Source organism: Triticum aestivum, chromosome 3D (genome assembly GCF_018294505.1).
Source record: "Triticum aestivum cultivar Chinese Spring chromosome 3D, IWGSC CS RefSeq v2.1, whole genome shotgun sequence".
Taxonomy (NCBI): Eukaryota; Viridiplantae; Streptophyta; class Magnoliopsida; order Poales; family Poaceae; genus Triticum; species Triticum aestivum.
In genome coordinates this window covers 153,278,452-153,349,720 of record NC_057802.1, presented here as the reverse complement: position 1 = coordinate 153,349,720, position 71,269 = coordinate 153,278,452, and the positions used below count along the sequence as shown (strand labels likewise).

The 71,269-nt window shown below is 47.4% G+C and overlaps 3 protein-coding genes across 5 annotated transcripts; 1 reads left to right on the top strand and 2 right to left on the bottom strand.

Annotated features, from left to right (window-relative positions):
• The first annotated feature begins 34,978 nt into the window (after positions 1–34,978).
• LOC123077991 (ERI1 exoribonuclease 2-like) lies at positions 34,979–36,388 on the top strand. The gene has a single exon (XM_044500376.1). It carries the CDS (start codon positions 35,250–35,252, stop codon positions 36,177–36,179), a length of 930 nt encoding a protein of 309 aa, XP_044356311.1. The 5' UTR covers positions 34,979–35,249; the 3' UTR covers positions 36,180–36,388.
• A 5,244-nt stretch (positions 36,389–41,632) lies between these two features.
• Positions 41,633–50,125, bottom strand: LOC123077989 (kinesin-like protein KIN-14A). Of its 2 annotated transcripts, XM_044500374.1 has the most exons (20): positions 49,914–50,125; positions 48,847–49,133; positions 48,508–48,763; positions 48,031–48,113; positions 47,898–47,951; positions 46,869–46,940; positions 46,219–46,281; positions 45,932–46,013; positions 45,731–45,826; positions 45,491–45,661; positions 45,277–45,383; positions 44,998–45,176; positions 44,742–44,903; positions 44,409–44,659; positions 43,974–44,137; positions 43,381–43,674; positions 42,991–43,298; positions 42,709–42,887; positions 42,484–42,579; positions 41,633–42,067 (listed from the first exon to the last, which is right to left on the bottom strand). In XM_044500374.1, exons 1-20 carry the CDS (start codon positions 49,978–49,980, stop codon positions 41,997–41,999), a joined length of 3,042 nt encoding a protein of 1,013 aa, XP_044356309.1. In that variant the 5' UTR covers positions 49,981–50,125; the 3' UTR covers positions 41,633–41,996. The 2 variants fall into 2 exon arrangements, with proteins under 2 accessions (XP_044356309.1, XP_044356310.1); XM_044500375.1 differs by lacking the exon at positions 42,484–42,579.
• A 12,929-nt stretch (positions 50,126–63,054) lies between these two features.
• LOC123077988 (dephospho-CoA kinase) lies at positions 63,055–66,299 on the bottom strand. 2 transcript variants are annotated; one of them, XM_044500373.1, is made up of 4 exons: positions 66,094–66,299; positions 65,757–65,864; positions 64,264–64,409; positions 63,055–63,783 (listed from the first exon to the last, which is right to left on the bottom strand). In XM_044500373.1, the coding sequence occupies exons 2-4, from the start codon at positions 65,862–65,864 to the stop codon at positions 63,345–63,347; spliced, it is 693 nt and encodes a 230-aa protein (XP_044356308.1). In that variant the 5' UTR covers positions 66,094–66,299; the 3' UTR covers positions 63,055–63,344. The 2 variants fall into 2 exon arrangements, with proteins under 2 accessions (XP_044356308.1, XP_044356307.1); XM_044500372.1 differs by having other exon boundaries at positions 65,989–66,293.
• Between the last annotated feature and the right edge of the window lie 4,970 nt (positions 66,300–71,269).

The window sequence follows — 71,269 nt, the reverse complement described above, 5'->3', positions numbered from 1 at the left end:
TCGTCACCGGCATGACACCATGATCTCCATCATTGTGTCTTCATGAAGTCGTCACGCCAACGATTACTTCTACTTCTATGGATAACGCGTTTAGCAACAAAGTAAAGTAAATTACATGGCGTTATTCAATGACACGCAGGTCATGCAAAATAATAAAGACAACTCCTATGGCTCCTGCCGGTTGTCATACTCATCGACATGCAAGTCGTGATTCCTATTACAAGAATATGATCAATCTCATACATCTCATATATCATTCATCACATCTTCTGGCCATATCACATCACATAGCACTTGCTGCAAAAACAAGTTAGACGTCCTCTAATTGTTGTTGCAAGTTTTTACGTGGTTTGTAGGTTTCTAGCAAGAACGTTTTCTTACCTACGTATGACCACAACGTGATTTGCCAATTTCTATTTACCCTTCATAAGGACCCTTTTCATCGAATCCGTTCCGATTAAAGTAGGAGAGACAGACACCCGCTAGCCACCTTATGCATCTAGTGCATGTCAGTCGGTGGAACCTGTCTCACGTAAGCGTACGTGTAAGGTCAGTCCGGGCCGCTTCATCCTACAATGCCGCCGAAACAAGAAAAGACTAGTAGCGGCAAGAAGAATTGGCAAACTCAACGCCCACAACTGCTTTGTGTTCTACTCGTGCATAGTAACTACACATAGGCCTGGCTCATGATGCCACTGTTGGGAATCGTAGCATAATTTTAAAATTTTCCTACGCTCACCAAGATGCATCTATGGAGTCTACTAGCAACGAGGGGAAAGGAGTGCATCTACATACCCTTGTAGATCACGAGCGGAAGCGTTCCAATGAACGTGGATGACGGAGTCGTACTCGCCGTGATCCAAATCACCGATGACCGAGTGCCGAACGGATGGCACCTCCGCGTTCAACACACGTACGGTGCAGCGACGTCTCCTCCTTCTTGATCCAGCAAGGGGGGAGGAGAGGTTGATGGAGATCCAGCAGCACGACGGCGTGGTGGTGGATGTAGCGGGTCTCCGGCAGGGCTTCGCCGAGCTTCTGCGAGAGAGAGAGAGGTGTTGCAGGGGGAGAGGGAGGCGCCCAAGGCTGTGTGTTGCTGCCCTCCCTCCCCCCTTTATATAGGCCCCCTGGGAGGGGGGCGCCGGCCAGATCCCATCTAGGGTGGGGGGCGGCGGCCAAAGGGGGGGAAGGGGTGCCTTGCCCCCCAAGGCAAGTGGGAAACCCCCCCACCCTAGGGTTCCCAACCCTAGGCGCATGGGGGGAGGCCCATGGGGGGGGCGCCCAGCCCACTAGGGGCTGGTTCCCTTCCCACTTCAGCCCATGGGGCCCTCCGGGATAGGTGGCCCCACCCGGTGGACCCCCGGGACCCTTCCGATGGTCCCGGTACAATACCGGTAACCCCCGAAACTTTCCCGGTGGCCGAAACTTGACTTCCTATATATAATTCTTCACCTCCGGACCATTCCGGAACCTCTCGTGACGTCCGAGATCTCATCCGGGACTCCGAACAACTTTCGGGTTTCCGCATACACATATCTCTACAACCCTAGCGTCACCGAACCTTAAGTGTGTAGACCCTACGGGTTCGGGAGACATGTGGAGATGACCGAGACGCCTCTCCGGTCAATAACCAACAGCGGGATCTGGATACCCATGTTGGCTCCCACATGTTCCACGATGATCTCATCGGATGAACCACAGTGTCGAGGATTCAATCAATCCCGTATGCAATTCCCTTTGTCAATCGGTATGTTACTTGCCCGAGATTCGATCATCGGTATCCCAATACCTTGTTCAATCTCGTTACCGGCAAGTCCCTTTACTCGTACCGCAATGCATGATCCCGTGACTAACGCCTTAGTCACATTGAGCTCATTATGATGATGCATTACCGAGTGGGCCCAGAGATACCTCTCCGTCACACGGAGTGACAAATCCCAGTCTCGATCCGTGCCAACCCAACAGACACTTTCGGAGATACCCGTAGTGCACCTTTATAGTCACCCAGTTACGTTGTGACGTTTGGCACACCCAAAGCACTCCTACGGTATCCGGGAGTTGCACGATCTCATGGTCTAAGGAAAAGATACTTGACATTGGAAAAGCTCTAGCAAACGAAACTACACGATCTTTTATGCTATGCTTAGGATTGGGTCTTGTCCATCACATCATTCTCCTAATGATGTGATCCCGTTATCAATGACATCCAATGTCCATAGTCAGGAAACCATGACTATCTGTTGATCAACGAGCTAGTCAACTAGAGGCTTACTAGGGACACGTTGTGGTCTATGTATTCACACATGTATTACGATTTCCGGACAATACAATTATAGCATGAATAATAGACAATTATCATGAACAAAGAAATATAATAATAACCATTTATTATTGCCTCTAGGGCATATTTCCAACAATATCTACTATATGATTCACGCTCGACCTTTCGGTCTCAGTGTTCCAAGGCCATATCTGCATATGCTAGGCTCGTCAAGATTAATCCGAGTATTATGCGTGTGCAAAATTGGCTTGCACCCATTGTATGTGAATGTAGAGCTTATCACACCCGATCATCACGTGGTGTCTCGGCACGATGAACTGTATCAACGGTGCATACTCAGGGAGAACACTTGTACCTTGAAATTTTGTGAGAGATCATCTTATAATGCTACCGCCGTACTAAGCAAAATAAGATGCATAAAGGATAAACATCACATGCAATCAATATAAGAGATATGATATGGCCATCATCATCTTGTGTCTTTGATCTCCATCTCCAAAGCACCGTCATGATCACCATCGTCACCGGCTTGACACCTTGGTCTCCATCGAAGCATCGTTGTCGTCTCGCCAACTATTGCTTCTACAACTATCGCTACCGCTTAGTGATAAAGTAAAGCAATTACATGGCGATTGCATTTCATACAATAAAGCGACAACCATATGGCTCCTGCCAGTTGCCGATAACTGTTACCAAACATGATCATCTCATACAACAATTTATATATCATCACGTCTTGACCATATCACATCACAGCAAGCCCTGCAAAAACAAGTTATACGTCCTCTACTTTGTTGTTGCAAGTTTTACGTGGCTGCTACGGGCTTTAGCAAGAACCGTTCTTACCTACGCATCAAAACCACAACGATTTTCGTCAAGTTTGTTGTTTTAACCTTCAACAAGGACCGGGCGTAGTCACACTCGATTCAACTAAAGTTGGAGAAACAGACACCCACTAGCCACCTGTGTGCGAAGCATAGCGGTAGAACCAGTCTCATGAACGCGGTCATGTAATGTCGGTCTGGGCCGCTTCATCCAACAATACCGCCGAATCAAAGTATGACATGCTGGTAAGCAGTATGACTATTATCGCCCACAACTCTTTGTGTTCTACTCGTGCATATAACATCTACGCATAGACCTGGCTCGGATGCCACTGTTGGGGAACGTAGTATTTCAAAAAAATCCTACGATCAAACAAGATCTTTCTAGGAGACGCATAGCAACGAGCGGGGAGAGTGTGTCCACGTACCCTCGTAGACCGAAAGCGGAGGCGTTTAGTAACGCGGTTGATATAGTCGAACTTCTTCGCGATCCAACCGATCAAGTACCGAACGCACGGCACCTTCGCGATCTGCACACGTTCAGCTCGGTGACGTCCCTCGAACTCTAGATCCAGCTGAGGCCGAGGGAGAGTTTCGTCAGCACGTCGGCATGGTGACGGTGATGATGAAGTTACCGACGCAGGGCTTCGCCTAAGCACTACGACAATATGACCGAGGTGGAAAACTGTGGAGGGGGGCACCACACACGGCTAAAGATCAACTTGTGTGTCTATGGGGTGCCCCCCCCCCCCCCCGTATATAAAGGAGGGGAGGAGGGGGCCGGCCAGCCTCATGGGGCGCGCCCCAAGGAGGGGAATCCTACTCCTACCAGGAGTAGATTCCCCCTTTCCTAGTCCAACTAGGAGGGGAAGGAAACGGGAAGAGGGAGAGAAGGAAAGCCCCCCCCCCCCAATTCGGATTGGGCTTGGGGGGCGCGTGCCTCCACTTGGCCGCCTCCTCTTCTCTTCCACTAAGGCCCATGAAAGCCCATTTAACCCCCGGGGGGTTCTGGTAACCCCCAGGTACTTGCCCGAACCTATCTGAAACCTTTCCGGTGTCCAAACGTAACCTTCCAATATATCAATATTTATGTCTCGACCATTTTGAGACTCCTCGTCATGTCCGTGATCACATCCGGGACTCCGAACAACCTTCGGTACATCAAATCACATAACTCACAATACATATCATCATCGAACGTTAAGCGTGCGGACCCTACGGGTTCGATAACTATGTAGACATGACCGAGACTCATCTCCGGTCAATAACCAATAGTGGAACCTGGATGCTCATATTGGTTCCTACATATTCTACGAAGATCTTTATCAGTCAAACCGCATAACAACATACGTTGTTCCCTTTGTCATCGGTATGTTACTTGCCCGAGATTCGATCGTCGGTATCATCATGCCTAGTTCAATCTCGTTACCGGCAAGTCCCTTTACTCGTTCCGTAGTGCATCATCCTGCAACTAACTCATTAGTCACATTTCTTGCAAGGCTTATAATGATGTGCATTATCGAGAGGGCCCAGAGATACCTCTCCGACAATCGGAGTGACAAATCCTAATCTCGATCTATGCCAACTCAAAAAAAAACCATCGGAGACACCTGTAGAGCATCTTTATAATCACCCAGTTACGTTGTGACATTTGATAGCACACTAAGAGTTGCTCCGGTATTCGGGAGTTGCATAATCTCATAGTCATAGGAACATGTATAAGTCATGAAGAAAGCAATAGCAATAAACTAAACGATCATAGTCCTAAGATAACGGATGGGTCATGTCAATCACATCATTCGCTAATGATGTGATCCCGTTCATCAAATGACAACTCATGTCAATGGCTAGGAAACTTAACCATCTTTGATTAACGAGCTAGTCAAGTAGAGGCATACTAGTGACACTCTGTTTGTCTATGTATTCACACATGTACTAAGTTTCCGGTTAATAGAATTCTAGCATGAATAATAAACATTTATCATGATATAAGGAAATATAAATAACAACTTTATTATTGCCTCTAGGGCATATTTCCTTCAAATCCATCTTCCAATTCCCGCCAACAATGAACCTTCCTTTGTCATCCCTAAGGAAAACCCCAATTGTGCCTCTAAGAATGTCCTTATCAAAACAAGCATCGATATTCACTTTCACAAAACAATAGGAGGTCTTGTCCATCCCTCTATTCTATTTGTTGCCCTTGAGGAGTGTGCATTAACAATAACATAGTTTGCCATTATAGCACGGTCCCTCATCGAAGTTCGGTATGCATCTTAAGACTTTCCCTGATGAACTAGCGTACGTCTGTCCCACCATAAATACCAAGCTGTTATAGCGATCAATTCATGTACATATTGGATGCCCACTATAGATAGTTCTTGCTCCGGCATAAGAAGTAAGAACTCAAAGTATGCCAAATGAAAATTTTCACCTTTGCTGGAGAAGATAATTTCCGAATCTTACTCCAAATAGGATTGACATTTGTTCTACCAATACCATTTGTGTGTTGCAATTTCCTCCCATGTTGTTTGTTCAATTCCTTCAAATAAGCCGAACGAACCATGAACAATACATTCTTTTATAGCTTCAAGCAATGAAATCTGTCATATTATGCATAGGGAGGGGAATCGCGAGCACCCTTTGACCATTAATTAGACACAACGTTTGTCTTACTAAATCTTCATCCAAAAAAATGGTGACTGGATCGATAAGATCAACAACTTTTGACAGAAGATGCTCTCTTCTAGGAGTAATAATTTTCCTATTTGCATAGTTCAGGATCCATGCATCTCTCAAACTATCAATATTTTGTCTATTTCCGACTCTCCAAATCAATGTTGGGGATATCGCTTATCGGGAACTTATCGGTCAACCCATGATAAGGGGTAAATCGGCCATTTTATCGGCATATCGAACGATTTATCGCCATATCGACTGATTTATCGGTCGATCTATCTTATCGGTCAGACATCGATAAGCGATAAATCAGTCGATTTATCGGAATATCGGAAGATATCTTGAACAGTGCTCCAAATATAACCATGTTTGAGAGAATCAACTCCCGCCATAATGCTTTGCAAGTAAAGGAAGAACCATTTTTTAGACTTGCATTCATTAAGTCGCCATTCGGAAAATATTTAGTTCTTGAGATGGTGGCACATAGGGAATTTGGATTATCAAGGAGACGCCACACTTGTTTGGCTAACAAAGCCAGATTGAAACAATGTATATCTCGGAAGCCCATTCCTCCTTGGTCTTTTGACACACACATCTCCATCACGCGATCCAATCCATTCTTTTCTGATTTTCATCGCCGCCCCACCAAAATTGCGACATCGCGTTGATACGTCTCCAACGTATCTATAATTTTTGATTGTTCCATGCTATTATATTATCTGTTTTGGATGTTTAATGGGATTTATTATACACTTTTATATTATTTTTGGGACTAACCTACTAACCAAAGGCCCAGTGCAAATTGCTGCTTTTTTGCCTATTTCAGTGTTTCGCAGAAAATGAATATCAAACGGAATCCAAACGGAATGAAACCTTCGGGAGAGTGATTTTTGGAACAAACGCAATCCAGGAGACTTGGAGTGGACGTCAAGAAAGAAACGAGGAGGCCAAGAGGCAGGAGGCCGTGCCCCCCACCCTCGTGGGCCCCTCATTGCTCCCCTGACCGACTTCTTTCGCCTATATATACTCATATACCCCGAAAACATCCGAGAGCACCACGAAACCCTATTTCCACCGCCGCAACCTTCTGTACCCGTGAGATCCCATCTTGGGGCCTTTTCCGGCGCTCCGTCGGAGGGGGAATCGATCACGGAGGGCTTCTACATCAACACCATAGCCTCTCCGATGATGTGTGAGTAGTTTACCACAGACCTTCGGGTCCATAGTTATTAGCTAGATGGCTTCTTCTCTCTCTTTGGATCTCAATACAAAGTTCTCCTCGATCTTCTTGGAGATATATTCGATGTAATTATTTTTGCGGTGTGTCTGTCGAGATCCGATGAATTGTGGGTTTATGATCAAGATTATCTATGAACAATATTTGAATCTCCTCTAAATTCTTTTATGTATGATTTGTTATCTTTGCAAGTCTCTTCGAATTATCAGTTTGGTTTGGCCTACTAGATTGATCTTTCTTGCAATGGGAGAAGTGCTTAGCTTTGGGTTCAATCTTGCGGTGTCCTTTCCCAGTGACAGTAGGGGCAGCAAGGCACGCATTGTATTGTTGCCATCGAGGATAAAAAGATGGGGTTTATATCATATTGCTTGAGTTTATCCCTCTACATCATGTCATGTTGCCTAATGCGTTACTCTGTTCTTATGAACTTAATACTCTAGATGCATACTGGATAGCGGCCGATGTGTGGAGTAATAGTAGTAGATGCAGAATCATTTCGGTCTACTTGTCGTGGACGTGATGCCTATATACATGATCATGCCTAGATATTCTCATAATTATGCACTTTTCTATCAATTGCTCGACAGTAATTTGTTCACCCACCATAAATTATGCTATCTTGAGAGAAGCCACTAGTGAAACCTATGGCCTCCGGGTCTATCTTCCATCACATTATTTTCTTATTAATTTACTATTCCTTCCATCTTTTATTTTGCAATCTTTACTTTCCAATCTATGTCATAAAAATACCAAAATATTTATCTTATTATCTATAAGAGATCTCACTTTTGCAAGTGGCCATGAAGGGATTGACAACCCCTTTATCATGTTGGTTGCAAGGTTCTTATTTGTTTGTGTAGGTACGATACGACTTGCATGTAGTCTCCTACTGGATTGATACTTGGTTCTCAAAACTGAGGGAAATACTTACGCTACTTTGCTGCATCATCCTTTCCTCTTCAAGGGAAAACCAACGCAGTGCTCAAGAGGTAGCAAGAAGGATTTCTGGCGTCGTTGCCGGGGAGGCTTACACCAAGTCAAGACAAGAGTTGATCTCCCGTCAACTAGCCGATTTCTGGCGCCGTTTGCCGGGGAGATCTACGCCAAGTCAAGTCAAGACATACCAAGTACCCATCACAAACTCTTATCCCTCGCATTACATTATTCGTCATTTGCCTCTCGTTTTCCTCTCCCCCACTTCACGCTTCCCCTCTTTTTCCGTTCGCCTCTCTTTGCTTGCTTCTTGTTGCCTGTTTGCCCTAATAGCCCTGCCTAAAAACGTTGATCCTCACCTTAAAAGATTGGAAGAAATTGAAAACAACGTCAGAAGCTTTATGACTTTGCAATTTGAGCATAATAATTTCTTTAGAAACGAGCTTAAAGAACAAAAAGGCTTTATGGAGTACATGAATAAAGAGCTGATGATATGTCTAAGGAATTTTATGGTTTGAAATCTCAGTTTGCTCATCTTGAAAAATTAATAGCTCAAATTTCGGATAAGCAGGCCACCTTAGTCAATAAGATGGCCGCCAAACCGGAAGATCTAGAAGGTAATAAGGATGAAGATCTAAAAGTGATTGATGTGTCTCCTATTAAATCTTTGTTTTGCAATATGAATCTTGATAATGATGGGACTGGAGATGAGTCAACTTTAGTTAAAAGGCGTCCCAATGATTCGGAGTTTTTAGATCTTGATGCAAAATTTGGTAAAAGTGGGATTGAAGAGGTCAAAACTTTACATAGCAACGAACCCACTATTTTGGATTTCAAGGAATTTAATTATGATAATTGTTCTTTAACATATTGTAGTTCCTTGTTGCAATCTGTGTTAAATTCTCCTCATGCTTATATTCAAAATAAAGCTTTTACCAAACATATCGTTGATGCCTTAATACAATCCTATGAAGAAAAGATTGAATTAGAAGTTTCTATCCCTAGAAAACTTTATGATGAGTGGGAACCGACTATTAAAATTAAGATTGAAGACCATGAATGCTATGCTTTATGTGATTTGGGTGCTAGTGTTTCCACGATTCCAAAAACTTTGTGTGATGTATTAGGTTTCCGTGAATTTGATGATTGTTCTTTAAATTTGCATCTTCGGATTCCACCATTAAGAAACCTATGGGAAGAATTAATGATGTTCTTATTGTTGCAAATAGGAATTATGTGCCCGTAGATTTCATTGTTCTTGATATAGATTGCAATCCTACATGTCCTATTATTCTTGGTAGACCTTTCCTTAGAACGATTGGTGCAATTATTGATATGAAAGAAGGAAATATTAGATTCTAATTTCCGTTAAGGAAAGGCATGGAACACTTTCCTAGAAAGAAAATTAAATTACCTTATGAATCTATTATGAGAGTCATTTACGGATTGCATACCAAAGATGATAATACCTAGATCTATCCTTGCCTTTATGCCTAGCTAGGGGCGTTAAACGATAGCGCTTGTTGGGAGGCAACCCAATTTTATTTTTGTTTCTTGCTTTTTGGTTCTGTTTAGTAATAAATAATTCATCTAGCTTCTGTTTAGATGTGTTTTTATGTTTTAATTAGTGTTTGTGCCAACTAGAACCTTTGGGAAGACTTGGATGAAGTCTTTATGATCTTGCTGTAAAAAAACAGAAACTTTAGCGCTCACGAGATTAGCTGCTATTTTTTTACTGGAGACTGATTTTAGGTTGATTCTTTTTGCAGATGATTAATAGATAAATTCCTCACGTCCACAAATTTATTTCAGAATTTTTGGAGCTCCCGAAGTATACGTTTGATACAGATTACTACAGACTGTTCTGTTTTTGACAGATTCTGTTTTTCGTGTGTTGTTTGCTTATTTTGATGAATCTATGGCTAGTATCGGGGGGTATGAACCATAGAGAAGTTGGAATACAGTAGGTTTAACACCAATATAAATAAATAATGAGTTTATTACAGTACCTTGAAGTGGTGGTTTGTTTTCTTTCGCTAACAGAGCTCATGAGATTTTTTGTTGAGTTTTGTGTTGTGAAGTTTTCAAGTTTTGGGTAAAGATTTGATGTATTATGGAATAAGGAGTGGAAAGAGCCTAAGCTTGGGGATGCCCAAGGCACCCCAAGGTAAAATTCAAGGACAAACAAATGCCTAAGCTTGGGGATGCCCCGGAAGGCATCCCCTCTTTCGTCTTCGTCCATCGGTAACTTTACTTAATGCTATATTTTTATTCACCACATGATATGTGTTTTGCTTGGAGCATCTTGTATGATTTGAGTCTTTGCTTTTTAGTCTACCACAATCATCCTTGCTGTACACACCTTTTTGGAGAGACACACATGAATCGGAATTTATTAGAATACTCTATGTGCTTCACTTATATCTTCTGAGCTAGATAATTTTGCTCTAGTGCTTCACTTATATCTTTTAGAGTACGGTGGTGGTTTTATTTTATAGAAATTATTGATCTCTCATGCTTCACTTATATTATTTTGAGAGTCCTTTAGAAGAGCATGGTAATTTTCTTTGGCTATAAAATTAGTCCTAATATGATAGGCATCCAATATTGGTATAATAAAAACTTTCATAAAAAGTGCATTGAATACTATGAGAAGTTTGATACTTGATGATTGTTTTGAGATATGAAGATGGTAATATTAGAGTCGTGCTAGTTGAGTAGTTGTGAATTTGAGAAATACTTGTGTTGAAGTTTGCAAGTCCCATAGCATGCACGTATGGTAACCATTGTGTAACAAATTTGAAACATGAGGTGTTCTTTGATTGTCATCCTTATGAGTGGCGGGCCCGACGAGCGATGGTCTTTTCCTACCAATCTATCCCCCTAGGAGCATGCGCGTAATGCTTGGTTTTTTATGACTTGTAGATTTTTGCAATAAGTATGTGAGTTCTTTATGACTAATGTTGAGTCCATGGATTATACGCACTCTCACCTTTCCATCATTGCTAGCCTCTTCGGTGCCGTGCATTGCCCTTTCTCACCTTGAGAGTTGGTGCAAACTTCGCCGGTGCATCCAAACCCCGTGATATGATACATACTATCACACATAAACCTCCTTATATCTTCCTCAAAGCAGCCACCATACCTACCTATTATGGCATTTCCATAGCCATTCCGAGATATATTGCCATGCAACATTCCACCATTCATTTATTATGACACGCTTCATCATTTTCATATTGCCTTGTGTCGGTGGAAACGACACCTATGGGATCACTGGAACCACTTCTACGGTCGGCGGGCGCGGGGTTGTGAGAAGAGCAGGTTCAGGAGCTAGCACAAAGATCGTTTACCCAGGTTCGGGCCGCGAAGATGCGTAATACCCTAGTCCTGCTTTGGTGTGTATTTCAGAGTGTTCTTGAGCTCTCGAACTAGCTACGGTGGATGCGTCGTTCCAAAGAGCCGAATCCCCCACTAGTATGCCTTGGGCTTCCTTTTATAGACAAAAGGGGTTGCCACAGTGGCACACAGGAGGTGGAAAGGTGTACAGTGTGCGAGCTTATCGCCCGGCATTACGGGACAAAGCGCATTGAATGTGCTACTTAGGTGTCCATTAGCTTTATCGGGGACGGGAACGAGGCCCGTCCCGTCCGTCGCCGCTCCGCCTTGCTTCGACACGCGCCCAGGCCAGCGATGCGTGCAGCGCCATGTAGGCACGCAGGTTGCTGAGGTGGCGCGGTGGCAGGGTCTTCACGAAGATCTGCATGCCACCACGCAGGTGCTTGCTGAGTTGGTCTGGAAGCCGCATGTTGCCACGCAGGTGCCTGCCCAGCTGGTTGGGCTAGCAGCCGCATGCGAACGGCGGCGGAGTCTTGGCTGGTGCGGGCCTGGCAGTGGCCCTGCTGATGCCCTTGGCAAGGGTCTTGCCGTGGCGTTGCAGTCGTCCCCGGCAAGGGTCTTGCCGGGGGTCTTGTGGATTTCCTCGGCTGGGATCCCGCCAAGGGTCACCGTCTTCTGGTCCTCACCTGATCTCATATGTTCTTGATCTTGACGAAGATCTACATGCCACCACAGAGGCGCCTCCCGAGCCTTGGTTCCAATGTGGTGGGTTGGTGGTGTTGGAACCCACGGGCTCAAGGGTGGCCTGCTCTGCTGGCATCGGGCAAGTTGCTCCGACAAGGCTCTTGCCGGGACCGCGGAGGCCGCCCCGGCAAGGGTCTTGCCGGGGGAGTCCACCTCGCCCTCTTGCTCTCCTGCGTTTCTGGTCTTGGCGTTGCCTTGGTTGTCTTGTGCTTCGGCTTCTCTCTGGCTTCCCTCCTCTGCTCTGTTAAGTGTGGTCGTGGCACGTGGCTCTGACTGCCCGTGCACAAGTAAAGGGGTCAAAAGGAGAACCCCTACTTTTTCACACTGATAGGAGCCCCCGGGTCTGGTCCTCACATAAGCGCGACGCATTGTTGGGCCAGGCCCAGAACGGTGCGCGAGCAGGTGGGGCGGATTTTACCGCAGTGACTGTTTCGTCCGCTGCGCTTCCCCACGACCCGCGTTGAACGCGCGACATGGAGAATCATGTGTGATGTGGGGGTCATGCATGGGGCGGTTCCCGCACGCATGTGTCACATCGCAGTTAATGGGAAAAGAGGCGGCCCGCGCCTTCCCCGTAAAAAGGAATAACCGCGGGCGCGCTGCTCATTTACCCCCTGCGTCTTCTTTAATCTCGGAGCCGCCGTTCCCTTCTCCTTCCTTCGCAAGCTTCCGCTTTTCCTTGCTGCCGCTATGTCTTCGCTATCTTCTGTCCCTTGGTTCTCGCGGTCGCCATGGCCCCCAAATCCACCAAGGGCAAGGGAGTGGCTAGGGACGCCGGGGCGTCGGAGCCGCCGGAGAGCGAGTCGGCGGCGCGGCGGATGCAGCTCGCCTACTTCCCCTCGACGGTCGACGTGTTCGAGCTCCGGGACTGCTTCAGGCCCCTATGGAGGTGCAAGACGGGGGGGAGACAACGGGGCATGCAGCCACGCGCGTCATCCCCGCCAATTGTGCCGAAGCCGCTCCGAATCGGTACCCATTCTTCGTCGACTACTTTTCTTGCGGCCTTTGCCCCCCTTTCTCCGATTTCTTCAACGATATCATGCACACATTTGGCTTCCACCTTCTGGATTTTACTCCAAACGTTGTGGCGTGCATGGCTCTGTTCGCCCATCTCTGTGAGGGCTTCGCTGGAGTTCTTCCCAACACGGCGCTCTTCCGCCATTATTTTTACCCCCGCATCCAGAAGGGAGGCGCCATTTCTGGTTGCGTCACCTGGATCCCAAGGTACAAAGGGACGTACCCGGAGGGCGCCCAAAAGGAGAGGTGGGAAGAATGGCGGGGCCGGTGGTGCTGGATTGAGGAGGAGGACCCACAGGAGTTCTGCCGGGTCCGCCAGGCGCCGCCTATCCACGGGAGTGACTGGGGTGACGTCGATGCCCAGGACGGCAAGCTCAAGATCGCCACCACCAGGATCCACCGCCTCACCATTGCCGGGCTTACCCTGGAGATGATTGGGGCGGATTTCCTCCGCCGCCGAATCACTCCTCTACACAACAAGGGGAGGCCGGCCTGGCTTTTCCAGAACGCGGCCGACATCATGAGGCTTCGCCCTGGCCTCAATCACAACTTCATGGTGATGGGACACGCTCACTTCTGCCAGCGGATCTTTCAACTCGACGTGAACCACGAGGGCTGGGCCGAGAGATCCGACAAGGCCGCGAAGGCCGACAAGGTCGTCAAGGGGCCCTTGTTTGGGTTGCCGGTGGGGGTGGTCCCGCTGAGCAACAACTCACGCCAGACCGACATCATCACCATGATGCCGGACTGCAACGCGCACGGTCCCGTCCAGAACTGGGCCGCACCGCCGGACGAGCAGGTGCAGGAGTTCTTTGATGGCTTGGCAGAGGTGTATGTCCGCAATGAGCCGCTGCTCATCGAGGACACCACGCAGGCAGAGCTGGACTATATCGCCACCAGGGCGGTGGAGGCGGAGCTCGCCAGGCAGGCCAGCAGCGCTGGCGGCATGGAGGACGAGGCTGCGGTAGCCGCGGAGGAGAAGAAGCTCGCCCAGTGGGCGGAATCCGCTGGAGAGGCCAGCAGCGCCGGCACCGGGGCCCCTCTCATTGAAGATGCTCCCGACGAGTCGTCGTCGGAGGAGGAGGAGTAGGAGGAGGAGGCCGAAGCCGTCGACCCTCCAGCCACGGGAAGAGGGCGCGTCCTGCGGCGGGCCAGCTCCGGCGAGCCGGTTTGGCCCGGCAGGGCCGTGAAACCCCGGCATGCCCAGGAGACGTCCGCGCGCCAAACGAGGGCCGCGGTGGCGAAGAGGTTGGTGAAGGCCGCGAAGGCGAAGAAGAGAGCATCTGTCTCTTCTTCATCCAAGCGCGTCCAGAGTCTGCCTTCTTCCCCTCCTCCGATAGACATCGACGTGGAGGTCGTCTTCGACTTCGGGTCCCTCAGCCCAAGAAGGAAGAGGAAGGCGGCAGAGGAGGAGGTGGAGGACGAGTAAGCATCCTGTCCCTTTCTGTCATCTTTTTCTCCTCAAACTGTGCCGCTTATCTTGGATTGCTTTCATTTTTGCAGGCATGCGGGGACACTGGCCCAGAGGGTGAAGAGGGCCAGGGCTTCGGCGAGCGGCCAGCCCCCGGCCGATGCTTCTGGTACACCGCTGGTGGTGTTGAGCAGCCCGGACAGCAGCCCCCGGCACAGCCCCCAGTGTAAGTCCATCACTCACCCCTCGTCAACGTGTGTTGGGGGCACGATCTCTTGGTGCTGACCTTGCCATGGTTGCAGGAGGAGGACAGCAGCGGGAGGAGCCACGGAGGGCTACCCCCAACACGCCGCCCCCATCGATCACGCCGCCCCGAGGGGCGTCCCCGGCAAGGGCGCCAAGCACTGAGCCCATGCACACGGAGGAGGAGGAGGCGAGCTCGGGCGCTGGTGGCTTTGCCTCGGCGCCAAATGTTGGCGGGGAGGGGACCTCTGCTTCCCAGCCCGGCACAGGTAAGTCACTCGCCTTCCGTCCCTGTCTTTTCTTTTTCTTTCTGAGTCTTGGTCTTGGTTTCACCTCATCTCCTTCTCGATATCCAGATCCTCCCTCGGCGGACCAGGAGGACATAGACACCATCATCGAGGATGTCGCCAAGGCCGCCGAGGCGGAGGCCGAGAAGATTGCCGCCGAGGAGGTCGCCAAGGGCGCTGCTGAGGACGCCGCCAAGGGGCCTGCCGGGGAGGCCGGCAAGGCTACTGCCGAGGAGGCCGGCAAGGGGCCCGCCGGGGAGGCCGGCAAGTCCACTGCCGAGGAGGAGGTGGTTGATGACCAGCCTTCCTCCTCCGCTGCCTCCGGCCCCGGCAGGTATCTGAAGGTGAGCGATGACCTTTTCGTCCACCTTCCAGGGACGTCGAGCTCCAGGGCGCCCATCGAGGGAGAGGCGTTCGATGAGGAGGTGCTTGCCGCTGCCGGGCTCGAGGTTGTTGACGAGCCGAGCGCCGGTGGTGACGGTTCTCAGGAGGAGCGGCTTCTCCATGCCATCGGCGCCAGCTTTCGGAAGCTTCAGGCGCTCCACCGCGCCCGCCTGGACAAGGTCAAGTCTAGGATGGCGACGGTGGACAAGGCGGAGGCGGACCTCAAGGGACGCGTCGCCGAAATGCAAACTTGGTTCCGCCAAGCTTGTGAGGAGCTAAAGGCCGCCCAGGGCGAGCTGGCCAAGCGTGATGTGGAGCTCACCATAAAGCGGGCCGACATCGAGAAGGCCCAGGAGATGGCGGAGAAACTAGCCACCGCAACCGAGGCCGCTCGAACCTAGCACGAGGCCGCACTGAACTCCCAGGAGGAGGACCTTGCCGCGCGCGAGGAGAAGCTTGCCGCAACGCTCCACGGCAAGGATGAGGAGGTGGAGAAGCTCGTCGTGCAGCGGACCCGGGAACTGGAGCAGAGGCACAAGGAGGCACTCGATGCCCAGGCTCTGGTTCACGCCGACAGGGTGAAGGAGTTGGAGGTGGAGCGGGACGGGCTGAAGGACCAGACCCAAAAGCTGGCCGAGGAGAAGAATACGCTCAACGGTGCCCTGGTGGAGGCGCACGGCGCAGTCCTTGGCAAGGCTGGGCAGCTCTCCAAGGCCAACGACTCTATCAAAGACCTGAAGCTGAAGCTGGAGGGCCTTGAGGAGACGGTCTCGGAGGCCAAGGCCCGGGAGGAGACCCTGGCCAAGGATTTGGAGGCCGAGAAGCAGCAGCGGAAGAATGAAGCCACCAACCATAGGGATTTCGTGGATGGCGAGAATCGCTGGATCGGCCGCCTCGAAGATGTCGCCGGCAGGATCACCGCGCAGCTAGCCACCATGGAGATGCCAAATGTGAGGTACGCTCCGGATAGCAGCACGACTCCCAACGCCAGGCTGACCCTGTTTCAAGGGTGTTCTTGGAGACCTGAAGCATTTCCGCTCCACCAGGGTGACTTTCCTGGCCAATGAGGCCCGGAGGCTTTGTCAGGGTGCCATGACCAAGGTTCTCATCAAGGTGGCATACTGGAATCTCACCCTCGACTTCTACGCTGCGCTGGAGAGCTTGCCGGAGGATGTGGACCTCGCGCCGCTCAGGGAGCGTATCGAGCCCGTCATCAGCGGCATCGATGGAATCCATAGGGTAGAGGGCCAGCGCCGGGACTAGGCACCCCGCTTCTTATCATCGCTGCAGGTTCATGACCAAGACAATTTATATCTTTAGTTAGAACCGCACCAACAATTGATGTAATATAACTCTGCAGTACTTTTGAATCAGTGCATGTTATTTCCCTGTTCAATCTCTCTCTCTGTATGTCCACCCTACGTTAACCGGGTAGGGTTGCCGGCGCGTAACCCAGGGCGCGGCGCCTCGAGGACGGATCCTCGATAGCCTGCTGGGTGTGCTTGCTGCCAAGCGAACCACCTTACCACTCTCAGCGCGGCCGCTCGAACTGTCGAGCTTGACTCGAGTCAGAATCGAGAGCGTTGCCAATTGCGGAAGGCTACCGTGTCGTTCTCGACGCGACCGCTTAAGCTATTGAGCGGACTCGAAACAGAGTAAGGGCGTTGCCAATAGCAGAATGGCCCCGTTGCGTGCAGGTTTTCCATACAACGAACGAGATCTCCGAGGGGAATAACCTTATATAAAAAAGGAATTATTTAAGGTTCGGCATGACTTAGCTTTCCTGTCGCCGCACTGGCGCCCTTCGCGCTTGCAGGCGACGCCGCTCTCTTGGCCGTCTTCTTCTTTTGAAGCCATGGCAATGAAGAACTGCTAGGCTAACTGCTAGACCAGATTCTCACAACTTCGCCAACCCCTACCTGGCGCGCCAAAGATGTCGGTGGAAACGACACCTATGGGATCACTGGAACCCCTTCTACGGTCGGCGGGCGCGGGGTTGTGAGAAGAGCAGGTTCAGGAGCTAGCACAAAGATCGTTTACCCAGGTTCAGGCCGCGAAGATGCGTAATACCCTAGTCCTGCTTTGGTGTGTATTTCAGAGTGTTCTTGAGCTCTCGAACTAGCTACGGTGGCTGCGTCGTTCCAAAGAGCTGAATCCCCCTCCAGTATGCCTCGGGCCTCCTTTTATAGACAAAAGGGGTTGCCACAGTGGCACACAGGAGGTGGAAAGGTGTACAGTGTGCGAGTTTATCGCCCGGCATTACGGGACAAAGCGCATTAAATGCGTTACTTAGGTGTCCATTAGCTTTATCGGGGACGGGAACGAGGCCCGTCCCGTCCGTCGCCGCTCCGCCTTGCTTCGACACACGCCCAGGCCAGTGATGCGTGCAGCGCCATGTAGGCAGGCAGGCTGCTGAGGTGGCGCGGTGTTAGGGTCTTCACGAAGATCTGCATGCCACCACGCAGGTGCTTGCTGAGTTGGTCTGGAAGCCGCATGTTTCCACGCAGGTGCCTGCCTAGCTGGTTGGGCTGGCGACCGCATGCGAACGGCGGCGGAGTCTTGGCTGGTGCGGGCCTGGCAGTGGCCCCGCTGATGCCCTCGGCAAGGGTCTTGCCGTGGCGTTGCAGTCGTCCCCGGCAAGGGTCTTGCCGGGGGTCTTGTGGATTTCCTCGGCTGGGATCCCGCCGAGGGTCACCGTCTTCTAGTCCTCACCTGATCTCATATGTTCTTGATCTTGACGAAGATCTGCATGCCACCACAGAGGCTCCTCCCGAGCCTTGTTTCCAATGTGGTGGGTTGGTGGTGTTGGAACCCACGGGCTCAAGGGTGGCCTACTCTGCTAGCATCGGGCAAGTTGCTCCGGCAAGGCTCTTAACGGGGCCGCGGAGGCCGCCCCGACAAGGGTCTTGCCGGGGGAGTCCACCTCGCCCTCTTGCTCTCCTGTGTTTCTGGTCTTGGCGTTGCCTTGGTTGGCTTGTGCTTCGGCTTCTCTCCGGCTTCCCTCCTCTGCTCTGTTAAGTGTGGCCGTGGCACGTGGCTCTGACTGCCCGTGCACAAGTAAAGGGGTCAAAAGGAGAGCCCCTACTTTTGCACACCAACACCTTGCATGATCATATAGTTGACATCGTATTTGTGGCAAAGCCACCATGCATAATTTATCATACATGTCACTCTTGATTCATTGCCCATCCCGGTACACCGCCGGAGGCATTCATATAGAGTCATATTTTGTTCTAGTATCGAGTTGTAAAAAATAGAAGTGTGATGATCATCATTAATAGAGCATTGTCCCAAATAAAAAAAGAGAAGAAAGGCCAAAAAAAGAAAGGCCAAAAAAAAGAAATAAAAAGGGACAATGCTACTATCCTTTTTTCGACACTTGTGCTTCAAAGTAGCACCATGATCTTTATGATAGAGAGTCTCTTGTTTTGTCGCTTTCATATACTAGTGGGGATTTTTCATTATAGAACTTGGCTTGTATATTCCAACAATGGGCTTCCTCAAATGCCCTAGGTCTTCGTGAGCAAGCAAGTTGGATGCACACCCACTTAGTTTCTTTTGTTGAGCTTTCATACATTTATAGCTCTAGTGCATCCGTTGCATGGCAATCCCTACTCCTTGAATTGACATCAATTGATGGGCATCTCCCTAGCCCGTTGATTAGTCGCGTCAATGTGAGACTTTCTCCTTTTTGTCTTCTCCATATAACCCCCATCATTATATTCTATTCCACCCATAGTGCTATGTCCATGGCTCACGCTCATGTATTGCGTGAAAGTTGAAAAACGTTTGAGATTACTAAAGTATGAAACAATTGCTTGGCTTGTCATCAGGGTTGTGCATGATGAGAGCATTCTTGTGTGACGAAAATGGAGCATGACCAAACTATATGATTTTGTAGGGATGAACTTTCTTTGGCCATGTTATTTCGAGAAGACATAATTGCTTAGTTAGTATGCTTGAATATTATTATTTTTATGTCAACATTAAACTTTTATCTTGAATCTTTTGGATCTGAACATTCATGCCACAATAAAAAAAATTACATAGAAAATTATGCTAGGTAGCATTCCACATCAAAAATTCTGTTTTTATCATTTACCTACTCGAGGACGAGCAGGAATTAAGCTTGGGGATGCTTGATACGTCTCCAACGCATCTATAATTTTTTTATTGTTCCATGCTATTATATTATCTGTTTTGGATGTTTAATGGGCTTTATTATATACTTTTATATTATTTTTGGGACTAACCTACTAACCAAAGGCCCAGTGCAAATTGCTGTTTTTTTGCCTATAGTGTTTCGCAGAAAAGGAATATCAAACGGAATCCAAACGGAATGAAACCTTCGGGAGAGTGATTTTTGGAACAAACGCAATCCAGGAGACTTGGTGTAACGCCCATGATGCGGCTATATCTCCCACGTGTCGAGGCACGACTTAGAGGCATAAGCGCATAGTGGTTTTGTCGCAAGAAGGGTCATCTTCACACAATCCCATGTAATGAACAAGAATGGGATAAAGAGTTGGCTTACAATCGCCACTTCACACAATACATAAATATAATTCATACATCATCCAAAATACACACATAGACCGACTACAGTCAAGATCCAAATGAAAATAAGATAACCCCAAATGCTAGATCCCCGATCGTCCCAACTGGGCTCCACTACTGATCATCAGGAAAAGACACATAGTAACGACCACGTTCCTCATCGAACTCCCACTTGAGATCGATCCCATCATCTGCACTGGCATCGTCGGCACCTGCAACTGTTTTGGTAGAATCTGTGAGTCACGAGGACTCAGCAATCTCACACCCGCGAGATCAAGACTATTTAAGCTTATAGGAAAAGGTTGGTGTAATGAGGTGGAGCTGCAGCGGCAATAAGCATATATGGTGGCTAACATACGCAAAAGAGAGCGAGAAGAGAAGCAACGGAACGGTCGTCATCTAGCAATGACCAAGAAGTGATCCTGAACTCCTACTTACGTCATTCATAACTCAAACCGTGTTCACTTCCCGGACTCCGCCGAGAAGAGACCATCACGGCTACACACACGGTTGATGTATTTTAATTGGGTCAAGTGACAAGTTCTCTACAACCGGACATTAACAAATTCCCATCTGCCTCATAACCGCAGGCACGGCTTTCAAAAGATAATACCCTGCAGGGGTGTCCCAACTTAGCCCATCATAATCTCTCACGGTCAACGAAGGATAAACCTTCTCCCGGAAAGACCCGATCAGTCTCGGAATCCCGGTCTACAAGACATTTCGACAATGGTAAAACAAGACCAGCAAAGCCCCCGAATGTGCCGACAAATCCCGATAGGAGCTGCACATATCTCGTTCTCAGGGCACAACGGATGAGCCAGACGTCGGGTTGGCATAGACCCTGGTTGCCCAGGGGGCGCAGGACATCGCTCGGTTTGGGCCAGCACTCGAAGGAGCACTGGTCCGGGGGTTAAAATAAAGATGACCCTCGGGCTCGCGAAAACCCGGGGGAAAAGGCTTAGGTGGCAAATGGTAAAACCAAGGTTGGGCCTTGCTGGAGGAGTTTTATTCAAGGCGAACTGTCAAGGGGGTCCCATAAATCACCCAACCGCGTAAGGAACGCAAACTCAAGGAACATAATACCGGTATGACAGAAACTAGGGCGGCAAGAGTGGAACAAAACACCAGGCATAAGGCCGAGCCTTCCACCCTTTACCAAAATATATAGATGCATTAATTAAATAAGAGATATTGTGATATCCCAACATATCCATGTTCCAACATGGAACAAACTTCAACTTCACCTGCAACTAGCAACGCTATAAGAAGGGCTGAGCAAAAGCAGTAACTTGGCCAAACAACGGTTTGCTAGGAAAAGATGGTTAGGCTGACATGGCAACATGGGAGGCATGATATAGCAAGTGATAGGTAGCGCAGCATGGCAATAGAGCGAACAACTAGCAAAGCAAAGATATAAGTGATTTCGAGGGGTGGTCATCTTGCCTGCAAGGTTCTCAGAGTTGTCAAAAGCTTGATCCTCGTAAGCGTACTCAATAGGTTCCTCGTTCACAAACTCGTCTCCCGGCTCACCCAAGACAAGAACACAAGCAACGGAACCACAATCAATCCCGAGAAATGCACAAGCAACATGATGCAAAACATGTATGATATGCGAGATATGATATGCGATGCATATGCGTGCTCCGGAAGGAAAAAGATGAACAAGGCAGTAACTTGGCAAACCAAGCATGCCACTGGAAAGATGAGATGATTTTGGTCGAAATCGATATAAAGATCACCGGAAACGGATGCACGGTTTGCAAAAGGCAAGCAAAACAAGAATGACACGAATCTGCGATTAATAGCATGATAGCAATCAGAACGCAACAAGTAACAATGCTACAGCACTCCAACATAGCAACAAAGCATATGGCAGTAATCTACAGAAGATGCTTGACAAAAGATGAACACTGAGCCACGGCTAGATCACAACATAACAAGCTCAAACAAGCATGGCAAAAGTGCAAAAGATAACAGGTTCACAGACTTGGTGAAATTACTGGACATGGCAGAAAACAACATCAGGTAGCAATGTTCAGAGCACGAAATCAACATGCTACAGGAACTTGACATGGCAAAACAAGGCATGGCAGTATTCTACTAAATTCATATGACAAAAGTCCCTTACTGACCATAAGCCAAAAAGGACCAGAAGATATAATGGCAACCTTGTAAACATAGCAAGTTTCGTTATCAGGTTTCAGACTTAGCAGAAAACAGAGCATGGCAGAAACAATAATATGAAGGCATTTTTGTGAGCTTGATGCACTCACCACAAAGCAATGCATGATAAAACAAGCATACCTACAGCAAGATGGCAAGTTTATGAAGCTAACCATGGCAAGAACAAAAGCGTAGCATGTATGGATCAACTACAACAAGCTTGGCAATATTGCATATCATGTTAAGAATCTGCCAGAAATATTTTATAGCAAAAGTAGAGCAAGATTGAGTCATGCTATGGCACTCCATAATTGCAAACAAGGGCAGGAAAGGATCAATTACAACTATATCTACAAATCATCCTTACTGAACATCTCCAAAATATGCATGGATCTCTCTGTAGCATCAAGTTTACATGGCAACAAAATAACAGCAGACAAAGACTTGGAGAAATTACTAAGTCTCTGAAATCAGAAACATTACGGGGCCTAGTTTGCATGCTTGTGCTAGTCACCACAGAGATCACAAATATACATGGCATACACCCTTGGAAAGATGGCGTGGCATACAACAAAACACATGTAGAGCTCATGCCCATAAGATGCACAGATTAAATGATACAAAAATGACAAATCTCCAAGTTCTGCTAAGAACCAGCAGATAACAGCAACTAGCACTCTTGCAACAGAGATTTGGGCATCAAGATGGCCTCAAATGAACATGGTGCAATTGAACAAAATGTATAGCATCACGAGATGAACAATTTGACATATTACACGCGCGAAACGGAGCTATATGCAGAGAGTTATGCAATGATGAACAGGGGCATATGCTGTAACATATTGAAAAACTAGGAGAAAAACGGGGTCTCGGGAAAGTCAACGCAGGGGAGTTCTACCAGATCTGATCGGGTACGATCCCTCGTCGGCGACGGAAGGGGAGAGGAAGGCGGCGGCCGGCCGGAGGAGAGGCGGAGGAGGCCGGAGGGCACGGGGCGGCGACGAGCTCCAGCGGAGGGACGCGCGGCGGCCAGTGGCGCGGAGGCGAGCGCGGCGAGGCGGCGAGGCGGCGGCGGCGGCGCAGGCAGGCGGCGGCGCGGTGCAGGAGGCGAGCGGGGGAAGGCGCGCGGCGGCGTACGGGCCAGCGGGCCCGCGGCGGGCTTCGGCGGGCCGCCGGGCGCGCGCGGCGTACGGCGCCACGTGGCGGCGGCGGACTGGCTCCGGGCGCGGTGGCGATTTTTCCGGCGCCGGGCGGACATGTCCGGCGCGCGGAGGGACGAGGGTTAGGGTTTGGACTGCATACGTTTTCGGGAGGGGATGCATTTTTATAGGTAGAGGGAGTTAGGAGAGTCCAAATGAGGTGCGGTTTTCGCCCACACGATCGTGATCGAACGACCTAGAGCATGGAAGAGAGTTTGGTGGGTTTGGGGCTGTTTAGAGAGGGGGTTTTGCTGCAACACACAAAAGGACTTTGCGGATGCCCGGTTAACCGTTGGAGTACCAAACGACCTCCAAATGGAATGAAACTTGACCGGTGGTCTACCGGTGGTATACCAAGGCCACTTGACAAGCCTCGGTCCATTCCGAGAACGTTTGACACCCGCACATGAAAGAAAACAAGAGGGGTGCACCGGAGGAGATGGGAGCGCCAAATTGCAAAACGGACAACGGGGAAAATGCTCGGATGCATGAGACGAACACGTATGCAAATGCAATGCACATGATGACATGATATGAAATGCATGACATGAACAAAATAAAAAATAAAAACAAAACCCGACCACGAAGGGAATATCATAGCACATAGCCGAAAATGGCAAGAGTCGGAGTTACAAAAGTGGAAAGTTACATGCGAGGTGTTACACTTGGAGTGGACGTCAAGAAAGAAACGAGGAGGCCACGAGGCAGGAGGGCGCGCCCAGGGGGGTAGGCGCGCCCCCACCCTCGTGGGCTCCTCGTGGCTCCCCTGACCGACTTCTTTCGCCTATATATACTCATATACCCTGAAAACATCCGAGAGCACCACCAAACCCTATTTCCACCGCCGCAACCTTCTATACCCGTGAGATCCCATCTTGGGGCCTTTTCCGGCGCTCCGCCGGAGGGGGAATCGATCACGGAGGGCTTCTACATCAACACCATAGCCTCTCCGATGATGTGTGAGTAGTTTACCATAGACCTTCGGGTCCATAGTTATTAGCTAGATGGCTTCTTCTCTCTCTTTGGATCTCAATACAAAGTTCTCCTCGATCTTCTTGGAGATCTATTCGATGTAATACTTTTTGCGGTGTGTTTATCGAGATCCGATGAATTGTGGGTTTATGATCAAGATTATCTATGAACAATATTTGAAGCTCCTCTGAATTCTTTTATGTATGATTTGTTATCTTTGCAAGTCTCTTTGAATTATCAGTTTGGTTTGGCCTACTAGATTGATCTTTCTTGCAATGGGAGAAGTTCTTAGCTTTGGGTTCAATCTTGCGGTGTCCTTTCCCAGTGACAGCAGGGGCATCAAGGCACGCATTGTATTGTTGCTATCGAGGATAAAAAGATGGGTTTATATCATATTGCTTGAGTTTATCCCTCTACATCATGTCATCTTGCCTAATGTGTTACTCTGTTCTTATGAACTTAATACTCTAGATGCATGCTGGATAGCGGTCGATGTGTGGAGTAATAGTAGTAGATGCAAAATCGTTTCGGTCAACTTGTCGCGGACGTGATGCCTATATACATGATCATGCCTAGATATTCTCATAATTATGCACTTTTCTATCAATTGCTCGACAGTAATTTGTTCACCCACCATAATTATGCTATCTTGAGAGAAACCACTAGTGAAACCTATGTCCCCCGAGTCTATTTTCCATCATATTATTTTCCTATTAATTTACTATTCCTTCCGTCTTTTATTTTGCAATCTTTACTTTCCAATCGATATCATAAAAATATCAAAAATATTTATCTTATTATCTCTATCAGATATCACTTTTGCAAGTGGCCGTGAAGGGATTGACAACCCTTTTATCGTGTTGGTTGCAAGGTTCTTATTTGTTTGTGTAGGTACGAGACGACTTGCGTGTAGTCTCCTACTGGATTGATACCTTGGTTCTCGAAACTGAGGGAAATACTTACGCTATTTTGCTGCATCACCCTTTCCTCTTCAAGGGAAAACCAACGGAGTGCTCAAGAGGTAGCACGCGTCAATGATTCCTTCGCAATTTTTTAGGGATTTTAAAGACAGATATGGCATAAGTTGGGATAGATTGTACAACTGATTTGAGTAAGATTTCCTTCCCTTCCGCGGATAACAGTTTTTCTTTTCATCCACTCATTTTCTATCAATGCGTGACTATAATTGTTGTCAAAAAACGTCAGGGCCAAAGTGCCACGCATCTGACTTGTAATACATATCATTTGGGTATTTATAAGGGCTCCAAAAAATGTGTAGGAGACTACAATGCAATCGCCCTCTAGGTGCACAAATAAAAAAAAAATACACGTGGATCATTGGATCTCTGAAGCATGGCCCAAATTGACCAGGTGAGCTGGGACCAAAATGTTCCAGCTGCCTAGCGAACTTTGGGTCATGTTATAAGAGTCAAAGTAACTATCCCTAATGTTTAGACGTCTTCCGGTGTCGGGAACCCAACCGCCACGGTGAAACTTACTTGTCACCGACAATCCGGTGACCGCCCCAGCCCCGCTGCCACCCCATTGCTCGTACCTTTCGGTCAATAAAACTATTGTGGAAGCTCGAAACGCCGTTGTCAATTCAAACAGTTCCCCGTCCAAGATGGTAGCTGCCACACCATCGTCGGCCGCTGAGGTTTATTAGCGATCAGGTGTCCTCCAATCTACCGACCTGACCACCACCGAGTCGCTAGTCCCGTTCGAAGCTCCTGACCTCTCCACCGTTGGATTTCATGTTTCAATTGCTTTTCAGTTTTTCACTTCTTTGGGCTCCAGTTTTTGGGCATATGGAAAAGCAACCACAACCACGGTGTCCAAACATCTTATCTTTTCTAGCCTATAATCATTTTTATATCATCAAGTTTTACATCATCTGTTGAAGCGTCCGCTGACGCGTCCAGTCGTGTCCGCGTGCATTGATCGGCCAGGCCTCAAAAAGCGTCGTCCACATCCGTGTATCTTATATTCGATCCCTTATATCAATACCAAATCATGGAACATGAATAAAACTACGTAGAACATGAAACAGACATACAACCGGACATATAAATGCACAATCCGTTCGCCAAAAGATCACCAACAGATCTTTAAAAGATCGCCAAAATTCACATAATGCACATATATGACGGACAAATTTAAACTACACCTGGAAACTTGAAATTAAAGTGGAGAAGGTGGATCTTCACCACTTCCTCGCCGAACCTTTCCCCTTTCGGTCGACAGTGCAGCTGTAGGTGTCGGCGGTTGGTGGAGGATTGCCCGAGTCATCGGACGAGGTGCCATGGTCGTCGCCGTTGTCGTCTCGGAGGTGTCGGAGAGGACGATGGGCACTTTGAGCCACCGGACGGTCGTGTCTTCCTGCCGCTTGAGCTTCGTGAGCCGAGCCGCCTCCGCCGTTGCCTCTGCCCCCTCGCACTCAGACTGCTCAATGGCAAGCTGCCACGCCTTGGCGTTCATCCAGCGGAGCCGCCAAGCGTCCGTCCCCGCCGTCGTCAGCGACCGACGGTAGACCCAAGCGCGGAGCCGCTGTCCTCGTCGGGCTCCACCGACAACTTGCCGATGGATTAATGGGCGTCGGACAGTCCGTGCTTTTAAGGGCGTTTTGAAGCGCCCGGATGAGCCATTTTTGTTTTACTGGTCAGTGATGGGCTGTCCGCCCAGGGTTTGAGGCAGGTTTGGGATGCCCGACTATAGATGCTCTAAGACTCTAAAGTAGAAGTAGCAAGATAATAATAAGAAAGGCTCCAACAAAACCAACTAACACATGAACATGTGAAGATGCACAGCCATTGTTTTTATTCCCCGCTAATCACAACCTTTGTTTGTTTTTTTAGAGAAATCACAGCCTTTGGTTTGTTGATTACTCACTCTGTTCCCAAATGTAAGTCTTTTTAGAGATTCCAACACATGACTATATACGGAGTAAAATAAGTGAATCTACATTTTAAAATATGTCTACATACATTCGTATGTTATAGACTATTCGAAATATGTAAAAATACTTATATTTAGAAACGAGAGATGCTATTTCGCGCGCGAGCGTTCTAGCGCTCGGTTTCCGACCGGAACTAAGGTAACTCAACTTTCCTTATTTGTTTTGACGGGATCTCAACCTTCCTATTAAGCAAATCTGTGTGTCAGGAAAATTAGAGTGAATTGCAAAAAACACCACATTTGAAGTTAAAGCATCCAATTGCCACCACATTTCCAGCGCGTCCCAAAAATCCACCACTTTACTTGTAAATTTTCTCAATAAAAACAAATGACTGGTTTGCCGCAGTTAACCGGATTTCTGACAGGGCTGGCCCACCCGTCAGGTGCCACGTGGGCGAGGCCAGACGGCGAGTGGGTTGACGGCCGTTACGGCACGCGCGTGGTCAAAGCGGTCGCGGCTCTGACTGCTTGGCCCATTCTCCCCTCTTTCCCCCGTCTCTCTCTCTCTGTCCTGCGATGGCGGCGGCGGCTAAACCTACCGGCGGCGGCGGCGAGTCAGCAGGCGGCGGAGGGACTGGAGGCGATGGTGATGGGTTCTCGGAGGTGGACAACTGGTTCGGCAGCAGTAGCTTGCTGACGCAGCGGGCTCCTTCACCGGAGCGATCCCCTTCGCCCCCCTCGCCGCCGGAGTGGGACATAGAGCGCCGTGCGGCGGCGGCCCTAGCACGCAAGATCAGGGCTTCAGGCGTGGGAGAAGGCCATCAGTGGGCTTCAGGGTTCGGCGGCGTGTGGTAAGATTTCTTCCCCCTCCACCCCTCTCTTCATTGGATTCACTGGAAATTTTAGGGTTGTTAGATTGCATATAAACCTATCATGTTACAGTATGGTTGTTAATGGGCTGTTAGATTTTAGGAAATTTTAGGGTTGTTAGATTTTAGGAGATTTTAGGGCAGTTTGATTTTAGTGCTTTGTTTACTGAAGATTATTGTTTGTTTACTCAAGTGTTGTAGCTGATATAGTTAATATCTTTTCTGTACAACATGTTTCAGTAGGAAATATAGCTCTGGGTTTATGGTTTTATGCATGAATGCTTTGTTTAGTCCTTATTGACAGTGAAGATAGTGCTAATATCTTGTCTGAATAACATGTTACATTATTAAAACAGAATCAATGAAGCACTAATTCTCCTCAATTTTCTGTAGTTTGGATGATGAGATATGGGAAATAAGGTACCATTTTCAAGGGAGAGACAACTTGGAGAGGACCATTTCTCTGTCAGAAATTACTTATATTAACATGTTAGCACTGCTAGAGACTGAAGAGGGATATACTGAAGCTGACTACATGTTCTATATGAAAGAAGAAGGAAAGGGGGCAGCAGGAATGCAGGTTATTGACAGTGAAGATAGTGTGGAAGAGATGCTAGACTATTATGCTGAGCAGAAGGTGCTCAACATAACTGTAATTAAGGCTAATGAGCCTAATCCAGGAGAGTTTAACAGGTCAAATATTGTGGAGGAACAAGTGCCTATAAGTAATGTGGGGGATTCCAACATTATTTCTATAGATGAGGCAGGAGTATTGTTCCCTATTGCTGTTGAAGACACAGTTGAAGAGCTCTATGCTGTGCCTATTGCTGTTGTAGAGCCAGGTGAAGAGTCTGCATATATTAACACACAACAGAGCATGAATTTGAAGAAAGCAAAGGGCAAAGAGAAATTACAGGAAGATGTTGGCCCCTCTGATGATGAAGTGTTTGTTGATTTGAACTGTTGTGAGGACTGCTCTGAGGAGGAAGATGAAATCATTGAGAAGGAAGATGAAATCATTGAGGAGGAAGAGCATGACATAGGTAATGAGGAGGAAGATGAAATCATTGAGAAGCTGAAGCAGAAAAGGAAACAGAGAGAGGATCCTATGCATCACTTTGAAGGAGACACAGAAGTGGAAGAGATGTGTCCAGAGGCAGAGGACTCAGACACAGAACCTGAGACACCTCTTCCTCAAACATTCAAGAAAGTAGGCAAAGCAGGCCCCACTACAAGATCACACCATGAAGCTGACATTGAGGTAATTCCTGATTTCATTCCATCTGATGATTCTGCTTGTTTCCCTGGGGACTATGGCATTAGTGATTCAGATGATGAGTCAGGTCTACCACTGCCCTGTGGAAGGAAGAGTCAAGCCAAGAGGGCCAGGACTAGGATCTGGTATGATGAGACCAAGCCAGATGCTCATGACCAACTTTGCTTGAGTATGTGCTTCACTGATGTGTATCAGTTTAGAAGAGCACTTAGGAATTTTCATATCAGAATCCTTAGAAATTTCCAGTACCATAGGAACTGCAAGGATAGGATCATTGTGCATTGCAAAGAAAGGGACAATGGGTGTCCTTTTTTCATGACTGCATCCACAATTGCTCATGAGAAGACATTCTGCATCAAGAAGATGAAGTTGTTGCACACTTGTGGTGCACATGGAGAAAAAACCAAAGTGACAGTTGACTGGATGGCCAGAACATGTGAGCAGCAACTGAGAGATAATCCAAGGGCTGGTGTTGATGCAATTTTAAAAAGAACAAAGACTAAGTATGGGCTGGAAGTGCCAAAGACCAAGGCCTACAGGGCAAGGTCATTGGCCATTGAAGTGGTGGAAGGTGACATGAAGGGACAATACACAAGGTTTAGGGATTATCTTGAAGCTGTGCTTGATACCAACCTTGGGAGCAGATGCATTGTGACTACCAGAGAGCTTGAGCTCCATCCTAGCCCAAATCCTAGGTTCCACTACATGTTCTACTGTCTGAATGCTTCAAAAGAAGGTTTCTTGAATGGGTGTAGGCCCTTTATAGGTATTATATGCATTCTAAATTACTCCAATTCATTGCCCATATCTTGTACTTAATAATGCACTCATTTCACTACCCAATGCTTTAATACAGGTTTAGATGGTTGCTTTATCAAGCTTTCTACTAGGCAACAGATACTTGCTGCCACTGGTAGGGATGGGAATAACAACATATTCCCTATTGCAATTGGTATTGTTGATAAGGAGGACAAGGAAAGTTGGACTTGGTTTCTTAGCCAATTAAGAGCTTGCATTGGAGAGGGGAACAAGTGGGGCACATACACAATCATCTCTGATAGACAGAAGGTATATTTTTCATTTCACAATTGAATGAGCAATTTCTAGAAATAATAATTTGTTATACTTGCTGCCATTATGAAGTTATATGATTAATACTTGCTGCCATTATGAAGTTATATGATTAATACTTGCTGCCATTATGAAGTTATATGATTAATACTTGTTGCCATCTATGTAATGACTTCAACAGGGGCTGTTGAATGCAATTCAAGCTGTGTTCCCACACTCACCTCAAAGATATTGTCTTAGACATATCTATGCAAATTTCCAGTCAGCTGGCTTCAGGAGTGAGGAGTTGAAGAAGCATATGGACAATGCTGCATATTCATACACCAAGAATGGTTTTGAGGTTGCAATGAATGAACTGAGAAAGGAGGATGAAGATGCTTGGAAGTGGCTTTGTGATATCCCTAAAGAGACTTGGGCAAGGCATGCTATGGATCACACATGCAAGACAGACCTAGTAGTTAACAATCTTAGTGAAGTGTATAACAAGATGATACTAGATGTGAGGAACAAGCCAATAAGGAGCTGTGTAGATGGATTCAGAACTAAGTTGATGGTTAAGTACCAAGCAGTTAGAGAGAAGACAGAGAAGAGTAAGTGGGAGATAACACCCACTTATATGGAGAAGTTGGAGGAGTCAAAGAAGTACTCAAGGCAATGCACTGCATACATGGCAGGTCCTGGTATTTGGCAAGTCACTAGTGGGGAGTCTACCTACTGTGTGAACCTTGATAAGTGGACCTGTGACTGCAAGAAGTGGGACCTATGTGGTTGGCCATGTAACCATGCAGTTTCTGCCATTACAAGAGTGAAGGGGCAGCCAGAAGACTATGTGCATGAGTTCTTCAAAAAACCATTGTATAAGGAAACATACAAGCACATCATCTACCCTGTACCAGGGCCTGACTGTTGGCCTAGGACACCAACTGCTGACATAGATCCACCAGTGTTCAAAGAGAAGAAGGGCAGAAAGCAAACAGCTAGGAGGAAGGGGCAATTTGAGGTCCCAACAAAGAAGGATACATCAAGGATGGCAACTATCACCTGTAGCAACTGCAAGATGCAGAAACATAGGTACACCTACTGCCCTCAGCCCCTGAAGCCTCATCTGCAGGCAAGAAAGGACAAGCACAAGGTATGGAATATGCACACTGTTGTCATTGTTTTCAACTTATTACCATGAAACTGGCACAAACAACTAGCCTCACCAGTTTTCATTGTTTTAATCATTTGATTCATCCTAATTGTTGGGCTATGATGTGTGCTTTCTTAGACAACCAGAACTCACTACCATGGAGCTGGGGGAAGTTCTACTGCTACTGCACAGCCTGCAACCAGTGCACCACCTGCTGCAACTACTAGGGTTAGAAGAACAACTGCTACTGGTCATTCCCAGCCTGCTACATCTACCAGGGGAAGAAAATCAACTGCTGCTTCTACTGGTCCTGCCCAGCCTGCTGCTTCTACAAGGCCAAGAAGAACAACTGCTGCTTCTACAAGGGCAAGCATCACCATTGATGCTTCTACTACTTCCCAGGCTGCCACAAGAGCTTCAGGTTCAAGCAATGCAGCCAGCAGGAGAGGTGGAAGGCCCTACATGGCACCTAGGGCTGCAACTACAACAGAGGGAGCAACAGTAGGGTCTAAAAGGAAGAGGTTCCAGAGCACCAGGATGAGGGGTTACTTTTATGCCAGTGGCAACTAGTCAGTGCACAATTTGGCTGTTGTATTTTGAACTGCCTACCTTAAGTATTTCTAAATATCATAAACTATGCCTGAGAACTGCTATGTGTGAACTGCTATGTGTAATCAGTATTTAGCTTGAGAACTTGTTTGTGTTACCATGCTAAGTTTGAGAACTGTTATGGATGAGAACTTTTATGGTTGAGAACATGTTTGTGTCATCAACAATTTACTTGTTTGATTTTTGCCACCTTGAGCCCAAGCCTTGTTTGATTTTCTATTCTAAAAGATTTTGGCCACCTTGGATGTAACATGGCAGCATGGCAGCTACTATTTCTTTATGCTTTTGGTTGTAAAATGGCCAGTTACTATGGCCTTGTGCTTTTGGTTGAAAAACATGGCAGTAAGAAGTTGAAAAACATGGCAGTAAAAACATGGCCAGAAACATGGCAGTTACTATGGCCTTGTGCTTTTGATATGAATGGCCAGTTACTATGGCCTTAATGCATTTCAACTTTGAGCTTGACTAGTTTGACCACATTTTGACTGATATTTAAAAGTTGCTAGAAAAAATTCTAAAAATTACAGTAAATCATTCATATCTATGTGACTAATCTGAGAAAGTTTCATGCTTGTTTGATTGATATTTTGACTGATATTTTGACTGATCATTACTTGTTTGATTTGATGCTTTTTCTATTCTAAAAGATTTTGGCCACCTTGAGCCCAAGCCTTGTTTGATTTTCTATTCTAAAAGATTTTGGCCACCTTGGTCATCAACAATTACATAACTGGGGTAGTTTTGCAGCTAGTCATTACATACATTACATAACTTAACTGGAGGTAGTTTTGTAGCTAGTCATTACATACATTACATAACTTAACTGGAGGTAGTTTTGTAGAAAATCATTACAGTCATTACATAACTAGGGGATTCCCAAAATATACAACCCCAAGGCCAGCTATACTGTTCCAAGGCCACATATTAGCTTAACATAACTGAGGTGATGAACATCATTGTTCACTCATCAAGGATTGACTTGATCTTGGCAAGCTTGTCCTTGTTGCCATGACCAGCTTTCATAAGATCACCCACCAGAAACTCCAGCTTCTTCTTCTCCTCTACCAGCCTGTCCCTCTCTTTCTTCATCTCATCCCTCTCCTTCCTTGTGTTCCTAATGATCTCCCCCTGAGACCTAAGAATGCACTTCATCTCCTTCAGCTCCTGAGCCAGCTTCTCCATCTCCTTCATCTTGCCAAAGTCAGCACTCTGCTTCTCCTTGCTGATAGCTAGCTTCTCCATGTCCTTGTCCACATCCATCTGCTTCTGCTTGAACTCTTCATCACTCATGACCCTGTTGTTCTGATCTACCCAATCAAACATCTTGGTGACTTCCTCAACCAGCTGACTGTACTGATCCCCAAGTGTATCCAACTGCTTGCTGACCTTGTCCAACTCTTTCTTATACTTCTCATGGTCAATCATTCTGCCATGATTCTCCTCATGAAACATCTCCCATAACTTCTCCAAACATCTTTGCAGAATAGAAGGCCATGGGGCATCAACCCACTGAGCAACTCCACAGTCAATACCATCCTGCATCAAGTTTCATTTACTTAATTTACTGACATGTTTCATTTACTTAATTTACTGACATGTTTCATTTACTTAATCAATGTCCTAAACATGTTTCATTTACTGACAGAAACTGATGCTTGCAAAATCACTGTGAAAAACATGTTTCATCAACTGTAGACAGTCCAAATTGACTGAATTTACTTAATTCACTGCAGACTAACTACCACTAACACAATTTAACTGAATTTACTGACAGCAACTGCAGACAGTCCAAATTTACTGCATACTAACTACCAAATCTACTGCATACACTGCAAATTTACTGCAGACTAACTTACATTTAACTGAATTTACCAAATCTACATTACACTACCAAATCTACATTAGACTGCAAATCTACAGCAGACACTCCAAATTAACTCGTTGGATAACACTGACCTGAGGAACAACACATCCATAGAACCTCCTCCCAGTGTCCTTTCCTTCAAATGCAACATATTTCATGCATGGGGCCAAGTGCAGTCTACATGTGATGCTTGCATCTGCAGCTCTACCACAGAAGGATGGATCTATAGTGGTGTCAGGGTTCGCCTGCATTGTAGCACACTAGTGAACCGCAGAAAAGATAGCAACTGCTCCAAACATGGTCTCAAATCGAAGAACACTTGAACACTAACCCTAACCCTAGGTGCAAAGCAGATATCTTACCCAGTGCTGCTCCAGATCCATGCCGACCAGCTCCTCCTCGTCGCTGCTCTCCTCTCCATCCTTCCACGACGGCATCTTCTACGGCGGGGAGGGAACCGTGCCTCCGGCGGCGGCAACAGGGGACAGAGCAGAGGAGTGAGAGTGAGAGAGTGAGCGAGTGGAGTGTGAGCGACGGGGAGTGGGGGCTCTGTTTTGTACCGACAGCCCTAACGGCCGTCAACCCACTTGCCGTCTGGCCTCGCCCACGTGGCACCTGACGGGTGGGCCAGCCCTGTCAGAAATCGGGTTAACTGCGGCAAACCGGTCATTTGTTTTTATTGAGAAAATTTACAAGTAAAGTGGTGGATTTTTGGGACGCGCTGGAAATGTGGTGGCAATTGGATGCTTTAACTTCAAATGTGGTGGTTTTTGCAATTCACTCCGAAAATTAAGGGATGCACCTGGCCCACCCCGTTGAAATCAGGGGGGCAGAGAGATTTATGAAAGGCAATGCTGGGCCCCACTTGTTTAATTTATTGCGGCAGAGATTTATGGAAGAAAAAACTGAGTCCCACTAATTAATAGAATTAACTGGAGGAGAGGATATGGATCGAGCGTTGCAACGATCGCCCGCAAAGGAGCGTTCTCCTTTAGAAACGGAGGGAGTAGATTAAAAAATAGCGCCAACTGCGTAAAAAAAAGAGAGCGCCAAGTGTTGTTCCGATAAGTATCGGATTGGATTAGAAATTGTGCCTGCCCGAAGCGTGACGATAAAACAAATCAGATTTCGATCCCAGCTTTCCCCGACCTTCGCTGCCCTAGTTTTCGATTCCCACTTTCCCCGATCTTCGCCGCCCTAGTTTTCGATCCCTAGTTTCCCCGATCTCGACTCTCGCAGTTTGCGCGCACCTCGTCGAACATGGCAGCGATCATGGCGGCGCGCGGGCAGGGGCAGGTGCAAGATTTCGACTTCTTCGTGGTGGTCGACTTCGAGGCGACGTGCGTGAAAGACGCGCGGATCTTCCCGCAGGAAATCATCGAGTTCCCCGCCGTGCTCGTCGACGGCGCCACCGGCCGCATCGAGTCCGCGTTTCGCAGGTACGTTCGTCCAAAACATCACCCTGTGCTGACCGAGTTTTGCAGGGAACTCACCGGCATCCGGCAGGAGGACGTGGACGGCGGCGTGGATCTTGGCGAGGCGCTCTGGATGCACGACAATTGGCTGAAGGCGGCGACGGCGGGGGCAGGGAGCTTGGCCGTCGTGACGTGGGGAGATTGGGATTGCCGCACCATGCTCGAGTCAGAGTGCCGTTTCAAGGGGATCGAGAAGCCCTCCTACTTCGATCGCTGGATCAACCTGAGGGTCCCCTTCCAGGCGGCGCTCGGCGGCGGAGGGCGGGTCACCCTTCAGGAGGCGGTCCGGGCGGCGGGGCTGGACTGGGAGGGCCGCCTGCACTGCGGGTTGGACGACGCGCGCAACACGGCGCGGCTGCTCGTTGAGCTCATGCTGCGTGGGGTCAAGATGACCATCACCGGCTCGCTGGCGCCATCGCCGCCGATCCAGCAGAAGCAGCAGCCGCCGCAGTTACTTACAAGCCCTTGCGGTGGCTCATCGGCGCTGGCGACGCCGCTGATCCAGCAGAAGCAGCAGCAGCAGCAGCAGCCGCAGCCACACATGATAAGCCCCTGCGGTGGCACCTCTGCGACGTGCTTCTGCTACTGCAGGGTACCGACCAGAGGAGGCGTGGTGTCCATGCCAGGGCCGATGCAGGGGAAGTGCTTCTTCGGCTGTGGCAACTGGACGCCGGCCATGGGACCCGTGTGCCCCTACTTCGTATGGACCAACTGAATGAACCACCCATGGCAGGGCACAGAATCAGTGTAGCTCAGCTGTTAGTGTAAATCGTGCTAGCCATCAGAATCAGAGTGTAGCTCGGCTGATTCTAGCCAGTCTAGGTGTGAATATGGTCTCTGGAACCAAACGTGGCCAATGGGGCTACTCTTGATGTAATTGGTGTCTGAATTAGTATTATTATGAATAGAAATTCTTTTTAGTTATGTCCCTTCTCCGCGAATTTCTTCAGCATCGAACACAAATCTCGATCATATAGGCAACCTTATATCAAGAATGAAAAAAAACAGCCAACCTAGATTCACTGTGAAATGATAGTTTCTTGATCTGTAACAAGATTCTCAAACTCTCTCATAGATTCAACAAGACTTTTTTTTCGATAGATTCAACAAGACTTGTCATGCGTTATTATCTTCAGTCCATGTCACTCTCAGGGGTAGTTGTATCTGCATGTGTCGGTCTGCTGCGTCTGCGGCTGTTGTATCTGCATCCTACTTGTATTTGCATCTCTTGTCTCTATTCGAATGAATTTCCAGTCTTACATTCAGAGTACCTCCTTGCTGTCCTCTGTCTTTGTTCTTCCTTGTTTTTTGTGTGCCCCCCACATCTAATATGAGGATTCTAAACTGGAACATATGCGGTCTTGGTGACACTGATAAATGCTCTTTAATCAAGGATGCGACTCACTCTATAAGCCGTGCTGACGTTGCGTGCTTGCAGGAAACAAAACTTCAGAGCTTGAAGGCTTGGAATCCATCAACTGTCTCCTGCTTTGAAGTGGAGTTCTGCATTACTGTTAACTTTCAGTCAAATTCCAATGGAAATGCCGCCACACTGACCACTGTATATGCCCCATGTGATAGTTCAGAAAGGGAAGATTTTTTTTCAGCACCTCAACCAAGCTGCTGCTCTTGTGGGTGGATCGTGGATACTGCTGGGTGACTTCAACATGTACAGGTCTGCCCATGAGAAATCTAGAGGATGCATAAACTGGTCAGTCATGGAGCACTTTAACAGCTGGATTAGAGAACATGGCTTGGATGATATTCCTATTGCAAATCGCAAATATACTTGGTCCAATAAGAGAAGGGAACCAACGCTTGTTAAGCTGGACAGGGTGCTCGTCAACGCCGAGTGGAATTTGGGTTTCTTCCAAACTGTGGCCACTGCCATAATGGCCGCAACTTCTGATCATGCTCTGTTCATCGTGGAATTCAGTAAAGACACCACCAGAAGCAATTTTTTCAGGTTCGAGAATTTTTGGCTGGATATTGAAGAGGTCAGGGGGGTTATCTCAGAAGGTTGGACTAGAGGCACCAGGGCCTTTGCTGTGACTACATCTCTTATCAGCATTAAGATGAGAAGAATTCGAGCTGCCATCCGCAAGTGGGGTAGAAGCAGGGGAAGTGTTCAGCTGCTCATGGAAAATAACAAGCATGTTGTGGACTTTTTGAATGCGGTTGAGGAGTACAGGACACTCTCTAACTTGGAGTTTTGTCTTAGAGATTATGCCAATAAGAAAGTCCAGCAGTTAATCCTTTGGCAAACTAGCATTTGGAGGAGAAGGGCAAAAATCCGTCAATGCACTTTGGGGGATGAAAACACCCGTTTTTTCCATCCTGCTGCAAATAGTCATTCAAGAAGGAACAAAATCAGAGTTCTTGTCAAGGATGGTATCGAATTCTTTGATGATGAGGACAAGCTCAGGATAGCAACTGAGTATTTCAACACCTTGTTCGGACAGGCCTCTCCTTCGGTACCGGTCGTAGATATCTCAGCGCTCTATGATCCGATCGACCTAAGCTCGCTAGAAGAGCAGTTTTCATGGGCCGAAATCGTCTCTGCAATCAACCGTTCCCCGAACAACCGTAGCCCTGGGCCAGACGGTTTCACAAATGAGTTCTACAAATGCTTCAAGGAAACTCTGAAACCTGATCTGCTGAATTTTTTCAGTGACTTTCATGCAAATAATGCCGATCTCTCAGGCGTCAATTCTGCATCCATTTCTTGCTGCCTAAAAAGAAATTTCAATGGAGATTAAAGACTTCCGGCCTATATCCTTGGTGCATAGCCTCCCCAAGCTAGCCACAAAAGTCTTAGAGGGTGTTTGTTTCCAGGGACTTATTGGTTTAGGGACTTAAAAAAGTCCCTATAAGTCCCATCTAAATCAAACGTCCCTATAAGTCCCATCTAAATCAAACAGGAGGGACTTATAGGGACTTAAAGTGGGCATTTGAGACTTATGAAATAAGACTCTAAAGGAGAGTCTTATAGGGTCTTATAGTTGTAATATGGTCTTTTAGTCCATGTTAAGTCCCAGGAACCAAACAAGTAGGGACTTTTTAGGGACTTGGGACTTATAAGTTGGGACTAAAAAAAGTCCTAGAACTTATGAACCAAACAGGGCCTTAACTACCAGGCTGCAGCTGTGGATACCTAAACTAGTGCACCCACTACAATCTGGTTTCCTTGCTGGCAGATGCATTGTTGAAAAAATTTCCCTCGCTGCGGAGCTTGTACAATATGCAAAAAAGAAGAAGATCCCAATGATTGTACTGAAGCTAGACTTCAAGAAAGCTTTTGATAGTATTAGCTGGGACGCACTGTTTGCTGTTTTGGCCGCCAGGGGTTTTGGACAAAGGTGGATCTTCTGGATCAAGAACCTTCTCTACACAGTTGGCAAGGGTTACTTTGAATGGAAAACTGGGGGAGCCGATCCTCGCAAAGTGTGGTCTCCGGCAGGGGGATTCATTATCACCCTGCCTGTTTATTTTAGTGGCAGATGTGTTGTGAGGAGTTCAAGAGAGGCAATCTGCTACATCCGTTGGAGATGGATTCCTTTTTCCCGGTGCTGCAGTACGCCGACGACACCCTGATTCTGATCAAAGGGACTGTGGAGCAAACCGCAATCGTCAAGAGGATGCTTAAGCGTTTCTCTGACTTCACTGGTCTGCAGATCAACTTCAATAAAAGCACCTTTGTGCCCATCAACATGGAGCAATCTACTAGCCAGCAAGTTTCTGAGCTGCTAGAGTGTCCGGTCTCAACCTTCCCTTGTAACTACTTGGGCTTGCCGTTGTCAACAAACAAGATCACCCATGCGATGTTGATGCCAGTCATACACCGAGTGGACAAAAGACTCTCTGGCTGGTTGGTAACCTTCTTGTCTTGGGGAGGGAGGCTTACATAAACTCCGTACTTGCAGCTATACCAAATTATTATATGGCCTGATTTCTATGGCCGAAGGAGTCCCTGGATAAGCTTGAGCAAATTCTCAGGGGGTTTTTGTGGCAAGGAAAGAAATCTGCCCTTGGAGGGCAATGCTTGGTGGCCTGGGATGTTGTTACCCTCCCCAGGGGCAGTGGGGGACTCGGAATCCGGGATTTACGTGCGCATAATTTGGCTATGATCTGCCGCTTCACCATGAAGGTGTTGCAAGATAGTGAAGTGCCCTGCTTTAGTTGGTTTGGACGACGATACTGTGAACGCACCATTCCAATGGTAGCAAGCAATGGAGACGCACCTATCTGGAGATACCTCAAAAACTCGATGCCTCTGGTCATCAACGCTACAAAGTGCTCGTTAGAGACGGCTCCAGGATTTCCTTCTGGCTAGATGATTGGTCAGGCAATGGCCGGTTAAGGGACTCTTTTCCCACGCTTTTCACTTTTGCCAGGAACAAGTTATGCACTGTGGCCTCTCACTACAGTGGGCAATGGAACATTCAATTACATCCCAACCTGTCTATGACCGCTCCACGGCAACTGGATGACCTGCTGGCAAAGCTTTGCAACATACAGCCGGATCTAACACATGGTGATAAAAGGGTTTCTTCTATTCATAAGGGCGAAGCAACAACGGCGTACTTTTATAATTTGTTAACTTTCAGAGGTATGAATTGGCCGCGGGCTGCTTTCATATGGAACGGCATCATCCCCATGCGGCACTGAGTTTTTCTCTGGCTGGCCTTTCATGGTAGGCTGAACACTCGAGATAACATGGTTAACAAGAATTGGAAAGCTATTGCATCACATGACGGATGTGATGTTTGCCCTGCCACTGAATCAATTACTCACTTGGTGCTCAGATGCAAAGCTGCGGATGTCCTTTGGAAGAAAATTGGGGTGCTAGACCTGGCTGTGCAGGCAAACAGCCTTCTGGAGTTTGTCTCATCACCTCTGGCATCATACAGAATTGGCAAACTATGGCATGTGCTTTTTGCTGTGTGTGCGGTCACTTTATGGAGCACTCGAAATGCCCGAGTTTTTGGCAATAACAGATGGCCTGATGCTCTCTTACTAAGTGAAGCAGCCAACATGACCTATGGCATCATTGGGCGAAGAACTCTGCAGACCAGCAGATCATGCTTCGGTGGATGGAGATTTTTAGATAGGCTCTCGTATTCCCCATCCTGTAGCTCCTTTTGTATCTCTTTTCCTGCCCCTTTTCTTCTGTTCCTAGCTCAACATGTCTTGGCAATGGCCAGCTTCATTTTTCGTGCAGCGCTAACATTGCCTTCATGTAATTGACCTCGGTCACTCAGGTTTCATACCTGTTTTGAAATGCATAAGGCAGAAATTGCTCTGCCTTTTCTTTCAAAAAAAGAAAACTCTGTTTCCTTATAAATGGTTGATGTGAATATTTTCTCCTTTTCTTCAGTGATGTTACGTAAATATTGATTTTGTTTCTCCACCTCCTTTAGAGAGTCTACCATTTCTAAATCTGTCAAGTAACTCACTCAAATTGACCTCATTTTGACGTACATGCTGCACAGCTCGCTCCAGCCTGCCGGCAATCATACCAAACTCCTTGTTTTTTTCACATATATACAGGAGTCTTGCTTGTCCACTTTGTTTGTAAGTAAATCAAGTTGATTGAGTAATAAATCCATATGACCCTTCATTGCTCCCAATTCAATCAGACATGCCTCTTTTTCCCTCGCTACTTTACTGAAAGAGTCAACAGCTCACTTCAGATTCTGACTTGTGCCAGTGTGTTTTTTGTGTATGTGTTGATGTTGGTTGTGTGTATCCTAACCATGCAAAGGCCGGTGTGTGCCCACTGGGTTTGTATTCCTGATGCTCAATTTTAAGCTAAGGAAATCCACCCTTTGTCAAAAACCAAATTGCATCCCGACTAAACTAAACTGAAAGAGTCCCCGCAAAAAAAAAAAAAAAAAAAAAAAACTAAACTAAACTGAAAGTGGATCAGTCATGTTGTGAAATCTAATATTTCTTGCCACCACAAAGTGTGCCCCATGGTCTCTCACAACAATACGAACCCCTCCAAGTCTGGTTGTCTGAAACTGATGCATCAGCGTAAGTGAAGACTCTAAAGCGTACGTATCCTGACCATGCAATGGCTATTTAGCTCCTGTGAAATAAAGAAAAAGGAAAGAGGACTGAGGCCGAACGAGCAGTTACAAAAAAGTTTCAGAAGTAGCCATGAAATTACATATGCCAAATCTGACACCCTGCTGCTAGGTTAATCTGAATCATGTTTGCATTGCTTTCTCGACACATTCAGAGATTCAGAATACAACAAACACAAAACAAGCGTTCTTTACTTGCTTCGTTTTCACACCTGCCATACTCCATCCACATGTTATGTAACCTCTCAAGAAGTTTCAGTTGTTACAAGGAATGTAACCTAGCCTGAACCTGTGGGGCTCTCTCTCAACATTGCGAACCCTCGCCTGGTGTTCCTTTTTCAGCAATATCAAGGTTTGACAGAAGCTGATGACTCTAACTCGGCAGCTATCGCGGACTCATGCTCAGCTTGAGATGGAAATCTCTGACGATTTTCACTGAGGATTCACAGCCATCTCTTTGCCTTCGCAGCTGAATTCATCAGAGGTGGCGTTTTGGCTTTTCTGTCACTTGAACCTGGCAATGGAAGTTGAAGCTCTTTCAGTAAAAACTTAGGATCATCATAAAACTATATACAACACCAGGATTTATAGTAAAATTATATCTAACTGGGCATTTTCTCCTGCAGAGCTCTGTTTCCCACTTGCTGCATTCTTAAAGTTGCAGTGGGGAACAAGTAAAATTCAGTTCCAAGCATCAACTAGCAGCTCACTCGGAAAATTTTAAAAACTAGGAACAATATACTGACAGGAAGGGACCTATAGGCTCAGAAAGCAATGGCAAGAATCCTTGATGATTTCTTTGATTGCATATGCATCAAAACCAATGATTACTGAAGCCATGAGGAAATAGAATGCAAGCAGCTAAAAGAGGGTTATAGTGGTTTTGGCCTGGGAAGCAAAGGATTGGTTAAGAAAGAATGGAGAATTCACATTGATGTTGTTCAGGCCATCGAACCCAGGAGAATGGCAGTGGCTTGTAATTTCTGGCGCTGGCAGCACATGCAATGATTTGGCTATTTTGTACACCTTTCATCAAACGGTACAACATTAGTAACAATTTAGTTGATTACTCCTCTGCACAAGGCAGCCTCCATCATTACATATTAAGTATATGAAGTAGGAGCAAAACAACAATTTCTTTATCCAGATACTTACTCGAATCCGACTTTCCTCCTAGAGACGATCTGCGTGACATGGTCGTCGATGGAGGTGGGAGACCTGTTAGTGACTGTCTTCTTCTTAACCTCGCGTTGGTAGTAATTGGAGATGCGCCGTCATTATTTGCGTTAGTTGTGATTTTGGCAGGAGTTGCTTGGGCTGAATGTGGAGTATTCCTGCAACGTGTGTCAACGGCAGAGAAAGCTTAGTGCACATGCAGAATTACAATCTATAATCGTTTGCAAGTGCATACTAATATGCTGTTCTGAATGGACCTACCTTCTTTCAGAGCCATGAATCAACTTCCCTATGCTGCTCTGAATGGATCTTCTTAAATGTGACCCTCTCTTCGCCACGCTGCTTGTGGTTGTTTTATCCAATTTGGCATCAGAAGGTTCTTCCGTCTGACTCACTTGCACACCCATGTACCTTGATCTGCATGGTGTTCTCTGGAGAGTATCCAAACCTGACTGCTTGTATTGATTATAACCATCAGGGGGTAGTTGATAAGAGGTAACCATATCATCTGTTGTAACTATCTTCTCATTCTCATGTCCGACTGGCTCTTCAGATAATGTTGGGGACATCTTTTATCACAATGAGGAAGAAGGATAAAAGGTCAGTCGTTACATCACCAAACATTATGAAGTTATTCAGAGCAAGATATACCTGTATTACAGATCCGTGGATCTTTGTGCGGTTGAAGCCATCAATACGGCACTCCTTGTCACGAGCTGTCCCGTGATCTCTGTTGAACGTCATCGCTGAAACAGGTGATTTTGGTGGCTTTCCTGGTATGCTACCCTTTTCACTACTAGTAGTCTCTAGACTTAGCCTACGCGGCCTTGGTGGGGTACGCTGCGGGAGTTGCTTTGTTCTCTCACTCGTTACTGTATTTTCCTTCAGTTTAAGTGACGATCTTTCAAATTCTTTGGTTGCCAATGCCTTTTTGAGAGTTTCTACCTGAAAATACGTTGAATCTTACATACTTATCTTCTGTTTGTAAAGCAAATGAAATACATATCAAATGTAAGCATTTGGAGCAATAAAAATTCAATGTACAATAGTAACAGAGATAAATGCAAAATTCTGTAAGGACAAAGTCTTCCATTCTTCAGTCCAATGTTTCACACAAAGATAAAGTGATGAAATAATAAATTTAAGTGTAAATGCAACATTGTAAAGGTGGTCAAATTATATTGTTGATTTAGGAAACTAGCAACAACTCTTGAATATGCAATTGGAAGCAACAGGAAAATTACCTGTTCTTTAAGCTCTCTTATATCATTGCTTTCTTTGTTTGCATGAGCAGTTCCAAGTTCAACAGTAGAAGCCCTTTGGGCAAATTTCAGTGTGCTAAGAGTTTCTACATAAGATTCCCCCTCCGGACTTATGTGGGCTAACATCAATGTCTTTGCATTTCCCCCTGTCATCGGCAATGCAAAAACAATATTATAAGATATTACAGTGGGCATATAACGTCAATGTATAACAAGGTAGGATGGAGCCAATGAAAGCACTGCTTCATTATCAGTGATTTTGCATGCACTTACACTATGATGCTGATTATGTAGAAGATACTTAAAGAAAAGACATATAACATCAAAAGTGACCAACCACTTGGTTGATCAGTAGTATTAATATCAATAGCTAGACCAGTGAATGTGGTGAGCATGTTCCAAGATGTAGCCATATACCTAATGAACTCTGTAGCAATTGGGTAAGTTTGCTATTTCTGTAGGGAATGTGAGAATTCTTCTGAGCTAAGGCAGTGATGACATCCCCTAGGCAAGACAGTGACTTGTTAATATGCTGAGCCTCCTTCAATCTGTCCCCCGTGGCTTCTGACCTGTCAACCCTTTCACTCCCTGCAAGATCTACCAAATGCAGGCAGCTACAGCTGACATTGCCAGAAATGTCCTTCCCATTTACATGGACAGTCAAGATACTGCAAACTTCAAAAATCAGTTGCAGCAAATATTGAAAGAGCACACAAAAAGGTTAATGGGGCAGATAATGCGAACTCAAACCTGTGAGATCTACTGCTTCTATTGTTCATTGCTGTTGGACCAGAAGCACGGTGCTTTTCCCCCAGCAGCATCAAAGTCATAACATCAGAAGGGGACTGAACTGGGCACATCTTTGCATCTGGGAGGTTGAACAGACCATTGCTTGAAGACCTTATATCTAATGTGAAATTAATGTCAGGAACCAACACAGTTATGAAATTGGATTCCACTGGGACAAAAATATAACAAGAGTGGCACATCAGATATGAAAGGATATTTCGTGCTTGAAGTATCTTCGCTTAGGAGATCACGAACTTGCTCATTGTATATTTCAACCATCTGCACTCGTATATCATACTTTACATCTTCTCTAGAAGTTGATATAGTGAAGAGATCGTTCAGTGCCATGTAATTAATTCCAAGATCGTTAGACGATAACCCACCAGACGGGCCGCACTAATCACCATCATGCACAGACAAAGAACAATTACATGTGATTCAATATGGTCCAGTAAAAATAAGGAGTTACTGTAGAAAATATGATTTGTCTCTATACCATTGTATGGGTTTTGCCAGAACCTGTCTGCCCATAAGCCAATATGCACACATTATAACCATCCATGACAGATCTAATCAATGATTGCGTCTCCCTGTAAATCTCATCTGGGGAAATTTGAGCATGAAGATGTAAAAATTAGATAAAGACATGGGCATGCAACTTCAAGTAGAGTTTAGACCAATATTTTGAGGAAAAGTTTAGACCATATTACCTTGAGTGGTTGTTGGCCCAAAAATTTGGTTGAACTGAAAGATCTTACGTGTAGTTTGTGGCTTATATGGATCACAAACCATTATCGAACCATCATTTCCAACATGTTCAATTGAAGAAATAGACTTTGAGTTCATAAGTGGTCTTATCCGGCAGAAGACTCGGATATTCCCTATAAAAAAAAACTCTTAGAAGTCATCAAAACAGTAACATCCATGACAACACTGAACTATACTGATACCTCGCACTTCTTGAAGCATGTTATACAGGTTTCTGTTTTCTTTCACAGCTTGGTTATAGCCAAGAGCAGCTTTGGATATCCCTTGAATGTTATGGCCTGTAAAGTAAGTCTCAGTGTTACACCAGACCGCTAAAGCTTGTAAATGGAACTTACTTCGAATACCTGGAACTGTGTGCTCTGGCGAAGGTTTAAGCAACATACCTAATTCTGTGATATCATCTTGGAATTGGGTCTGCAAAGACCTGAAATCAACTTTAACCTCTTGAAACATTGTCTTGAGCTCCTGTAAAATAAGTCATGCCATTACAAAGTACAAACTGAGTGCTGAGCAAACTGTTGTTGAACCCACAAAGAGGTAAACTTGCCATTTAAGGAACATATAAGATCATTGCAGTATCTCAAAAACACGTTTATTTTAAGAAAACCTTAAATGGATGATGCTGACTATCAAACTTGAATATACTTTAGTTAGCAGCATGAGATCTCACCAAAAGTTCAGATTCCTGTGCTTCCAAGAGACGCAGTCTATTCTCATTCTGCGAGTTTGAACACTGAAAGAAAAAAATGCATCACAATGATGTACAAAATTTGAGCTAAGTGTCATAATTCGTCACTGAAGTGTTGCGGAAATAAATGTCTTGGGGGAACTCCTCAGAAGCTAGAGTTATTCGACCTTTTCTCTACCCTATAACAACATTTTTAAACAGAGTAAGAGTTTATTCTGGTATTGTGTTCTTCAGGCTTCAGCACCGGCATTTATTACGCATCCCAGATGTGAAGTACATAGTCAAATCAGCAAAGATATATGTAGCCTGTTACCATAACTATGAGGAAAAACTGATAGAATGTCAGGTTATGAACCTGTATCACAGCCAAATACTAAAATGGCTATTCTCTAGTTGCACATTTTAAAAGTTTATTCATGAGATTAAAGGCGATGCATGAAATCTTTAGCTGCCAATATGGCATAGCAGCTACATATTGCTTAGGTGTCTTTAGGCTTGTCAACCATGCTTTTCATTCTATTATTCTATAAACACAAAGCTTTTGCTTCTCTCTTGAGAAAAATATTGTCCAAGTCATTTCCGCTAACTTCTGCAGATAAATGGAAAAGGACATTGCAGTATTTAAACATTACCTCGATATGTTGATTTGGTTCATTTTTCGTAGCAGCCCCTTCTGGAGAAATAAGTTGAAGGAGTGGTTTGAACTGCATAAAAGGCATTGATGTCAGCTGTAATTAGCCTTGATAAAATATTAAGAGGCGCTAAAAAGGAAAATTTCCAATTGGAAAAATCCTGATAGACCGGCGAACAGAAATGTAGACCAACTATACCAGCCTGCAAGGCCATATAATTCATTGCACAAAATGCACAAGTCTGACAACACAAACAAAAGGAACTTGGTATAACCACAGTTTAAAATTCAGAACTGAGAAATATGAAAGATCGAAGATCTTAGTGTCTGCTTGTATCACATGGTATTTTCTAAAAGCTGTGCTTCAGAGTAATAAAACAAATACAAACTCCATCGGTTTCATTCGTTAGGAGGAACCCAACCGCCAAGAGTAGGAAATAAAGTTAAGATTCCTCATAGTTCTACATTTCTACGGTATCAGTATTGTTACTTTTATACAGAACTTGTTCTTTGTTTTACGTAGAAAGATGTAGTTCTAACATCTCTCCCAGTATTACAGTGTGGTAACAGTAATATACTTAAGTTATGATGTAATAATCACTAATATATGGAAAGAAGTTCACATATCACACATATTGGTGTGCACTAAATTGAGCATGAATATAAGTGTGCATGAAAAGAATAAGACAACACAATTTAGTTGAGATGATGATAAGAAATGGAAAATATTTGGTGCAACAACGCTTTGAGTAGACATCAACTTATGATATGCAAAATTATACTGAGATGTCATGTGAACAATAACACTGCAACTAATGGCGAAGGAACCACATATGTATGTGGATTCTCAACCATTTGACACAGGCATTTTTCAGAAAAGATGTCTTATACCGAATATGGAAAGACGCAGGTGCTTACTGTTGCGGCCTGCCTATAAAACAAAAGTGAGCCTGAGTGTGACTAAATTGGTGAGGCTAGCGTCAACAAATACATATGGCATTTGAGAGGAAGAATTCAATAGATAAGTCACCTGTTCTTTTTCCAGCTGATTTGATAAAATAGTGCCAACTAGCGTTACTGGATCCTGGAAAATAAGTTTAGCCATATCAGAAAACTGATACATGGTTCTGTACATTCAACCAAAAAAATTGTTGACTACGGACCTTTTTAAGAACGTCCTGGTTCAGATTTTCCTTGCAGCTTATCATGCAATCAAGAATAATCCTCTGAAGTTTTCCAATTGCCTCTGCAAATGCACAATACATAGATGGTCGAATTATTCATCAGATACTATGTTTAACCAAGTCGCTGAAATTAGTTAATGCATGGAGCAAAACATTGTTTTTAAGGCGTCCTGCCTTGGACGCTTAGGCGACGCTTAGGCGATAAGGCGCCCAGGCAGCGCCTTACAAATATGCCCGCCTTAGGCGCTTAGGCGTCGCCTAGGCGCTAGAGCGGGTGGTGCTCTCCTTAGGTCGCCTTACCGCCTTAAAAACAATGGAGCAAAACATAAATAGCACAATTAATTGAGAAATCAACTAAAGCAGCAGCATCCATATGGCGACAGAGGTTACTTATTAGCTAGAAACATTTAAGCACTATAAGTGTACAAAACTTGCAAAGTAAAGTGCATCACAAACCTTCCATGTTAGGACCCACGTTTTGAGAAGATTGTCCCTCGGCATCAATCTCTGTCAAGTCTAGACACTTTTGAGGGGTAGAAGATCCTAAAGTGACATTTTCAGACTGAACATGAATTGCAGAGCGTGGTGCAAGAGGTGATTTCATATACTTGACTGGCCCATAGGTTCCGCTGCATTTCTTTCGCTCCTGATAGGACTTCAGAGAATTGACGCAATCAACTATCTTGCCCACTGACCCAGCATCAAGATTATCCTGCACAAACAACCAAATTAGCGTCGTGGCTAATGGGCATCGATCCATCATCAAGATTAACACGGTAAGGATAGCTAGCAAACCTTCTCCAAATCAGAGGCCTCAAAGCTCGGCAACTTTAGCGCCTGAACAGCAACCAAGAAATTGCGGATGTTCTCGAAATACTGAAAAGCCGTCGATGGCTGGCTATCGCAGGGGGCGTTTGCAACAACCTTTGGCACAACACCTGGCTGTATTTTGTTGATGGCCTTGCATAGGACAATGCCGTTTCTTAGAGCAGCGACAAATTCTTGTTCCGATGGGCAATGGGTAAGGCCGAAGGGCCCAACCATGCTCTCTAGCCAGGCTGCAGCCTGGTGCCGTCTCCATGCTTGCACAAACCAAAGCAAGAAGTACAGTGAGCCAATGAGATTTACACAAGCACAACTCCATGTGTTGGAAATTGTGGCATGTTAAACTAAACATGGTAGTATTGGCTACATATGCAAGGAAATGCAGTAATGCGGCGTTCTAGCTGCAAGAATGGCACTCTTGCATTAAAAGTGTAATTAGAACTGGCCAACTGCACAATCTGATTTAGGATTTTTCTCCGCAACTACCATTGTTTTTCTTACAGAAATGAAAGCATGCATAATAATAATAATCGGAATAAAAGCTGCACTTTCACTGCTTTGCACGGGTTCTTGGAGCAAAGATAGCAGCGACAGATTCAGGAATCACCGAAACGTACTGCGGAACTAGGGTTGAAGGCACAGCAGCACGTCTGAGTCTGACGAACCCCGATTTGTACAACGAACTTCCGCCAACAAGTGCATCGATTTGACCCATAAGAAGCAGGGGGGGAAATTAATCGCTGCGCCTCAGATGGCACAATATCCAGAGGATCCCGTGATTCAATATGGTATCCAGAAATGGAACCGCGCGATTCCCGCGAGCCCTCCGCCAAAGTTACTAAAACAAACGCGCCCCAAAATGGCCACGCGCTCGCTTCAGCGCAAACCCGCCCAGAACCGAACCAAAACGAGGCGCAGCAAGAAAGAAGAAGAAGATGCGCCGCAGGAATCTCAAAGGAAGCACCGCGCTACAGCCTACAGGGATGAACCGATCAAGCAAGAAGCCATGGATGGGGGGCGACGAGAGATCTGCGTACCAGCCTCCTCCGTCTTCCGCGACGCGAAGCGGCCGTCGCGGAACGACACCCTCCGCGCCTCCGCCATGCGCCTCCGGCCCTCCGCCCTCCGCTCGGGTCCCGGCGCGCCTCCGCGTAGGCTTCTGGAAGCTTCGATTCGGGAGCAGCGCGCCGCGTGGGGAGGGAGGGGAGAGAGAGGGGGGAGGGGTTTGAATTCGAAACTGTGGGGTGCGTCGGTGGGGCCTGCCCGAGGCGGTTAAAGGTGTCCGGGATCTCGACACCGCCCCCCGAAGATCGGACGGACAGGGAGGGCTCTGCTGGCTCGGGGTCTGTGCGTGTGCGGCGCCGGCCAGTCAACGGCTGTGGCCAGACAGTCGGACGCAAGTTCAGTTCAGGTGGTGCTCCTCCGTGACGGGTGCACCGACCATGCCGACGTTCCTGGTACCCTACTATCGGCGGTATCGTCTGAATGTAAACAAGATACACCATATTTACTTCTGCAATCTGAGCTATCATTTCGCTCGATTCCAATCTGAGCATATCCCGATCATTATACTAGTTCAAGTAGCAAAGGTGTTTTATGTTCCAATCTGACCATATCGAGATCATAATTACAGTATTGCTTGTTTGTTTTCTCTCTTTCTATTGCACAAGGTCCCCTTGCATCGAATCTGATTTAACTTATTCTTTTGCTCTTTTATTGTGAGATCTCATTGTTGCGACTATTTTGCTAATGACGCCTCCCTGACGCCTCCCTAATCTCATGTTATATGCACGACAACAATAGTGGCACCATTCTGTGGACGAGACTTTTTTTTTTTTAAAACGAAGACGCTAGGAGCGTCCGGCTTTAAATTAATAAAGCCCACAACGGAACAGGCAGAGTGCCAGTCACACGGTCATAACACTGCGGAGACAAAAGCCAGGGCTATGCGTAGCAACATAAGACTAAGGCCCTGTTTGGTTCAGCTTTTATCGACGGATTCCACTGCAGCGCAGCAGAATCTGAACCAATGGGCGAACCCAGCAGAATCCGATTCCAGAAATCTGCTGCCAAAATTTGAACCAAAAGCGGAAGCAGCCCAGGACGTGCTTTCCAAAATATGATTCCGATGCGGGCCAAAATCTGAAACAGCTGTATCAGCTGGTTTGTCAAATGACCTACATCTTTTTCACATCAGATTTTCCACATCTGTTTTTCCACAGCAGATTTTTCACAACTGCTTTTAGAAATCCACAGCCGAACCAAACAGGGCCTAAAGGTTCTAAGCCTGGCAGCGATCGCGTTACAAGGCCGAAGCCCATGGCCTGGAGTGCGCAGACTCGCCAACAAAATACGTTCCCCATCCTTAGGTTGGCAACACCGGCTCCCTAGCCGCAACATAGACTTGGTGAACACGAACTTGGGCAAGCTTCATGAGACCAGCGTCCTTCTGCTTCACCAACGGACTCCATTGCTGCAAGAGGATATAGCATTTGTATATGATGTTAGCTGGGTGCGACGGGTACTGTCCTTCGATGGTAAATTTGTTACGGGTCAGCCACAAGGACCAAAGCATCGCTCCTATACTAGTCCAAAGCACCCTCTTGCCCTGACCCTGAACCGAGTCCAGGAGATCCACAAGCTCGGACGAGGAGCGCGGGTCCAAGAGACCCCAGCCGCCTCGCGCATTGCACTCCAAGCGAAACGCGCCAGAGTACATTGGAAGAAAACGTGATTCGCATCCTCAGGGTTCCCACACAGCGCGCACGGCCCTGTTGCCGGACCGTTCCTTTTAGCAATGTTAATGGAGGTAGGGAGACGGTCACGGAGCAGTTGCCAAAGAAATACTTTGATCTTCAGCGGCACGCGCGCTTGTCAAAGACCTTTAACCTCTCTCTGTACCGTCCCTTGGCACAGTTTGTGGTACAAAGACTTGACGGAGAACTTCCCGGGCGCATTGAGGTGCCATGAAACCCTATCTTGCTCCTCGGTAAGCGACACAGGGGAGACGAGGTCCAGCAAAGCAACCCACTTTGCTACTTCCTGCTCGTTTAGGTTTCGACAGAAAGCAATGGCCTGGGGATTTGCCAAAGCCTCTGCCACCCTTTGATTTGGCAACACCGCGAGAGCATAAAGCTCTGGGAACTCTTCCAAGAGTGGACGAGTGCCCACCCAAAAATCGAGCCAGAAACGGGTGGAGCGACCTTTGCGGACTGAGAACTTGGCTCCTAGATCAAACGCGGGTCTAATGGCCTGCAAGTCTTGCCAGAAAGGGGAGCCCCTTGTTTCCCCTTCAAAGAAATTCCCGTTAGGGAAGTACTTAGCCCGTAAGATGTCAGCCCACAAACCTGTCGCCCCTTGCGAGAGCTTCCAGATCCATTTGCACATGAGCGCAATATTCTGCAGTCTGGTATTGATGATCCCTAATCCTCCCAAGGATTTGGGCCTACAAACCGCTGCCCATTTTACCATGTGGTATTTACGCTTAAGGCCCGAGCCTTCCCAAAAGAAACGGGCGCGCGACGTGTCCAACTTGGCATGAAGCCCTTCCGCCAAAAGGAACAGGCCCATAGCAAACATGGGAAGCGAGGATAGGCTCGAGTTGGTGAGAACCAATCTAGCGGCAGAGGACATGTACTTGCCTCGCCATGGGCTCACCTTCTTTCCCGCCTTCCCCGTTAAGGGGGCCCACTCGTCTATCGTCACTCTACGTGGCGCTAGAGGCAGTCCCAGATACGTAAAGGGGAATTTGCCCACTTTACAATTAAGAAGGTCTGCGACGCGACGCCCCTCCTCGCTGTCTGTCCCCATAGACAGAACTTCACACTTGTGAAAATTAATTTTAAGGCCGGACATCAGTTTGAAACTTAACAGTAGAGCCTTCACCGTGGCGATGCTGTGGTTGTCCGGCTGGAACAGCAACAGTGTGTCGTCTGCGTACTGCAAGTGCGAGATCCCCCCTGGGATTAGGTGGCCGACCACTCCCTTGATGTGGCCTGCCGCGGTCGCCCTGCGCAACATTGCCGCGAGGGCGTCTACCACAAAGTTGAACAGGAGCGGAGACATGGGATCGCCCTGACGCAGTCCCCGCTTGTTCCGGAAGAAATTCCCTATTTCTCCATTTACCGAAATAGCTGTCTGGCCACCCGGGACCAGCTGCATAATTCGGTGCACCCACATGACCGAGAATCCTCGGCTCAGCAGGATCTGACACAAAAAGTCCCAATTCACTCGATCGTACGCTTTCTCAAAATCTAATTTCAGGAGAATGGCCGGTTCCTTAGTACGTTTTAGTTCGTGGATGACCTCCTGAAGCGCAAGGGAGCCCTCCAAGATGTTCCGGCCACGAATGAAAACCGTTTGGGTACGACTGATGGTGGGGTGCGCTATCGGGACCAGGCGGGAGGTGGTGGCTTTTGAGCAGATCTTGAACGGAACATTGATGAGCGCTATCGGCCTAAACTGACGAATGTTATCTGCCCCTGCCACCTTAGGGATCAGCGAGAGGATCCCAAAATTTAGCCTAGAGATATCTACCATACCACGCATAAAGCCGTTACACACATCGAACACTGGCCCCTACAGGATCGACCAGAAGTGTTTGAACATGGTAACAGGCCAGCCGTCCAGGCCTGGAGCCATGTCAGTCTTCATGCTCTTGAGAGCCGCGTCGATTTCCTCGGGCAAAAAGGCGAGCCCCAGCTCCTCATTTTCCCAGTCAGTGACAAACTGGGAGGGATCCCATAAGTCAGCGCACACCCCCGACGCTGCTCTTCGCTCGTCCCCATAAGTTGGATGTAGAAATCATAAACATGACGCGTGATGGCCTCCTGCGACAGCAGCAAACCCTGATCGGATTGCAAGCGAAGGATTGCACATCTACGCCGTCGCCCGTTGGCGTATGCGTGGAAGTACTTAGTGTTAGCGTCCCCTTTAAGGGTCCACTTTAGGCCTCCCCGACGCCTCCAGTACTCATCTTCCGCCCGCAGCAAGGACTGAACTTGGTTTTCCAATGCGTAGCGTCGAGCCCACTCCTGTTCAGAGAACGGCCGCGCATCCGCCTGTTGGTCGAGGCTCGCGATCTCGGCTAAAATGCCCTCTCTTAGCGCTCTGTCCTGCCTGCCCAAGTTGGCTCCCCAGCCCTTGAGCCTGGCCCGAAGGCGGCTCCCTGCCGCGATCCAGAGATCCATGGGGCCCCGCTGTTGGCCCACCTGGCTAACACAGGCCAGCCACTTCTCTCTAAAATGGAGTCGAAATTAGGGTTTTCAAACCACGCCGTCTCGAAGTAAAACCGAGGACTACGCCGAATCCTTTCCTCCCCTGAGGCAAGGATTAGAGGCACGTGATCCGACCCTATCCTGGTCTCAGCAACTAGCGAACAGAGTGGGTACATCACTTCCCATTCGGGGGAGATGAACACTCTGTCAAGCACCGATCGCACCGGATCCAATTGCTTGTTCGTCCAAGTGTAGCATACCCCAGATCTGGCTACTTCCCTAATAGCCATCTAGGCGATCGCATTGTTGAACATGGATACCCTGGACCAATTAATGTTGCTGTTGTTCTTATCCGCACCCAAACGGATAAGATTAAAATCTCCCCCACCACCAGGGGCGTGAGCGTAGTCCTTACCGCAAGCACCCTCACTTGCAGTTCGGACAAAAACTCCGCCGAACGCGCGTGATCCGCTGGCCCATAGACCTGGATCACCACCAGCTCCCTCTGAGACTGACAGTGGCGAATGTGGCCGACCAGGAAAAAGGTGCCCGCATCCCACGCGAGAACCTCATAGACTGCTTGATCAAAACCTAGCAGCATACCCCCTGAGTGCCCATTAGTAGCAAGGTGATACCATGAGAACCTCTCCAGGGGATCGATCGACAACAGATCGTGGTGCTGGAAGTCAGATTTAATGGTTTCCTGCAAAGCTACTATATCAATCCCTTCTCTACGCATGTATTCCTTCAACTGGGATCGCCGACCCACATGGCCGAACCCACAAATGTTCCAAAAGATAGCCCGCATCTAAAGAATTCTGTTACGGAGACGGATGCCCCTAAAGGACACCGCTTTGGCCATGCACCTCGCCTTGACCCTGCAAGGCGAGGGAGGGGGGGCAACCCCTGTTGCCAACACCACCTCATTGGGCCGAGACGCTAGAGCCTGTGAGGCCCCCGCCTCCTGCTCTAGCTGGTCAGCGCGCGCGTCAGCCGCAGCTGCGATCGCCGCTTGCGCCTGCTCTGTCGCACGCAACAGAGGCAACAGCTCACGCATACCCCCCGAGCACGACGCGTCTACACCACTCTCCCGCAGCACCTCGCTAAGACGGTCATCGGAAAAGGACTGCAAAATCATAAAGCGAGGGGGAGGGTTACCTGACGTCTCGAGATTCTCCTGCGCTTGAATGAGCTGGGCCCGCTGCATCGCCGGGAGGCCAGCCTTAGCGCCCCTGGAGCGCGAGCTAGAGCGGACAGGGGCCGCGGCCACCGCCTTGGACCGCTTGGCCTGCATGATCGGGGCCACCTTGGAAGCCTCCTGGAACAGGGCATCGCCGATGGGCTGCGCAAGGGGAGCAGCGAGCGCCATCACTGACTGGCGCGGCGTCGGCGGTGCGCCCAGCGACTCCATGGACCTGATCCCGTCCGTGGCCACCTTGTGCCCCGCGAGCTTCTTCGCCTGCCGCACGGATCCACTCTTGCTACCTCCCTGCCCACCCGAAGCCGGCGATCCGGCCCAGGATGGGAGGACGGTGCTCGCAGACAGCTGAATCAGCGTGCGCTCGCTCGCAGGAACTCCTGTGTCACATGATGCCGTGATCCCCTTATCGGGCACAGCCGCAGCCTGGGGGGACACCATGCCCAAGTTGGAGCCATATTGGTTGGCCACCTCGACCTCCATCACCACCACCGCAGTGGAGGCGAGGGCTTGACGTTTCTGGGCCGGCGGCGAGCCTGCACGCCTGATGTCGAGCTTCTTCCAAGCCGCCGTGTCGATGGAGTCGTCCTCCATGCTCGCGTCTGGGTCCTTGTCGTGCTCCTTGTCTTGAGTCTTGTCCTTGTCGCCGTGATCCGGGCTCTTGTTGTGGCTTGGAGGCGGGGGTGGAGGCAGTGCTGGCTCGAGCTTGATGAGGAAGCCTTCCCCGTTGAGCCAGAGCTGGACCGAGCCCCGCATCTTCTCTGGCTTGCGGCATGCAAAGCACATCCGCACCGGGCCGGAGCGGATCAAGGTCAGCTCATCCACCACCAAAGGGCAACCCAGCATCGTCAGCCCCGCCATCAGCCGGTCCACCTTACGGAGCTTGGGAGGGATGCCCCAGAGCTTCACCCAAACCTCAGGCATCGCTTCTCCTTTGGGCTCGTCAGCCATGGCGTCGCGGATGAGGGCGGTGATGTTGTTGATGGACAGAAACAGCTTCCCGCTGCGGGTCGCCATGCGCAGCATCGACGGGTCTGGAAGACCACGGAGTAGGTGTCAGCGTCAATCTGGGCGACCTGCCATTCCCACTCCCCCTCAAACAGATGTGGCAGCTCCACCTCCAGGAGCTCCTTCGACAGCACGCCCGGGGCCGTGGAAAGGATAGCAGCGTTGACTCCGAACCCGCCCTGAGCATCATCGACGTCGTCAGGGAGCTGCAAGCAGAAGAAACCCCCTTCAGGGATGGCCTGCCCCATGGTCTGGAGAAGGAGCGGCTTGCCACGGGAGGGGCAGTTCGCCGAGACATGGCCCTCCTGGGAGCAGAGAATGCAGAGGGGCGCGAACTTGCAGGCACTCTGGAAGTGCCCCGCCCGGCCGCACTTGAAACACTCTCTGTCGTCGACCTCCTCCACCAGGATTGGCTCGGCCGCCGTGCCCTTGGATGACCCCGGCTACAGCGCAGACAACGGCTTGGAGCCCTGCTGCCCCGCGGCCTTGTACTTCTTCTTTTTCGCCACGAAAGGGTCGCCGATTCGGTCGCCTTGGAACTGCGGCATCTCCTCTATGCGCTTGAGCTCGAGCCCCTTCCGCTTGTGCTCTTCTTTCTTCCGCTTCTTACGCTCCTGGTCCTTCAACCACCACGCCGGCGGCGGCCCCCAGCCGCCCGACTCTCCATCGCGCGCCGCGCCTTGCGCCTTGGCCTGCGCCCGAAGCTCTCGCTCGCGACCGCGCTCTACCGGATCGAGAGGGGGAAGGGGGCACTTGTCCGCCCGCCGGTCGGCCTTGGAACCCATGGCCACCACCTCGGCGAAGGAGCGCACGAGGGGCGGCAGAGGGGGAATGGGGAAGAGGGAGCGGGCGGAGTGACCAAAGCGTCTCGCCTCCGATTTGGTGGCTGGAAACCCTAGCGACGGATCTAGGGTTCCTTTGGGCAGCCACCGCCACTTAAGTACCCGCGCCGCTGGGCTTGGGCCAACCGGGCCGTGCGAGCCACCCGCAGGCCCAGAAAAGCACCAGGCAGCGCTGCCCCGAACTGTCCGCAGCCACTTGGGCCGAAGCCGAGCCCGTAGAGGGCCGATCTGCCTGGGTACCGCCCCGGCCCACCTGGCCTTCCAGCGCCATGACCCCTGCCCTAGGGCCAGGCGACCCCGGTGCCGCCGCTGCCGCCAGGGCCACCGTCGCTGACGCAGCAGCCACCCCTGGGCCCTGCGGATCCGCCCGAAGCAGGAGACCAGCCTCCGCTTCCGGGGCTGCAAGGTCTGTCCACCGCAGACGCGGGGACACCGACCGGGCCGCACGGCGCGCCGCCCCAGCCTGAGGTCCACGCCGACGGGGGCCACGACCACCTAGCGCGAACGCCCGCCGCCGACCAGGGTGGAGCGAACCCCCGAGCTCCACCGCCCTGGCTACGAAATCCCCCACCGAACTTTGGGACGGGCCACAAGCCGTCCCCTCACCGTCATCGACCGCATCCGCCTCATCCGCAGATTCCTCCCCCTCCAGAGCCCAAAAGCGGCTGCCGGACCAGCCTCCAGCGCCCACCGGAGCATCCCGCCGCCCCTCCCTGAGCGCAGGACCCGCCGGCGCCGCGCCCGACTGGACCAGCGTCCACTCCTCCACGCCCTGCTGGCTTGCCACTTCCGCGCCCGCATCGCACTCACCTTCGCCTTCTGGATCGCCACTCCGTACAGGAGCCATTGGAGACATCCCCCTTCTTTCTCCCGTCCGTTGGAGACATCACCGTGGACGAGACTAACCATCATGTAAAGCCGAAGAAGCTAGATGTCCCAATGTAATCAGGCCAACCTAATCAGGTCCCAACCAAATTTCAAAAATTTACTTGCCAAAAGCAAGACGTAACAACCTAATGCATCAGAAATAAACAAAGAAGGTAAAATATACATCGAACATCTCAAGAGTATAAAAAAAACCTTGCAACTACATGAAGGCGAGGACCTCTCAAGAGATCCTTGGAGCCTCGACGACATGATGTCATGCCTTCGTCAACTTGGTGACCCACGAGCCTCGGAGTTTGCGTGCTGCCCACTTCTAAGTCTTAGCATCGCCTTGAGCTTGGAGCCATGACACCTTGCTTTCACCAACTTGAAGCCATGCTGATCTTCAGAGTCACCACTTTGCTCGCTTCTGAGTTTCGGACCTTGATATCGCCTAAAGCTTGGAGCTGCGCACTACACCTTTGCCAATTTGAAGCCGTGAGGATCCCTGGTTTTCCCATGCAACACGTGTAAGCCTTGGCATTGCCTCGAGCTTAGAGCCATGACGCCACACCTTCTCCAACTTTGTGTTGCAATTATCCTTTAAGTTCTCATGCCACCCACTTGCGGGACTTGGCATCACCTTGAGCTCACAGATGCAACGTCCCACCTTCATCAGTTTGGTGTTGCACCAGTCCTCGGAATTACCACACCACCTGCTGAGACGTGACAAGATTTCTTTATGAAAAAGGATACATGAACACTCTAAAAAATCAAAGAGTATTTTTATCATCATTGTGTGAATAGTTACTTCTAGTGGAGTCCCGCTTAGTATTTACGTCACAAATTATCAAAATCAAGTCGAATCAACGAAAGTATGAGCGACTAATCATAATTAATAAGTCAAATGAGAAGAGAGGTAAAGAACAAGTCAATAGAATAAATGTCCCAGCACAAAGTCCACTAGTAGGAGGTTAGGTGATCTAGTCCATCATGTACTATGCACCACTCCTACCAAGTCAGTCGAAGTTAGGTGAGCTAGTCCATCATGTACTATGCACCACATCAACCTAGTCAGTCGAAGATTAGCCCTCCAACCTACTACCACAAGGGTAGCCCTATTCATTTGCCAAGCAAGCCTAACCTTAATTGGCCCCATGTGTATGTACCCTTATTCACTCTCACTTGAATACAACCAAGGGGAGAGCGCTGGATATCGAAGATTCACTCGAGAAGCCCGAGGAGTCTTGAATGACTCAGCTCGATGTCAAGGAACAGAAGTTTGGAGTTGGCCTCGAGGATTTGCGTATGACTATCGCTGACTAAGCCTCCCTCGATACCTTCCTAATACAGGACTAAGTCGCGTTGTGCCGAGACAACTGAACCCATTCAAGAAAATACCAGAGTCTCAATGTATGACAAACTTCGCTATAAGGCTATCGTACACCCCTACTAATCATTGTTCTGGCTACATTGCTAGTGACAAATAGTGTCGCCGCCCATGGGGGAGACCAACCATCACATAAAGCCAGAGAAGCTAGATGGCCCCGCCTAATCAAGTATCAACCAAAATTCGAGCTCCACTTGCCAAAAGCAAGATGTATCAACCCAAAACACCGGTAATAAATTGAAGAAGGTAAGATCAACATCAAACATGTCAAGAGCATCAAAGATATACGCTTGTAGGTACATGAACGTGACGAACTCGTCATGAGATCCTGGGAGTAGTGACATACTCTCCTTCACCGTCTTGTGTCGGTGTTTTGTATTGGCAGTGTCATCCAGTGACAAAGTATTTGTACGGAGGGGCGTGCAAGCAGCATATCGATATGGTGAGCCGCGAAACAAGGAATTTACCGAGGTCAAGGCCCTCCGGGAGGAGGTAATACCTACTCCTGCCTTTGGTGTTTGTGTTGCTTGGTTTCTCGTCGATGACCGCGAACATTTCTGTGGAGATATGTTTCTTGGATTACAGGCTCTCGGCCTGGCGATAGAGAGGAAGAAGATGGAGGTAGGTGGGGAAACCTAGCTCTAGGATTCTCTAAAATGTGTTCGATGCCCCGACAAAATCCCTCTCTTGTCTTATATACATGGACAAGTTAGGGTTACATGACTCGGGCCGGATCATTGTTGGGTTCACGCCTTTGGTTCACGCTGGATCATGCCACAGGCAGTCGCCCGTAACCTCTCAGGTCCTCCAATATGGCACGTTACTTGGGATGTTTGCTGGACTTGAGAAGATATCCCGGCCTCTGATCGGGGGCCCTCTTGGGCCATGCTCTAACAACTCTGTGAAATACATCCTCGTTAGTAGCCTCTGAGTGTTGTGTGACTTGCTTGCCTGGAGTCTCTTAGAGCTTGTCAATTTGTAGGACCGCGCTGGCATTGACACGAAGGCCCTGAAGGGAGAGGAGTTTGGGCCTCTCTCCTGATTTTGAATATGTGCTCGGGGGGAGGGGGGAGGGGAGGGGGGAGCAGGGCCGCAGAGAAGTCATCTAGCTTTCATCACCTCTTGTCTTCTTTGTCGTGCCTCCTTCTCCCCTGTTGTATCTCAATTTCAAGTGTGGTATGCACTGTTAGGACACTTCTATTGTATTCCCCTTACGCTTCATCTGTGGAACTGGTCTTCGTGGACCCGCCGCCTTCAGCCATGTCATCTTAGGGGATGATTTTGTAAAGGCCACTTGCTTGGACGAGTAGAAGTTCCCCGTCTGACACGACAGGGGGAGCGCTGGGGATTCCAGGTATGGCAGGTTGCCAGCAGGGGGAGGAATAAGATCTGGCAACTTGGTGCCCTTCAAGAGTGGCAGCCTTGAAAATACGAAAGCTGGTAGAGATCGGAGAGTTATGGCTCAATCGATGATGAAGAGTGCAAGAAGGGGGAGATGGTGGTCTTTGGCCCTTTCCTTGAGCGGGGCTTTGTTGGGGAACATAGTACAAAGTAATAAAAAATCACACTTACATACAAGCCTAGGATTACTATGAAGATGCAAGGAGTAGATCAATCTCACCAACGAACACAGCGGAGAAGAAAACGTCGGTGATGATGTGCAGATTCCCGTAGCTAGGTATTACCTCCCAGCCGCAAGAATTTTTCTCCCATGAAGTGATCCATCGATCAAGCACCGGAAGCACGATGCCTCTGTGGTATCCGCGCATATCGTATCAAACGTTCAACAGCACTTTGCCGTCCAGAAGGAAGAACAACCGGAGGACGATGAGGTGGAGCAGCCTTGCGGCAGTGCAGAATTATGCAAAGAGAGAGGGAGGGAGGGCACCGCCAGAAAACCAGATTTGTTCCGAGGGTTGATATGTCTCAAACGTATGGATATTTTTTTGTATGATTCATGCTATATTGATATCAATTATAAACACTTTGGGATATTTTTTATTAACTTCTGTTGGACTAACATGTTAATCTAGTGTGAGTTCTAGTTTCTATTTTCTGGTGTTCTTGTATTTTCAGGAAAACTCCCAAAATATCCAAAAAATAGTTTGGGGAGATTGAGGATTGACGACCAGTTTCTCATGGTCCTTCTAGTTCTAGGTGCATCCAGCTGGAAGGTTGTTGAGTCAGGCACACGGGGATTCTACCAGGGTGCGGGGGGTGCCTCGCGGTCATGTAGTCATCCCCACCAGTGATGACACACGCAGTGTGGTAGTCCACGAGCGGATACCTAGCTTGTGCGACGAAGGGTCAAGGGTCTTGACCTAGCATTTTGGATGTGAGGGTCAGGACCCTTGACCTTCCGCTCGTAAGCCCGTCGGTCTCGGTTCTCAACACCTTGAGGAGGCCTGGTCGCCGAGAGGCTTATCTCTAGACCCTCCAAGTCTTGGAGATAGAGTGCATCAGGTAGACTAATTGCGGTTCGAACACTTCGATTGACATGTTCGAATCTTCTGGGATATTACATAACCTTCCTGCTCTCATTTGGTTTCTCTTAGTGATTTTTGTCTAGAACCTCAACGCTAGTGAAGTTTGTATCAAAAGGTCAGCTCAGACACTCCTAGTCATATCCGCCAGGACATTCCGAGAATGGTCGGTAGCCAAACTCAAATTCCAATATAGTTGAACCCTCCCAAGAGAGCTGTTGGAGCCTCCAAGTTAGGACTTGTGAACTACCAAAAACCCTATATTTTATTCAAACACTTTGAGTGGTGTCACTCGGAGTTTCCAAGCTTTTAGGATAGGTTGACATGAGTTGGCTTAGAGCCGTGGAGCATGTTTCATTCATACCTCTAAAGGTCTATCTTTTGGCTCCGGACTTGCCATTGGTTTTCGCTATTGACACTTGACCAACTAGGCTACTGCAGGTAAGTACTCTTTGTCGACATGTCTTAAACGACTTTTTTGAAAACTTAACGCCTTATGTTTCTTCCATTCAGTCACGCAAACTTTGAATATTTAGACAACCATTCATACCACTCGCTCACTCTTGCCCAAATTTGTTCCCAGTGTCATTTGCCTGTCACCATCATTGATCTCCAAATGCATGTCAACTTTGGTCGGTCATCGATTTCGTGTTGTTTTGTTTTGATTGCCAATGCTTCATATTGAAAATACTTACTTTTCAAAATCAATTTCATATTGTATTAGATAAAGATAAACTAAAACACAACCGGATAATGGGGTAACTAAACCCGTAGATGCATAAACAACACTAAACAAAGGTGAAATTACAACCAAAATTCTCATTGAAGCCACATCCATGTAGGATGCAGGCGGACACATCTGCGAGGCCCAGAATAAGCTAATCAATGCTACTTTAATAAACATTCTAATGTAAAAATGATTAATGCGAATGCTTCCGTCTGCATCCTTACATTCAAGTGCATCCGAGTATCTGAACGCCAACATCACCGGCCTATGCCGAAGATCTTACTCACAAATGCTCAAAAGAAAGGGTTGTTCATTGAGATCTTATCGTATAAGCAAAATATTAATAGAGTGATTATTTGCCAAGGTACTATAAGCAGTACGTCTTACTCAAACGGAGGAAATATATTCTCTCTTGCTGCTCTCTGGTATCAGTCAATGTCTAACCGCCCCTCAAAAGCCATACCATTATTCCGTAGTGAATCAAGGTTCACAACAGAGACAACACAAGCAAGCAGTGCTCTGTAGCGACAAGCAATTGCGGTTACAAAAAACAAAATTCACTCAAAATTCAGCACTTGCGGTTACAAAAAACAAAATTCACTCAAAATTCAGCACTTGCGGTGACTCCAAAACATGATATGACACAACCATAATCTTGATGGTCTAGTGCTCTGCAACGACACTCCCAATTTTTCAAAAAATCAACCTAGTTCAGTCCTAACTTCCTAACGATGCAAAGATCATAACAGATTCTTCTGAGCAAGTAAAACCCCCGCTGCCGTGCACATGACGATAGACAGAAAGCCATCCCTGGATCTCATGCGCTCCTTCCATGTCAAGGGAGCAGAGACTTGCTCCAACACTTCTCGGAACTGTTCTTTCGTGTCCTCCAGTGAGCCAGAATTGTTGATCACTATATCTGCTTCGGACTTCTTCCAGTCAAGTGCAAGCTGCGCGCTGATCCTGTTCTGAGCTTGTTCCTCGCTGCACCCATTTCTTAACATGAGCCTCTCAATCTGTGTTTTGGGATCCACCCATACAACAACCACTGGGTTCGTCCATCGGTCCATCTTTGTCTCAAACAACAGCGGGATGTCGACAGAGATAACCGTGCATCCCTTCACCCACAGTTTTAGAATCTCCCAAAATATACCACATGAAATATGTGGGGCCAGAAGACTAAAAGTAGTCACAATGAACAAACCAAAATTCAGTCAGGGCCCAGGATCGAGGAGTAATGTAGAAAAATAAGAATCCTTAATATCGCAGGGAGCCAGGGACTATTGATGACAAAGTATAAACATGCAAGGAAATGTAAATTTCTTGCTGTACCACTTTTGCTGTGGTTTTTTTATTTTACATATGACATAATTACTATTGTTAAAGGTGAACCTTATCACATTTCATCATCCATGTATGAAACGTCACTCGAAATTTATGCACTCAGTTAATGTGAACTGAATATCCAATGTTAGTATGACATTTTTCTAGAAACCAGAACAAGGCAAGATGTGATACCAGAAATAGGTGGAGTTGTTTTCTTAAAGCAGTAATTATGTAGTAATTGCCATATATATAAACTGGATCACATACCTATTGACTAACCATAGCAAAAAGAAAGGAAACAGGATGCAATATGTATGTTAGTAGGAGTTGTACCGGTTTAGAAGTTTCCTTTTTGCCGGGTCAGAGAAAACAATCTGACCTAAGAGAGCCCTGTCAATTTCTCCATTTTCCAATAATATGTCATTTCCGAAAGTTTTTACAATCTTCTTCCAACCTCCAGTACCTTTCTGCACTACATTCTGTAAATGCATGTCTCCATAATCAGCATAAAATTCAAACAAAAACAAGGAAGTCGATTGTCAGTGTCTGGGAGAATTTCACAACACATAATAACTTAATAAGTCTACAACAGCAAAAAGCATTCTTTTCAGTTTGAAGCTCAATTACTAAATTATGAAAGCAAAGTGCCATGTACATCCTACTAGTCCAAAGCCCCTAGTCTAACATAATTAATATCGCATCATACCAGGGATTGTAATAATGTTCTACCATTGAATTTTTTTTCATCCCAGACATTTAGGATAAAAATAAGCAATGCATACATACAATTGGCTAAAATCACGTTTGCTCAAGTGACTGTTTTCAAATGCAGGTAATACCTTAAAAACGCTATATTAAACATGTCAGTTCTTATGGTCATACACCACCCAGAAGCCCCAAAGATAAAACATAGTTAATCTTGCGTTGTACTCCCTCTGTAAACTAATATAAGAGCGTTTAGATCACTATTTTAGTATTCTAAACGCTCTTATATTTGTTTATGGAGGGAGTAACAGTCAATGTAATATTATTCAAGAGATATCCCAGCTACGGTAAGACATTCATGCTGACAGATTCAGAGTTGCAATTAGACAGGGAATAGAGAATTTTAACCTCAAATCTCGCCAATCTACCCACATGGATTTGAACATGTGATTAGGAATTTGAGGCCTTAACTTCCTTCTTATATCCATATACGACAAAAAATAAAATTCTCTCGGCTGCTACTTCTTTACTCTGCAAAATGCACATGCTTTCCGATCCTATAATCCATACTGACAACAAAAAACGGAGTATGACTACATTGGCCATCCCCCTCACATTTCTTAACTGCCCAACAGAACTCCCAGTTCTGTTCCTCGTTACTGCGAGTCTGCGAGTAGCAGTAGGGATGAAAAAACACCACTGTGAAAACCAGTATACGCCTTTGCCCTCAACATAAAGCTAAATTGAGCAGTTTGATTCCATGTTGTAGAACTTTATTACATAGTTAAAATCAATACCAAATTACCAAGTGTTGCCGCCAGTTCTCAGGGAGAAGAGAAAAGGTAATAACAATGCAATAAAATGGACACAGTTCTGTACTGATCACATTGATTAGCACGAGATTAGATTTTTTTACAGAACTATTTATCCCCAAAATGCTGATGTGAGCAGCCTACTTGCATGTTATAAAACTGTTAAATAAAAGTAATTAGTCACATTCTATTTTTGTAGTTAGTTGTGACTGAATCGGATAAAACAACAACATTGCTTGCAAAGGCACAGCATGATAGCAGCAACAAGCGAATATTTCGGCACACCGATGTTGGGTGCTGGATGCTTACCCGAGCCACAATGTCGGCATCGACCACAGGGACGCCGGCGGATTTGAAGAGGCCAGAGACGGTGCTCTTCCCCGAAGCAATTCCACCCGTCAAGCCGACCAGCCTCATCTGAAAATCGGTTCGCACGAGACGATTTAGAGCGCGTGGTTATATATTGGGGATAACCGATTTTTTAAAACCTAATTTGATCACAGATTGAGAGTTTAACAATGGAGGGGATACGAAATCACACCGAATTCAGCAGTTTAGGTAAAAGAGGGGGCCGAATCGAAAGGGGAAATTCGTCGGGCGCTGTGTTCTTCTCGAGTGCTCCCGGGTGATCAAGTGCGCGAGATACCTTGCGATCTCGAGGCCGATGCGTCCCGGTAGGCCGCACGCAGCAAGCCTCCTCCGCGCCGCCGCTACGTTGCAACTCTCTTCCTCAAGCGTGCCGTCGCAAATTTGTTTCTCCGCCAGCCAGCCGCCGTCGCGTAGCTGCGTGCGAATAATCATGAGAGTACAATTACCACCAAGCAGGGGGGAAAGGCGGCGCTGTTGGGCAGCGTTTGGCAAAGCAACGACCAAAAGTGGTCAAACCTTTAAATTTGTAGTGTAGGTTAAAAAAATACATCCCGTAAAATAGCATATTCGGAAAAAAAAATTGATCCTAACAAATGTCACACGTCATGGCAACTCCAAACGTCTTCGAAGGTAAGTTTAACATGGCAACTTTCGTGCTTCAATTTATTTTTTGGCAGAAACTTATCGTTGCCATTGAATTTTGTCATCCTTACGTGACTAGAATTGCCATAAAAAAATGTCAGGGTGGAGTGCCATGCACTGATTGAGGCACTTATCATAACCGCAAAAATTACAGGTCCTGTATATTATCGCCAGCATACCTCATATTTGCAGTTTTCGAGTCTATTTGAGGGAATCATAAGCCTTCATGCGCTAGCTCCATGCGTGAGCGGCTGACCGGAGCATGCATGTGGCCATGCATTCTGGTCGGAAACTTTTCTACGGTATGAGTTTATGGGGTCTGTTCAGTCCCATGTCACGTGGTACCGTAAATTCGTGGCGGGGGGGGGGGGGGGGACTATATAATGTTTTTACAGGACGCATTTTTGCGGGACCTATTAAAGTTGCTCTAAGGGGAACTGTCATACATGTAGTTATAAACATCTAACCTATCATGATAAACCATCAATCTCCTTTTATTTGAGCTCCACAGAAACTCCCCCTCGGCCCAAAAAGTTGTTCCAAAACCTATCGCCAAAATAGAGGAGGAAGGATCCTCTGACTCCAGCTGACCGTCCTCTCCATCCACGTTACCGCTATCCAGCGGCTGCATTGCCAGAAATGGACGATGTCATCTCCAAATCGTCTCTCGAAACCTCTCCCTAGCCTTCGACGACCGAAAAAGAGGTGGCATTGGCCACTGCCACCATTGGGTTGGGGCTCTCCGCGCTGCAGCCACTATCGAACATGTGTTGTGCTCGCCCCTGTGAGCAGCCAATGGTGCTCCTGGCCCTGATGGCTTATCTTTTCTTTTTTATCAAACCTTTTGGGAAGTGATTAAAAAAGATTTTATGGCTATGGTTAGAGACTTTGAATGTGGTGCTCTAGACATACAAATACTTAACTACTCTACTGTTACTCTCATCCCGAAAGAGCCAGATGCTAGGCATATGAAGAAATTTAGACCTATTTGTTTGAGTAATTGCTCAATCAATTTTTTTAGTAAAGCCATGTGCAACAGAGTGTCTCCCATTGGAGATAGACTGCTCTCACCATGCCAATCTGCTTTTGTGAGGGGCAGATTTATTTTAGAAAGCGTTGTCACTGCTCATGAAGCTATCCATGAGCTACACAAATCGGGCAAGTCTGGGGTTGTCCTCAAATTGGATTACGAGAAAGCGTATGATAGGGTTAACTGGGAATTTTTGGTTGAAATGTTAACTTCTCGAGGTTTTGGGACTAAATGGATAAGTTGGACCTTGTCTATCCTCCAAAACAGCTCTTTTTTTGTTAAGATTAATGATACTATTGGCCCATATTTTGTGGATGGTAAAGGATTAAAACAGGGGGATTCCATCTCCCACATTCTTTTCAACTTAATTGCCAATGTATTCTCTAGAATTTTGGCCAAAGCTATTAAGGAAAAAAAATCTCGGGGATTATTCCTCATATTATTCCGAAAAGCCTGATTAGCTTACAGTACGCTGATGACACTGTCCTCTTCTTGGATCCTGACATTGACCATGCAAAAAACCTCAAGTGGTTGTTAGCCTGTTTTGAGAACCTTTCTGGGTTGAAGATCAATTATGACAAGTGTGAGTTGGTCCCCATTAATTTGGGTGAAGCAAAAAGTAAAATTTTATCGCAGATCTTCTGCTGCAAAATTGGGTCCTTCCCTCTTAAATATCTGGGGGTTCCCCTGCATTATTTAAAATTAAGGAGGGAGGATCTCCAACCCATTATTGACAAGATCATTAAAAGAATCTGTGGGTGGAGGGGGCGGCTGCTTAGTTATGAGGCTAAGCTGGTGCTGTTACAAACATGTATTGCTAGCATTCCCACATACCTAATGTATGTTATAAAATTTCCAAAATGGGCTATTAAGGCCATTCCTTCACAAATGGCTCGTTTCTTCTGGGGGAACTTGGGTGATAACCATAAATATCACCTAGCTAACTGGGGGGTTGTATCCCAAAAGAAGGCTTTTAGTGGTCTGGGTGTAGTTAATCTACGGGAATTTAACATGGCACTATTGGCTTCTTGGTCTAAAAGATTCCTTTTGGGTGAAGATAAAGATTGGAAAACCTTAGTTAAGCACAAATACAAGACATAGAAGCCTAATATGCTCTGGGCCAACACCAATGTAGGACCCCCCCCCCTTTTGGAAAGGAGTAACATGGGCCTTGGCTGGTGCTAGACCTTTTTACAAATGGAATCTTTGGAATGGCCAGAACATAAGTTTTTGGCATGATACCTGGGCTGGCGACTCATGCCTAAAAACCCAATTCTGGGAGGTCTATGACATTTGTCAACAGCAAGAATGCACTGTGGCTCAGGTCTGGGATGGGGTAACATTGAACCTTACTTTCAAGCAGTGTGTGGACACACAATTCCTGCTCAGATGGCAGGAATTGCTTCAATTACTTTCTAATAACATTCCCCGCGATGAAAAGGACCACCCTATTTGGATGCTCGAGGCATCTGGGATTTACTCTGTTAAATCTTTCTATAAGATGATCAATTGGGGGGGGGGGGGGGTCTACCGCTGTTTGGAAGAACTTCTGGAAGATTTTGGTACCACATGGATACCTGGTTTTTATCTGGTTAGCCTTTCATAACAAAATTCTCACTAGAGATAACCTTGCCAAAAGACGCCCTGTGAATGACAAGACCTGCCTATTTTGCTATGAAAATGAATCTGTGAACCACCTGTTTTTTGAATGTGTGGTTGGGAGGGAGATTTGGAAAATCGTTGCTGAATCTTTTGATTTCAAATACCCACAATGCATGATGACCCTGTCCGAACTTTGGAATGCTAATAATAAAAAAAAACTGTCATTAACACTGCTTGTGTTGCTACCATTTGGAGCATTTGGACTATGCGTAACAACATTTGTTTTCAGGGCGTGCCATGGACAAGTATAACAGTGATCTTGGGGAGAGCTTGTGCTTTGTTACACCAGTGGAAGATCTTATGCAAAGGGGATCAGTCGGTGCTTTTGCGACGCTGTCTCCTCTTGCTGGACCGGCGAAGAGGTGAGCTGCGGCGCATCGCGTGGTAGGAAGAACCAGGGCTGGATCGAAGAAGGGACTAACTGGCCTCATGCTCAAGGCGCACTCTAGGATGATCCTACCCCCTCCTGCATGAGGAAGATGTAATAGGCTAGGCTCCCTTCTCATTTGACTACTGGCTTTAGATACTACTGAACTATTTGTTGTTGCGGGCGGTTTTATTTTCGGTTTGTAAGTGGTAGTTAAATTCTGGCCTGCTACTCTGGTTAGGTCCGAGAGCTTTTAAGTGTTTGGATGATGTTCTCCGTTTTATCAGTAAAATGGAGAGGGGGAAACCCCTTTTGATAAAAAAACATGCCAACAACTGATGGGTCCTGCATATAACATACAAAAGCGAAAACTAACACGAAATACCAAGCTCGAATGGACGACCCAGCGCCGGTACACTAGCCTGCCTATCCACTCACGTGTGCAAGTTCTAAGAGCATCTCCACTCATTCGGCCCCCAGCGCATAGGCCGGCGCTCTTTCGGGCGCTCGCCCGGCGCTTTTTAGACCCTAGGGGCGATCTAGGTCCCAGCCACGCCCCCAGGTGCCGCCCCCAAGGAGCGCCAAATTCAAACTTAGTCATTCCTGCTCCCAAAATAACGCCACAAGTCCAGCGATCAGCGGCCCAGTTCGGCAATTACCTTGCCACAGTTTGGCGATCAAATGAAAAGTTCGGCGTACAAAAAGAAAGGATGCGTGGGCAACGCATCAAACGGCGGTGTCGGCCTGTGGCGTCGGCGGAGTCAACGTACGCGGGCTGGGCGGCGTCGGAGCGGCTTCTGTGCTGGGCGGCGTCGGCGCGGCTTCTGTGCTGCTGGGCATCGTGGAGGCGCTCGGGCTTGGCGGTGGCGGCGCGTGGGCGTGGGTGTTGGAGGTGCCGTCTGAGGGAGTCCTGGACTAAGGGGTCCTCAGGCGTCCGGCCTGTTGGACATGGACCGGACTAATGGGCTGTGAAGATACAAGACCGAAGACTCTCTCCCGTGTCCGGATGGGACTCTCCTTGGCGTGGAAGGCAAGCTTGGCGTCCAAATATGAAGATTCCTTTCTCTGTAACCGACTTTGTACAACCCTAATTCCCTCCGGTGTCTATATAAACCGGAGGGCTTAGTCTTAAGGGACGATCATAGTCAAACAGGCTAGACTTCTAGGGTTTTAGCCATTACAATCTCGTGGTAGATCAACTCTTGTAATACTCATATTCATCAAGATCAATGAAGCAGGAAGTAGGGTATTACCTCCATAGAGAGGGCCCGAACCTGGGTAAACATTGTGTCCCCTGTCTCCTGTTACCATCGACCCTAGACGCACAGTTCTGGACCCCCTACCCGAGATCTGCCGGTTTTGACACCGACATTGGTGCTTTCATTGAGAGTTCCATTGTGCCCTCCTCAAAAGGTTTGATGGCTCCTTCAATCATCTACAACAATGATGTCCAAGGGGAAGTCTTCCTCCCCGGACAGATCTTCGTGTTTGGTGGCTTCACACTGCGGGCCAACTCGCTTGGCCATCTGGAGCAGATCGACAGCTACGCCCCTGCCATCAGGTCAGATTTGGAAGCTTGAACTACGTCGCAGATATCCACGGAGACATGATCTTTGACAGATTCGAGACTATGGCAGCCGCTCCTTGTCACCACGATGAACATGACCTAAATCTGTCATCGGACCATATTCAGGAAATAGCACCTGTCGCTGCTCTGGCCTTAGATCTGGAGCAGATCGCGCCATCCGAGGA

What these genes read in the sequence shown, in the direction of transcription:
- LOC123077991 (XM_044500376.1), top strand. Translation starts at nt 35,250, where the DNA reads ATGGCAGCGATCATGGCGGCGCGCGGGCAGGGGCAGGTGCAAGATTTC.
- LOC123077989 (XM_044500374.1), bottom strand. Translation starts at nt 49,980, where the DNA reads ATGGCGGAGGCGCGGAGGGTGTCGTTCCGCGACGGCCGCTTCGCGTCG. An exon ending in AACCAAATCAACATATCGAG is followed by an intron (nt 46,282 to 46,868) that starts GTAATGTTTAAA and finishes TTTTTCTTTCAG; the next exon opens with TGTTCAAACTCGCAGAATGA. An exon ending in AGGAGGAAAGTCGGATTCGA is followed by an intron (nt 42,580 to 42,708) that starts GTAAGTATCTGG and finishes GTTTGATGAAAG; the next exon opens with GTGTACAAAATAGCCAAATC.
- LOC123077988 (XM_044500373.1), bottom strand. Translation starts at nt 65,864, where the DNA reads ATGAGGCTGGTCGGCTTGACGGGTGGAATTGCTTCGGGGAAGAGCACC. An exon ending in ATGCCGACATTGTGGCTCGG is followed by an intron (nt 64,410 to 65,756) that starts GTAAGCATCCAG and finishes ATGCATTTACAG; the next exon opens with AATGTAGTGCAGAAAGGTAC. An exon ending in AAAAGGAAACTTCTAAACCG is followed by an intron (nt 63,784 to 64,263) that starts GTACAACTCCTA and finishes GACTACTTTTAG; the next exon opens with TCTTCTGGCCCCACATATTT.